Consider the following 67,457-nt stretch of genomic DNA (forward strand, 5'->3'; position numbering starts at 1 on the left):
TGCCAAGACTCAATTTTTTATCTCTGGGTTCAAATCTGTTGAATGGGTCGATCCCTGATTTCTTGTTCAATTTAACTGGATTAACTCAGTTAGTGTTGTCTGAAAATCCCTTCCTCTCTAGCCCATTGCCGGAAAACATAGGAAGCCTCAGAAATCTTCAGATTCTGGTTCTCTCATATTCTAACCTTGTCGGGAAAATCCCGGCCTCTATTGGAAATCTTGTTTCTCTCCAAACCTTGGATTTGTCAGGGAATAATCTCCAAGGAAACATACCAGAAAGTATTGCTGGATTGAAAAGCGTTGAAGTGATTGAATTATTTGAGAATCAATTATCGGGACAATTGCCAGACACATTTTCCAATCTTACTTCGTTGCGGCAGTTTGACGCCTCGGCTAATAATCTTACCGGAAAACTACCTGAAAGTCTTGCGGGTCTTCAGTTGGAATCTTTACAACTCAGGGACAATTTCTTGGAAGGTGGAATTCCAGAGGTTTTAGCTTTAAACCCAAATCTTATCACACTGAGGCTGTTTAATAACAGCTTGTCAGGATCTTTGCCGGAATTCATGGGTATGAACTCGGATTTGGAAGAAATTGATGTATCTAATAACAAATTGGACGGCCCGTTACCTCGGAATTTGTGTTACAAGAAGAACCTGAATCGTTTGATATTCTCTGGTAACAGAATTTCAGGCACAATCCCTGAATCATACGGCGAATGCATTAGTTTAACGTACGTGAGAATTCAAGAAAATGAACTTTCAGGAGCGGTACCAGATGGATTCTGGGATATTAGTGGACTTGTGATGGTTGAGCTGACAGATAACAAGTTACAAGGTTCTTTCCCACCTTCGATTTCAAATGCAAAAGGGTTAGAACAATTGCTGATCTCAAGCAACAACTTTTCAGGCAGGTTTCCTGTAGAAATTTGCGGTTTGCAAGAGCTTAAGAAAATGGATTGCAGTAAAAATCAGTTTTTTGGTGATCTGCCCTCGTGTATTTATCAACTGAGCAAGTTACAGGAGTTTCACATTCAAGAAAACCAGTTCAGCGGCGAAATTCCGAAAGGTGTTGGAGATTGGACAGAGTTAACACAGTTGGATTTATCATACAATCGTTTTTCGGGTAATATTCCTGCACAGATAGGGACTTTGCCTGTGCTAACGCACTTGGATCTTTCCCACAACTCAATCTCTGGTGAGATTCCTGTAGCGCTGACGAATATGAAGCTCAACGAGTTCAATGTCTCGTATAATAGGCTTCAGGGGAAAGTCCCACTTGGTTTCGATACCAAGTTTTTTCTATCAAGTCTAATGGGCAACCCGAATTTGTGTAGTCCGGATCTCAAACCGTTTCCTCCTTGCTCGAGGTCCAAACACGTGAACTTTGTACTAGTGGGAATTCTATCTGTTCTTGCATTGATACTGGTGGTTTTACTCTGGCTCTTGATCAAGATCAAGAAGTTAATTACCTTTGGTAAAAGGAAGAAATCTTGGAAAATCACATCGTTCCAACGGATTGGGTTCAATGAAGAGGAGGTGTTCTTGGCCTTAAGAGATGAGAATCTTATTGGGTCTGGTGGGTCAGGACGGGTCTACCGGGTCAAATTGAAAAGTGGGCAGACTGTTGCTGCCAAGAGGCTTTGGGGCACACACAGTATAGCAGAATCCGAGGGGGTATTCCGCTCTGAGGTTGATACGTTGGGCAAAATTCGACATGCAAACATTGTAAGACTGTTGTTTAGTTGCATGGGCGAGGATATTAAAGTGTTGGTGTATGATTATATGAAAAATGGAAGTTTAGGAGACATGTTGAATGACGAGAAGCATGGGACCTATCTGGATTGGCCTAAGAGATTCGCCATTGCATTAGGAGCAGCTCAGGGGCTCGCCTATTTGCACCATGATTGTGCGCCCGCCATTGTTCATAGAGATGTGAAACCGAATAACATATTGTTAGATGAAGAATTTAAGCCTAAAGTAGCCGATTTCGGATTGGCCAAGATAGTGAAACAAGATGAACTACAGAGTGATCAAGTCATGTCTCGTGTTGCAGGTTCCTATGGATACATAGCACCCGGTTAGCCATATTTTTACTTGCACCAAAATTTCTAACGTAAAATCATCTGGTACACGTGCTTACATTTTGTTCTAACTTTTTTGCAGAATATGCCTATACGATGAAAGTTACAGAAAAGAGTGATGTCTACAGCTTTGGAGTCGTTTTATTAGAACTAATAACTGGAAAAAAGCCTAATGACGATTCATTTGGCGAGAACAAGAACATTGTTAGGTGGGTAATGGAGGTGGCGTTTGCATCTTCTGAACGTGGAAGCGAGAACGCTACTGGCACAATGGACAAAACTTGCTTCGATCAACTTGTAGACCCTCGAATGGATTCTTCAACCATCGAATATGAAGAGGTGGAGAAGATTCTGAACGTGGCTTTGTCGTGCACGGCTGAGTTACCGGCCAGCAGACCTTCTATGAGGAGGGTTGTCGAATTGATCAAGGATCATTCGCCTACTCGTACCCAGTGAGGAGCTCGTCGAATTCTTAGGAAAATAAAAGTGTTTTTGTGTTCGTAGTTCTGGTTTCTGGTTAGCTGAGGGTGGCAGAGATAATGGTTTGCTAAGATATGTGTATTCTTGCGTTTGTATGTGCAGTCTATTAAAAGAGATTTGTGATATATACAATCAACCGATGGATTTAAATCAGTATACTATCCTTGCCCGGAGGATGTGAAACCTGAAATCTAGATTATTATTTTTAAATTAAAAAAATTATTTAATAAATTTATTATTTCATGTTTGAATCAACTATTCAAAATATAATTATAACAGAATGATGAATGTTTACCTTTTCTGCTTTCATTTTATAATTTAATTTTTTATATAGTTATACGTACTTGCATAAACTTTCATAATTTATAGTCAAATACAATTTTTGATATTATATTAAAATATTAGAAAATTATAGTAAACTCAACATTTTACATCGAATCATGTTGACGATTCAACCACATCACAACGCTGAAGTGTTTTTTTTTTTTTGAAAGTAAATCATCCGCATTACTTCATGATATCTTGATTTACAATACTAAGTAACCAAACTGGTATATCACAAGAACACCATACAACATAAGAAGAAACATCAGAAACTTCACGAGCCATCCAATGAGATGAGTAACCCGGTTGTCCGATCTCGGCATATGGTTGATAGATAAGAAAACATCCGACTTTAGCATGTTGAATATGTCGAATGTGAGCACTCCATTCGAACTTTAGCATGTTGAATATGTCGAATGTGAGCACTCCATTCGAACCCAGGTCTGGAGCTGTTAATGACTTATACATCATGTAAACACTGAAGTGATTTTAGTGATTCATATTGTACAAAATCCTTTAGTAATTAAAACAAATATTTTTGAATAATCACATTGAACCATTCTTCGGATAATTGGGTTGGAATCACTCGGTCAAATTAGTTGGGCCGAACAACAATAGTGGTCCATTATTTAATATTGGACTCAGATCGGCCCATTTATGACCGGGCCGTCCGCTAATTTTTGACCAGGTGTAACCCTGTAAATAATCGTTGTGGCCTGACCTCACGAAATTTCTGAATTCAGTCGAAAATCGCTCGTGGAAACAGAAATGGCGACCGCAATATTGAGATCTGGTCTACGCTCCACCCTCCGCGGCGGCGCACTTGCCCCACGCGCCTCCCCCTCTCCGAAAAGGTCATTTTCCTCGTCTGCCCACCATGATGAAGCTGGTAATTTGAGAATTGTATATATATTAAAATTCAGTTATTGGAATAAACAGTTTTGGCAAATTTTTGGGATCTAATTAGGGTTAATTAATACGTGCTTTTTGGATTTTTCGCTCGTGTATGTGTTAGGTTTCTCGAATAAAATTATATTGGGTATTGCTTATATATGTTCAGATGTGTTGCTACTCGTGAAATTGATTTAAATGCGAGGATACGGTGGAAAATAACGGAGCATTTTCTGTTTGCAATGATTTATTTTTTTGTTTGGGAATTATACAGCTGAGGCTTCCAAGTGGGAAAAGATAACTTACGCAGGAATAGCAACATGTACCATTCTCTCCATCTATAACCTCTCCAAGGGGCATCATCACTTTGACGAGCCCCCTGTAAGTGCTTTTTCCCGCGATGAAAACGTAGAAATTTTAGGTTCTTTGTATTGGAGATTGCACCTACCGGTTTTTAATGCCGCGGAGCTAGTTTCCGTGTTTCTGATGTAATTTTTACTTTGCGGTGCAGCCATACCCATACTTGCACATTCGTAACAAGGAGTTTCCCTGGGGTCGGTTTCCTTCAATGTTACTCCTTTTTTCATTTATTTTGTTGGTTTGGATGTTTCTAATTTTCTATGTTACTTTTTGGAATTCCAACTAGCTGTATATATTTCATTGACGAGCGAGTAATGTTATGAATATTATTGACGTTAAAAAACTCCGCCCAAAGTTGCATTTTACAGTGCAGCTAAGTTGTAATTCTTATTCGGAAAAAGACTTTCGATTTTTAGGTCATTTTTATTGTTAATATTAATATTGATATTGAGTTTCAAGGAGCATCTCTCATGATTCAGTAATTTTAGTAAAATTAACTTCATTTCTTTTTCTTGTATCTCATTGCTTCTGGTCTAAACGACTTCTTAGAGTTCTAATCTAATACATTTTTTCAAGCAAGTGGTATTTTGTGGAATGAATTGTTCACTTCTTTCTGATGTTGACTTTTTGTATGTTCGAAGATAAACAATTTGCAATGTCATTGTTACTATAGGGGTAAAATTTGAAGTTACTATGCAAATTTTTTCTGTGACTTCCCTGACTTGTTCAACTATTCAAAATCTAAACGACAATAAGCAACTTTCATCAAAATTTCTAGGAAAGTATTAATGTGATTATTATGTCTCTTATGAGGAATGACCAATATTATTCTTATTTTCTTTATTAAAGCATTTAATTGTGAATTCAACTCCCTGCTTTTTTGTTTTTCATGCTTTATATCTTCCCTTGATAGCCTTGTTTTTCATCACTATCTATATAATTGTGTTGAGCGAGAAAAATAATATCAACAATATAGTTGAAGAAAATAAAGAGGAAAGCGAATTTGTGGAAAATACTATTCGTACCTATTGGAAGCAGATTACCTGTGGTATACGGTGATAGTTTACTCATTGAATAGATTAATAATCTTAAAAGTTAAAAGTTCCATGAAAACCATGCATCTGTGTTGCACCATTTTGGACTAAGTAGCATACTTCCCTTCCAACAGGACTGATGCAATTTTGAGTTTTCTTTTTATGTTTGGTTCATATAAACTAGGAAGCCAGATTATGGGATAATCGAGGTTGTAATCTACTTATTGAAGGATTTCGCAAAGGACATATTTCCTAAGTACAATCATAACTACTGTATCAAGCTATCTTTAAATGATCATTATGTTGAATCAAACGAATCCTAACCTTGGGCTTGTTGTGTGTGTCTTCTTCTTCTTCTTCTTATTATTAATTTTTAGCGTCGGGCTTCTTTTGTATTTCCTACTCTTAGTTCAAAATCCCCCTATTGTAGATCGAAGTGGTTGACATAATTGTACATGTGTCTGTGTGATTTTTTTATTTCTTTGGGATAGTATCAACACGATCAGTCTGAAAAGCATGTATAGTTTCGTGGATTCTCAAATCGCGACTACAAATATTCAACCAGGCCTTATTAATGTCCTTTCAACACAATAGAATTTCAGTATGTGGGTCGCACTCACAATGCTTGAATTAGTGCATCCGAGTAAAGTTTAATGGACATTTATGCTATAAAATAAAGTGGTCCTTTTTTATGCTTCTACCCTGAAACCGTCTATCTAAAATACATTTTGTGAATGCAGGTCCAGATGGCCTTTTTGAGGTGAAGGAGCATTGATTGCTCTATGTCGAGTGAATGCAAACTCAGAGGAATAATGAACGGTTTAATGCATTTCTGTGATGTATTTAAACTTGTGATGTCCAAACTGCACTGGAATATAAAAAATTATGGTGAAAATCCCTGAAACTAAAAGTTCTACTCTTCTGGAATGCAGTGTGGATTGTTCTTTTTCTTGATTTCTTTTGTACTACTTTTCCTTGTTAAGAGAGTGAAGTAAAACTCCATTTGAACTTGCAACTTATCATTTCTTGCTTCCAACCATTCAAGACAAAATAAATGTCGAACACAAGATTGATTAATGAGATACTGATCACTTTAATTGCTAATTGCTAAGCTATGATTGACCGAATATAAGTAAAGAAATTATCGGAAAATTTTGCATGTTTTGCATTCACACGGAAAGGAATTTAAACAAATAATAGTAATAATAACGTGCTATCGTGGATCCTTGGCAATCGCCGAAGCTCAAAAAACAGAGAATTGAAGAAGAAATCCCACCACAACTAACTACCAAATAATCAACCTGGAACTCGTATGAAAGTCACTAGGCAACAGCATCATGGCTGTTAGCTTCAGTTCCCTCTTCTTGAGGCAGTGCAGAGGCAGATGAATCGACTTCATTATCTATAGCTGATCACTCCTAGTTTTCGGAACTTAAACCAGATGTGTTGTTTTGGTTACCAATTGAAGCAATGGTCGAAGTAATTAACCAAGGAAACTTTCTCTGTTTCTGTTATGTTGGATTAATTCTTCTACTTTCTCCACCTGCCCCGTCTTCTTTCTCTACCTCATTAGTCATCAATTGTCCACCGAATTCGACCTCTGATATTTTGCTTGTCTCCTCCATCGGCCTGCTTATGCCTTCTTCATCTTTGATGTCTTCTGTACTACCCCTTTCACTGCTCTGTTCTGTACTTTTTTCCTCCTGCAGTACTTCATTATTTTCTGTCCCCTTCACTTGCAGTTATTGACCATTATTTTCATCCACATGCTTCTCTTCTGTTGCATCTTCGCTCTCATTTACTTGTGGTGTTTCTTGATTTCTGTTCTCTTTGGCGTCCCCTTCTTCACCCCCGTTTTCTTGATGATGATTCTCCTTGTTGCGCTTCTCATCTTCCTTCTCTACACCACTACCTTTCTTGTCGTCATTCTCCATATCTCCAGTATCAACCTTCTCTTCTCCTTTCATCTCCTCCTGTTTTGTGCCCTCCCTCGCACCGTCCGCAGAATTACTAGTTTCCTTGCCTGCATTGTCTTCAGTCGTCTTGTCATCATTGAGACATGATTCTGTATCTCCATTCGAACTGGGATGAAGATGTTTCCTTAGAAAGTTCATGATCTCTTTCCCACCATTGTCTTATCCGAAACTTTAGTTTTTGTTAATTGTAAACATCGGTTAGATAAAATCTCTTGGAATATGTATGTATAAATTTGAAAAATCTTCCTTCTAACTTTTGGATTGAGTTAGGTCCAAGTTTTAATCTTAACATTGTTTCCTTGATCAGACGTGTTCCTGCCACGGGAGTGCTGCATCTGGTAAAGCAACCAGGTGCAAACTACAATCAACAAACAAAGCTGCACAACATGCTTCACCTTTACCAGGTGCAAACTACAATCAACAAACAAAGCTGCACAACATGCTTCACTTTAAACCCTTTAGTTCTCTGATTTCTATGAGCTGATTGCTTAAACATGATGATTTGCCTTCACGGAAACAAATTGGAGTTCAGTTCCATTCCTAAAAGATCCAATTTCCTACTTTTTCTGTCGACGAAAAAGGTTGAATTTTGCAAGAAAAGATGGTAGGAAAAGGGCAAGATAAATCAACTAATGTCCATAAACAGAAAAGATCCCAAAGGTTCAATCTTGAGAATGCTAAAAAGGACCAATACCTGAAAATATAAAAATCCTCAGTTAATTCGACCATGCAAAAGCTGATTATGCAATTCTTGATTATATAAACCGAAAGTAAATTTGGAAAGGGCAGTGTTCTCTAATAAAATCATGTAACAGTATTTGGTGGGTGCGAAGTAAATTTTGCAAAGGTTAAACGAAAACGTAAAAAGGGACAGATTATTGATACAATGCTTCTTAATTCTTCAATCCCTAGATTAGTTAAAAAGTAAACATAAATTTGTGACAAATATTTATATTTGATCAATGTATTTCTGTATCGTGAAAGAACGACTTATGTTTGTATAACTTTTCTTGGTCTTGAGTTTCAGGGAAGATGATGAAGTTTTTCACGCATACAAAACTCTGCTCATTTATCTCCTAATTATCGGAGAAATTATTCAATTTTATCCCATATCAATCAAATAAAAAAAATCCACCAATTCAAAATACAAAATTTTTTTGTGATCTTTTCATGACGTTTTTAAAATGGGAACTTGACTTTTTATATTTATCTTTAAGCAAAAACTTGTGTGAGACGGTCTCAAAGGTCGTATTTTGTGAGTCGGATCTCTTATTTTGGTCATTTATGAAAAAATATTACTTTTTATTCTAAAAGTATTAATTTTTATTATGAATATATGTAGGGTTGACCCATCTCACAAATAAAAATTCGTGATTCTTTATGCGACTTTGGTTTGTTATTTATGTTTTTTTTTTCTCCTTCAATTTTAGTTTTTTTTTTTTTGTGCTAATTTATCTATTGTATTGTTGTATAAACACTCTCGTGAAAAATTGATTAAATTATAAATTACACAAATTGCAATACATAGACCAAAATTGTTAATAAACTAAAAATAATTTTTCAAAAATAAAATTATTATTCTTATCTTAAAGTTAAAGTACTCGAAGAATCTAAAAATTGCGACGTCTCATTTAATATTTTTCCACTTACAATTCCCGTCATATAATGGAAGTGGTGGATTTTTTTTCGAATAATTCTCTTTTTTTTTTCTTACGAAAAAATCTAAAATACTGTACAACTATTAAAGTACAACCCTCAAAGCACTGCTACCTTCTGCCGTAGCTCGTACCATAATCCCAGAACCCGTCACCACCATCACAGCCATGGCATCAAAGCTTGTCGCTGCCGCCATCCGCCGCAGCATCCACAAACCTAATGGTACCCGCTTCGTCCGCCGTAATTTTTCCACCGCAGCCGCAACTGCCGTCGAGCCATTAGAAGAGGAGTCAATCGGGATATCGATGAAAGGCGTAAAAATCTCCGGGAGACCTCTCTATCTAGATATGCAGGCAACGTCTCCGGTGGACCCTAGAGTTCTCGATGCTATGCTGCCTTATTATCTTTCCCAATTCGGGAACCCTCACTCCCGCACCCATCTTTACGGGTGGGAATCGGAACGGGCTGTCGAGGCGGCCCGAGCCCAAGTTTCGGCCCTAATCAACGCCTCTCCAAAAGAAATTATCTTTACCTCCGGCGCCACGGAGTCTAACAATATCTCGATCAAGGGTGTTCTGCACTTTTACAAAGAGAAGAAGCGGCACGTTATCACCACCCAGACCGAGCACAAATGTGTATTGGATTCCTGCCGGCATTTACAGCATGAGGGGTTTGAGATTACTTATCTTCCGGTGAAGTCCGACGGGCTTGTAGATTTGGAAAAGCTCCGGGCTTCCATTCGGCCTGATACTGGCTTGGTTTCTGTGATGATGGTTAATAATGAGATTGGTGTTATTCAGCCGATGGAAGAAATTGGGAAAATATGCAAGGAGTTTAATGTCCCTCTGCATACTGATGCTGCACAGGCATTGGGGAAGATTCCCATTGATGTGGATAGTATGAATATCAGTCTAATGTCTTTGAGTGGTCATAAGATTTACGGGCCTAAGGGCATTGGGGCATTGTACATGAGAAGAAGGCCGAGAATTCGAGTGGAGCCCCAAATGAATGGAGGTGGACAAGAGAGGGGGATAAGGAGTGGGACTGTCCCTACGCCGTTGGTTGTTGGGTTTGGTGCTGCGTGTGAGCTAGCAATGAAGGAAATGGAATATGATGGGAAAAGGATAAGGACGTTGCAGGAGCGGTTGTTGAATGGTATAAGGACGAAGTTAGAAGGGGTCGTTGTGAACGGAAGTGAGGAGAGCCGGTATGTGGGGAATTTGAACTTGTCATTTGCATTTGTGGAAGGGGAGAGCTTGTTAATGGGTCTGAAGGAAGTGGCTGTGTCGAGTGGCAGCGCTTGTACCAGTGCGAGTTTGGAGCCCTCATATGTGTTGAGGGCTTTGGGAGTGGACGAGGATATGGCGCATACCTCTATTAGATATGGGATCGGAAGGTTCACTACCGAGGCAGAAATTGATAAGGCAGTGGAGCTCACAGTAAAACAGGTGGAGAAGTTGAGGGAAATGAGCCCTCTTTATGAAATGTACAAGGATGGGATTGACATCAAGAGTATCGAATGGTCGCAGCACTAGGTGATCAGAGTATGTGGGTATTTTGTCTCAAAGCCCCTGGTGTTTGGAGTTGCAGGCTACTGGTACCATCTGCTAGCTTACCACGCGGAGTGCAATTTGTATAACCAGGTTTTATCATATATACTTCGCACAGGCTTCTAAAATCAATACATAGTTGTTCCGTGTTTGAATTTCGGTAGTTGATTGGTACTTATTTGTACTTTGTATTAGTGAGCGGGATATACAATATGTTTCTTTGAGGTTATTACTGTGAGAGTTGTTGTGTTCTTTGTTGCTCAATCAACTAGCCGCTCATTTTCCTATAGTTTTATTTGATTGCTTTTGCTTTGTAACAACTGAAGATAGTCAATGTCTTTTGACAATTTGATACCAGATGTTCAAGCAAAACCAAATATAACCTGTTTCAATGTTCAATCTCAGTTATATCAGTAGGAATCTTTTATTTATCCTGGTGAAATTTTCCTCCATCTACATGTTACATGATTATGCTTTAATTATAGATCAATTCTTAATGTCACTTCTTTTATCGAAATTGTTCACTTGGGAAATTTCTCAAGTTTTCTTTCGAGCTTTCTGCACGAATTCTATGACAAATTAACTCTTATCTTACCCCCTCTGATTTAGAACGAATATTTGCCTCGGTAAAAAAATGTTATGAGAGTACTTCACTGATGCATCCAAGTCAGTGATTTTCTTTGTGTTTTCATATATTTGATGCTGGCAGATGATGGATCCTGAAACATGATTAGGCACGTATTTTCAGTTCCATGCCTCTCTACGAGTTATCAGTTGCCCTCGGTCATAATTTTGGAGTTGTTTCTCTTATCTATGCTAGGTGATAGGGATTATGTTCGTATTAAGTTTGTGGTAGGATAATATCTATCTACTTCTCTAGTCGTGAGGCCAGAGCCAAAGACTTTTCTAGACTCAAGTTTCTTTTCATTCAAGTCTCGCTGTACACTATTTGCCTATCTTTGAGGGTATGATCTTCTTGACCTGGTAGTCAAATCTATCTATGAACTGTTTTTAGAAACTGCTCTTCTTCCACTTGAAATTGTATTACCAGGTTGAGATTTTTAATTCGGGATTTCTCAATACTCATATTTTACTTTTTCCATCTCTTTTCGGAGTTAAAGAGCTTGTTCTTATTTGGGAGATTACTGGTTAAAGGTGTGCTTGTGCATTTCTATCTTGTTTATTTCTTTGATAGAAACTAGGCTTCTCTAGTTCCAGCATGTTGCAAAGGTCAACATTTTTGGAGCGAGAGATGGTGAACTACAAGCAATTTCACAGGGATGCAACAGCATCTTCATCTTCACTAGTATATTATGTGTTAGGTACTTGGGTGTTTGATACTGGTGTGTTTGTTCTTTATATTTTATCATTCTAACAACTTAGAATACCACTGGAGTTTACAAAATTTATGGTATTGAACTGGACGAACTGATAGTTTACATAATTTTATTGATCAGAATTCATCATGTAATCCTTGACAGAACTTGTATTCTGAACTTCTTGTACTGTACATTTTTGGAAACCGCCCTTTTGCTCCACGAATTGACCAAAATGAGCAGCCAAGTTCTCTGTGTATGCTTTAAATCTTCTATTTTTCTTCGATAATTCTCATTAGTTGCCGGAACCTTTTCCCTAGTAACCTGATATTCAAGGGTTTGAGTGGAGAATAATGATGATTTTCGGTTTATATTGAATCTAAAATTTCTATATTGTTTGTCTTTGTTACGTATTCTTGCATCATTTCATCATGATTTATCTAATTGGGTCTTGAGCTGGTGGATCCAGAATGAATTCTCTATGCTGTTATCCCACTCCCCCTTCTTGAATGTTTACTTGCTTGTACGTATCTGTGATTAGGTTAGTTTTGGATATCCTTGTGGTTATTCAAACAAATCTTGATTTCGATATTGATCTTTCTGCTCAGTTTCAACTAACTATCCCTTTTCTTCCCCGTCACGGGCTAACATGTTACAATTATTTGCTTTTCTTGGACCAATGGATTAGTACGAGGATCATGTAAAACCTTTGAGCTCGCTGAGTTTCTTTTTTCTCACTGGATCTCTATCATGTCTTGTGAACCTGCTAAGAATCAATTTAGAAATGTCCCACGTAACCATGAAATGATGTTGGTATAAAAGAGTGACTAGTCACTCGGACCACGTGAATGGAAACAATGGTTCACAGGATTATACATTGATCTGGATTCTGTCCCATCTACTTCGACCGTTGGATTCATCCAAGATAAAAAGGTATTACACGATGGGTCAATCGTGAAAATGATTCTTTGGCTTTGTGATTGTTTGATTCCGAGGAATGACACTTTTTTTGAATCAGCTGATCAAAGAATCGTTGATTTTTTGTGCTAAACTTAAAGAAATGGAGAAATTCGAAAAGGGTTCCCCGAGAAAATAATATCCCTGAAATTTGTAACGTAAGAAAGACAAGGGCTTTGGGAATCGGAATCCCTTTTTAGCCATACTCATTCTGTAATAAAAGCTTCTTCTTTATTTATACATATTCGTGGCCATTGCTTTTTACCTGTCTTGATCAAGCCTTTTAAGCCATTCTCTTTACTTTGGAATTTAGGATAATTGTAAAGTGATAAGAAGATTGAATTATTTTGGGACACTTTTTTAAAAAAATTTGCATGATTCCACACGTGAGTTGACTGTTGCGCCCCCCCCCCCCCCCCCCCCCCCCCCCCCGGTCTTACGTTTCAATTTTTTTAAAATTTTAATTTGGTAGACGACGTGTTATTTATGTGTATAAACAATATAAAAAAAACTCTCGTGGGAATAACATTCGAAACATGTAGAAGGATTCTTGCTTGTTTTCTCCAAATTGGTTGTGGTTTAATTTGATTCTGTATGTTTTCATCATAAATTTGTCCATACATAAATCTTAGAGTAGGTCTTTTGTGAGACGGTCTCACGAATTTTTATCTATGATACGAGTCAATTCTACCGATATTCACAATAAAAAATAATTCTCTTAGCATAAAAAGTAATATTTTTTCATGGATGACCCAAATAAAACTATAAGAGATCTGTCTCATAAAATACGACTCGTGAGATTGTCTCACACAAATTTTTGCTTAAATCTTATATCAAATAAAAAGAAAAGATAAAATTATTTCGATAGAACCATAACTTGTAATAGTACTCCCCTATAATACGTATGAAATACGTAGGAGAGAACTATTTTTACATTGAGGTTTTTTAGAAAATTATCCCATAAAAAATACCCTCTCCTCAGCGATGAAAATCTGTGAGTTTATTCTTTGTAAATATATTTTAGTTTCGTCAATGTTTGTAATTAGTTTGTGGAATATATATAGTTTTCTAATTTTTATAGAACGAATATAAATATAATATAATAATTATGTTATAAAATGAAAAGCACGGCAAAATAAGGTAAAATTGGAAACCTCACGATTAATATAGCATGGAAAAAAAGGGAAAATTTGACAAAATTTGAAAAATAGAGGATGAATTCTGTATATATGTTAATTTTATGATGAAATAAAATTTTGGAATGTTTGATGTTAGTTCTGTAGAGAAGACCGGAGAGGGAAATGGTGTATGAAATGTCCCATCACCCAATATTCACTTCGGTTTCGGTTTGGGGAAGATTTTATCCTTGTGGGACACTATCCTATGAAAAGATCAAAGGCCCAGATTTATACACACATACATGGGGTTTCACCAGTTTTTTTAAAATCAATGGCCCAGATCCTGTGAAGCAGTAGCGTCGAACCTTTCGGTTTGGAGATGGCAACAACAGATTCAACAAGCTATCTCTAATCAAAGTTTTTTTTTTTTTAAAAAAAAAAAACCTGTTTTGACAGACGGATCCTTCTTTCGATCAATCTCGTCACTACATTTAAATAATATCCTTTTCTTCTTGCTCTCATATTTAATGCAAACACCATTATACAATAATTAATAGAATTTAAATATTAATTACCACTTAGGAAACCAATCTTTCACATTCTTGTTCGTGCTACTCATAGACAATACCACATTGTTTCAAGAACAATTGTAAAATGAAAGATTTAATTATTGAATTTTAAATTTGAAAGATACCACGTAAGAGTTGGTGAGATAATACTTTTTTGAAATAAAATCTTACTTTTTTGAAATAAAATCTTCTAGAAAGTCAAATATAAGAGTCACGATGTACACCAACACAAAGCCAATATGGTATATTACAATTATTAAAGCTCCAAATTTGATCATGATAAAAAAAACTTCACGAGCCAAGCGCTTCGCATATGTTTCAGAAACACAAACACCGAAGGATCGAAGATATATGTTAACTTCCATAGCAATAGCTCCTTCCAGACTAAGATCGTCAAAAAGTTGAATGACCCCTTGCACCACTCGAATGAAATCCAAAAAAATGCATAATTGGTATACCTTTGAGCCACAACTCATAAAGCTCCGCATCTTTCAGAGTTGGTGAGATAGTCCGTGCAGCATTTAAGTTGTAATTCATTTCCCAATGCCCAACTGTCCTTCCATAATTTGTCAGGTGCCTCTAAACATTCTTGATAAATTAAATAAAAATTATATACATACGTACATACATATATAGATATATATATATATATATATACTGCATCCGTCGGAATTAATCCATGTTAATAACTCTCCATCTCATCAAAAATGATGGGGTCCACGAGGCACATATTCATTACATTAACACTTCCCCATTATTAACACACACCCACATTCATTTAATTTCAACTTTCATTATTTATGGGTCTCACTGTCCACTTACTCATTTTTTTTTATTTTTAATATTTCAATATCTTTCTAATATTTTTAAAATTTTACAACAAATATTACTAAAAATAAATAGTATTATTATTTTAAAAATAACTTAATTCCAATATTCATTAAAATATTATTAAGAAATGAAAAAAAAGTTGGACTCTTTTATTTAAAATATTATTCAACACAATCTCTTTAAAAAAAACACAAAATACAAAGAAAACGAATTACGATAATCGAATATAGCCGTTGGTGCATAATTTTGCCGTTTGAAAATAGCCGTCGGTGATAATTAGCGACGGTTTTTGAAAAACCGTCGCACATAGCGACGGGTGTTAAAAAACCGTCGCAAATAGCGACCTTTTTTTTTTAAAAAAACGGACGCTTTTCACTTTGCGATGGTTTACGAAAAACCGTCGCAAATTTCGAAATAACGCTGTTCATTCTGATGAATTTCTTGGCTGTCATGTCAACCAAGATTATTAATTCTTGCGCCCACATTGGTGGGCGAAAATTAATGGGTGTTATTAACACCCATTAACCAACCAATGTGGGTGTCCTTATGGAGATAGGGACATAACATTAGCTACCCTATTGTGAGTAGTTTGGATCATGTGTACTTGATATGGGTAAATTCACTCAAATGTTTCTTTCATTTAACAGGACTTGTTAAACAAATTTACATGTGATCCTCCGTTTCTTGTTTCTTTCCATTTATATGAGAGAGAAAAAAATGCATGTTACCAATCATAAATCTCTCAATTCTTTCAAACTTCTTATCAAAAACTCAGATTGTTCCATCAAATTGATAATACCCATCTTTTTATCAGATCCATGTTCCTTGCAAATCAACCAAACAAAGTTAGATGCATCATTTACGCATTCTAGCCTGTAATTATGTTACACTATAAATAGTATTAACCCATCATTTTTCTTTCAGAAAACATATTCATTTAGAATTTGAGTATTGTGAATAGAAAACCGATACTTTCTTATTATAGATTTAAGTACTCAACTTCAGATACATCTGACTTCTGAGTCACAGTGCAATTCCGAAGTGTCTATGATGTTGATAATCAAATGCATAACGAGAATTTAGTCACACATTTTACATTAGGAAAATAAAAAAACATGTTTGTGTCTTTGCGATTTTTGTTTTTCATATTATTGAATTTCAATTTTAATTCGTTATGGTACATGAGCACTTTCGTATAAAAGGATTAAAATTTCAAGATAAATGACCAAAAAAAATGAAAAAAAGGAAAAACATAATTAAAACTCAATTGTGACAACATCGTAATCACAAAGTATCAAAATATAGAACACGGAAAAAGTAATTTTACCCTTTGCAATATTTCAGTTTACACTTCAAAAGAGAATGAAATTCCTTGCTCTTGCTTTATTTTCTGCCAATTGAATATATATAGTAAAAAAAAAAATCGATTCTTCAAGATTGCATATTCATTTATTTTCGAGTTTGTATATAGACATTACATCGAGTCTATCAAACTATACATAAGAGTATTACTTTTTATTGTGAATATCGGGACGGTTGATCCGTCTCACAGATAAAGATTCATGAGACCGTCTCACAAGAGTCCTACTCAAATATATATTTTTAAGTGTGATAGCGGTTGACATCCGAAACTATTTTTTAACCTGAATTACTTCATTTTGAAAATTTATATATGCAAAATCAAATAATTGTATTATGACACAAAATGTGCAGATGATCTCATGGAAGCTATTGAATTCATTTTAGCATTAATGACTTAGGTTAGTTATGATAACCAGCTCTTGCGTGTTCAATCAAAGGTGAGATCATATTCGAGGAAAGACAGCTCAATCTGCTAAAGAAACACCGCTAAAAAAACACTAAAATCTGTCTTATTTTTTTCAACAGTTAAAACAAAATCTTTCGTCTTCCTGCTCCAAGTTACCACTGCCACATTTGTTAATCCTCTGCTGAAATTTTAATGGTAATGGCAAAAGCTCACAGCACCGCGCATTTACTCTGAGTACTGGCTTGTACATATCAGAATCTTCGGTACAATATCAAAAAAGCTCAGAAATCAGAGATGTAAGGTAGATGATTGATTGATTGCCTCCATGTATTCAATATAAAATATTAATGCATATCAATATTGGCGTAATAATTGAAGATTTTACACGACAGATGGGGAAATTTCGGAGATGCCCACGAAAAAAGACAAGTGATTTTTCCCTTTCGGTGGAGCCGAGGAGGGGAAAGACTGCTTAGGTGAACTGAACCATGATTAATATAATTTGAAAGTGTCATAATATAGTAAATTGATTAATTATTTACAGAAGAAAGTTCGGATTTGGATTTTCCGGACAAAAATTATGGGTTGAAAATGAGGCTCCCGCATTTGCATTTCCAACTCATGGGCTTGTAGTTTGAAGTGTCGTCACCTCTAACGTAGGCAGCGGCGGCAAAAACTGCGGTGGAGACGTTGTTGATTCCGTTTCTTGTTTGAGGATTTGTGGGAACTTGGATGGCTTCGCAGCGGGCGCAGGAGACGCATCGCCGCTCGCAGCGCGGCGGCCTGGAGCCGATTTTTCCTCGCAGGATTGCTTTTTCTTCATTCACCGTCTAAAAATGTAAAGAATTCACTTCCATCAATGATTTTATTTTATGTTTTATGAAGAAACACAGAACGAAAATGGGAAAAGTGTACCTGGGAGTTATCAGCTATTTGTGCCAGTTTTCTACCTGAAACATGCACAAGATCGTGACTTTAGCCCAAAAACGTAATCCACAGAACCATTAGTCGATCGCATTAAATTCAAGAAATTACTAAATGGGGAGTCATCAATTTACCTTCAGCATTGTATAATCTTGACTGGGACGAGATCAAAACCATGCAAACGATTAAAGAAACAGCGAAACGATGAATCCTCCGGCCACAAATCATCTTCTTACTGCATACCATTCTGGGATTTAGTGTCCCAAGAGAATAAATTCAAGAAGAGCAGATATGGAGAATCCCTTCAGTGCAAACAACTAGAAATCCCTTCTCATTTTGTTTCCTAAACCGAAACTGGAATCAAATATATATTCTTACGCATCAACAACTATTATATATTCCAAGGAATGGACCCGAAACATAAGCACCAACAAGTGTGATGGGTACAATCATTGATTGAGTGAACAGTTTGCGCTACAAATTACAAACAACACATTGTCACATTTGTGAATTTTTAGCTAATGAATGAGCATGGAGGGTGGTCTGGTGGTGTTATCTTTCTTTTTGGCTTTTAGAAGAAGTTGAGGTGATGGAACGTGCAAGGACAAATCAGAGAAGTGATAAAAAGCACACAAAAGATGCAAGGAAAAATCAAAATAAACAAGCTGGAAAAAGGGGGATTGAAGGCAAAGAATTTGGAGTATATAAGTCGGGAAACCTCGTGGAATGAGCCCTTTTCAATTCAAATTAGAAAGAAAGAAACATATGAATATGATATTACCACAATTTTATGTTCATTAATATCGTTACACTATAATGTAACAAAGAGAGGGAATTTTAATGGAGAAGGCAGTAATAACGATAGAGAGAAGAAAGGGAAAGAGGGAAGAAGACAAGAGGCGAAGACAGCAAGAAGCCACGGAGATTGCAGTAAAAGGGAGAGGACTCATTCACATCTGAATACAGCTACTCTTCATTTTGGCCTTTCTATTTTTGTTTTATTTAATTATTCCATCGTTATGTTATATTACAATTCATGATGTATACTTTCACTCTTTGTTTTACTTTTTGCTTTTTTTTAAAGAAAATCATAAATATTCTTATGATCTACGAAAATTATACTCTTGATTCAAAACATCAAAAATAAAATTTGAAAGAATATTCCAAATAAAAAGAAGAGCATAGAAACAAAGATGTTTTTCATCGTTATAAAATATATTATATATACTGTAAAAAAATATTTTCTTCCAAAAGCTAAAACTTTGATACACATTCCCCAATGAATAACATTTCACGAAAACATTTGAGCTTCATCAAAAAACTATCGAACATGACCAAAGGTTACACTTACAAAATATATTGGACAATGACTCGTCACATAAAACTTGACAACATTATAACTTATGCATCAGTTGTCAATATATTTTTTAGGATAATTCAAAAATCCTTATTTTTTTTAAAGAGATATCTAACTATAATATCTGATAAAATTACTTTTCACCCTTTTTAAATTTAAATAAATAATCATAATAATAAAAATTACTATTTTTGAAGTCGGTACATAGTTTTAAGGGATTCCTTGAAGTGGTTGGTTGCAGCTAGCATGGCCAATTCATCACGCCATATCCCACTTCTCTTCTTTTAGAAATATGCAGTGATCATCATAGATCTACTCGTACTATTTTTCTTTTTAATATCATATAAATTTAAAATTTTTAAATAAAAAAACTCTCAAAATCTTGAATAGTTTATACACCAATTAAATATTTGTAGAATATTTTTTGCAAACAGCAGCTTCCAATTCAATCAGAAAACTGGCTTATATAAAATTTAATGCTTTTTTAGATAAATGAATGAGTAGCTATATTCACCCTTTGGTGCCTCAATGAATTCACTGTTTTTTTTTTTCATGAAATTTTTTTTGAGTTGAGATATTATTTGTTATAATTAATTTTCGAACCCGGAACATTGTCTCAAATTTAAAATATTTTTTTATCAGATGAATTATAAGTCATCGGTACGTAATTTAAATTTAAAATACATCTAAGTCCATCATGAAAAGAAATGTCAAAGCTCAATTGAACGTTCTTAGCCCGCAAAAGAATGGGCTGTAAGATTTGGGCCACAATAGACTTAGTGAAGCAAAATGCCAAATAGTGAAAATTTGTATGATTTGACGCTACAAAGAATTAGCTAAGCTTTTAAAAATAAAAATATTATCGATACTTCTAAATTGGGAAAAAAGTTTCTTGTTTCTTTGTCAAATAAGATAAAAAGTTTTGCTAACATCATTCGATCACGTAAAACATTTAATTACGTGTTAAGATTAAGATATAAGTACCGAAGTTTGGGTAATAAAGTTAGTGGAGTAAGTAGGTTAGCGCACCCAATTTATATAATGTCGAAAACTAGATATCATTTTTAGCTAGAAAAAGCATAATTTATAAAAATGAGAGAATTTTAGCTGTAAAAAATTTATAGATATCTATTAAGCTCTCCCGATTTAAGATACCATCCATTTATTGCTTAAACATCTTATCAGTATACGTACGTAAATGATTCAAGCAGCTCGCGAGTTACTTGGAACTAAGCTTGGTAGAAAACTTCTTCGAGATCGTCCGTTAATCTTATCGAGCGGAACTCGATTTCGAGCTCAAATATTTTATCGAGCTTAAATATATTCATTCGGCTCATGATCTTGTGAGCTTGCTTGTTCGCGAGCTCGAGATCTGTTGGTTTATTGGTTTAACAAATAAAAAATATTAGTATTAGCCTTCTTAACGAGCCGAGCGTGCTTAAAGAGCACGAAAATGAATCTTTAACGAGCCGAGTTCGAGCCAGACTCGTTGAACATGATAAACAAGCTATTAATGAATTGAGCTCAAGCCTCATGATAAAGTCTCGAATTGATTATATATACTTTTAACGAGCCGAGCTCGAATACTGTTCGGATCACCTCGTTTACGTCCCTATTTGTAGGTTGGATCTCTAAGTCGTTCGGGTTAAAAGAATGGGGTCGAAGCCGGAAATTGTAATAGGTCAAATCTATGTGATGATGTTTGAAAATCAGTATATGAGTCGAGTAAATTATATGTTGGAGGCTTCAGAAATGTGACAGTCTAATACATATAACGAAGCAAATAAATAACGAAATCCTGTCCAAAACACAACGTACAAAAATTTGGCACCGAAAGATAATTATTATTACGTTAAATCCGAGCATGTCGGCATTTATATATTTCCGCTCCTAACAAAATACAAGATCAAGAGGATTCATGCTTTTTAAAAATAATTTTAATTTTAAAAACGAAAAAATATCAATCATATAATAATAATGTTACCTAATTGATTTTGATTATGGAGCTACCATTGGTTTATATGTAACTAATTATGTGTTGTAAACTATCAAATAAGAGTCTACGACTAAGTATAATTGAAAATTATCTTTTAAAGTTTTGGATTATTAGGGTTTTGATACAATAGATCGTCTTTTTTAAAATTAAAATTATAAATATAATCTATTTGTATTATGAACGTCGACACTTGTATCAACATGTAAATATCATGATTTCCCGATCACGCGTAATATCATATTTTCTGTTATGTTGTTGAATAAACACTTTTAATTCTATATTTGATCTAGGATTATTCATGAATTAATTTTCCTTTATGATTTGATTAATTGTTAACCTTCATGATCATCAATATGTATATCAACTATCATAAAAATTTGAGATACTCAAATAATCAAATGATATCGAAATAAGAGGAAAATAAGTAATAATGTAACATAAATTAACCCTTTTATCTATTACGTTTATCCAACCACCATTTTTTAAGGTTTACAAGCAGGAAGGACGTCTAAAAATACCAAATATTTTGCATTTAGATATTAAAATATAATTTGCCCTTTAATGAATTTTAAAATATGATGTTTTTGGACAGAGTATGACATGAGATTATGCATTTACAAAGCTGGAGCCGAGTCAGATGCATTGAAGCATGATAACAACGCATGATGGATGATGCATCATTATATGCATATAATCATTATTTATACTATTTATTTTATATTATTAAATTTGATATCATACGAAAAACTAATTTTTGATATCATTGCCAGTTTTAATAATTATATATATATATATATATATATATATATTAATATAAGTTAGTTTAACAGACATAGTCTTTGTTTTCTAAACATCAAGTTTTAGGTTAAATTCTTACTTTAATCATTTTTTTCTTTCTTTTTTCTATTTATTTTTTTAATTCATATATCAAAATTACAGTATAGTCTCTCCCTATTTTTTATAATTATATTTTAATATTCAGTTTAAATATAAACCAAATATTATAAAAAAATATTATACAAACATACCATATCAATATATTAATCTATATGTATAGATAATGAGTACAACCGACAATTTATCAAACATAGGACATGTGTAGTCCATTAAGTCCAATTTGTTCTTTTCTTCCTTTGTTTTTCATCGTAGACATTACGTGTGCATCCACGATTTTTCCGAATCTTCCCCTCATCTCTATTGTAATAATAAATGTTCTCAGACAAATAAATTAAAAACCCTTATTTATTTTTCAACGAATCACGCATGCATTTTATTTTTATTTTTAGTTTACAACCCTTTCATAAAGTCATTTTTTCTGTCAAAGTATAAATATTATTTAATTTATCAAAATAGGAATTTAAGATTTTTCTCAGAACTTATAGGAATGTGTTTTGGGAAAAGTATTTTATTGAAAATGATTGGTGTATTCTTGTAACGAGATATTACTTACACACACATTCTGTTCTAAAAGAACTCTATTATTGGCATGAAATTTGGCAACGATAGTGATCCAAGGCTGCGGTGGAGCGCAGATTGATTGTGGATCAGATCTGTGGTTTCAATCATATATTGCACGAGTATACACACATATATAGATATATAAGTGAACCGATTGATATTCTGTTTTTTTTTTTACGAGGTTAAAGGACCGATATGCATACATGAATGAAATTTAAAAATCATATTATGAGTATGTCTCTTGTGAGATGATCTCACGAATTTTTACAGGTGAGACGGAATAAAAACAATAGAGCTTAGTAGATCTGTTTAATTATAATTTTGAAATATTAGTCCACAGAAGAAAAAGGTAACGGAGATTAAGGTGGACCGGATAAAAAGAAGACGACAGATACTGCCAATGATTCAGCATTTGAAATTTGGACATGACCAATTATGATGACGTGTCTACGAAGAAATCGAATCGAACCTCATCATCGTTTACTTTTCAAACACCATATCTGGACCGTTTGATATTGAAGGATAAATTATTTTTTTATACATCAACATTTTATTTATTTTATAATAGGAAAAAAATATTCACAATAAATTTAATTAGTTTGATTACTTCAAAAGATGAATTGTTATTTTCTGAGCATCATAAATTTATTTTTATGAGTTGAATCAATTCGATGTATATTTAAAATAAATTCATAGAACTTGTCATGCTAGAAATCTATCTAAAAAATTGAGTCGTGAGATAGTCTCATATGAGTTAGCGTGTGTTTTTTTAGCGTTATTTGTTTGAATAAAACAAAGCCGAATTGAATGGAACCGCATTCAAGGTTGTCGATTCGGATTTATGGAGATATTTATTATATGATCGTTTAATTAAAAACACAAAATTCAAGTTTTGATTGTATAATGTGATATTTCAAATGTTTGAATAACGTGAGGAAACTTTTATGTTGAATTGAATCGAAGTCTCGGGGGCATAATTTTCAAATAATTGGTCATCAAAATCGAATTGGTCAAAAAATCGCATGTTCTAGTAAAAAAAGATGACCAAAATACATTATTCATGACCTTATATTATTTAATTAACCGGATTGCTAAAACCGTCAAGAAAAAAGCCGATTAAAAAACGTTCAATACTATTGAAAAAACAAAAGGCTTTCAATCATCACTTATCGACTTCAATAAAAAAAAAATATTTTGAAATTTTAATTTGTGAAAATTACAAAAAAAAAAAATAATTGCTATCTTTTAATCAGAGTCCTTAATTACAAGTAGTTAAAATCTAATCTTCGTCCTTTTTTAAGTTTTTTTTTAGTCATGTTTCATCGAACGGTGAAGTGGTCCTAAAATAATAATATTATACACTATGTTACATGAAATATTTATTAAAAATAAAAAAAACCGCGAACAGTAAGGGAGATAAATTTGACGAATTTTTATTTTCAATTTAAATTGTATCTCACGGGACATGCAGTAAAATATAAATTTCAATAAAATAATTTGAAACGAAGTTCAACCATCCACGGAAATGTATTGTCCCGTAAGAGATATGCGAGAGGGTTACACGGGAACATCACGTGGGCCGTGACCCACATGCTCCCTTAAAGCTGAGGAATAACACAAGCTCACCACTCCCTCTGCCAACTATATTTAATTATTTATTTATAAATATTTATATTTATATTTAATAATTTATTTATTTATTTATTAAAATTAAATGAGACGAAATGCGTCAAAAGGATTTTACCATTACTTTCTTATTCCACACGTCTCTCCTCTTTTTATTTGGTGGATTACACACACTAAATTCATAAATTTTTCACTAACTTTTTTATTGCCAAAAACACGATATAGTTTTTGTAATAATATAATAATAATAATAATAATGTATCCGTATGCTACAATTTTGAAACCAATAAAGAATGACAAAAATTTGTCGGCTCGTATTTTGTGAGACATATATCTTATTTGGGTCATCCATGAAAATATATTACTTTTTATGCTAAAAGTAATACTTTTTATTATGAATATCGGTAGAATTGACTCGTCTCAGAGATAAAAATTCGTGAGATCGTCTCACAAAAACCCTACTCATAAAAATATTATACTTTTGCATGATCTAACTACCGCCCTTCATCGAGGGGAAACGAAATTGCATGTGTGCAAATTTGTAGAACTTATTAAAATAAATGTAAACCTTTGACATTATTATATATATACATATATATATATATACATATATATATATATAAGTTTTGATATCCTGCACACCTACCGTGCACACCTTTGTGAGCACCGATGAGGTGTCATTCCTCCATTGGATGTGATGAAATATAGAAAAATTGCGCATTCAATGGGCGAGTGACACCTCATCGGTGCTCACAAAAATATGCACGGTAGGTGTGCAGGATATCAAAACTGATATATATATATATATAATATAATTAATATATATATATATATATATATATATATATATATATATATATATATATATAATAGCCGAGCCGAACTCTTAATGTTTGAGCTTGGCTTGTTTATAACCGAGCCGAGCTCGAGCTTTATTTAACGAATATATTCATGGCTCACGAGCTTATTCAAGCTTTTATCGAACCTAAAAGAGCTTAATAAATATGAATTGTATATTTAAATATTCATTAAATTTATTAAAAATTAAATTATACATTTAAAAAAAATATAATATTTTTATTAAAATTTGTCAATTTATTATAATAAATAAATTTAATAGATTTTTCTATATATTTCATAATTAATGTGTTAAATCAATAAATTAAATATCAAAATTATTATTTTCATGTAAGATATTACTTATAAATTTACTACAAGCTAACGAGCCGAATATCGTAGAGGTTGAGCTTGGTTCGTTTATCTTAACGAGCCTCATTAAACGATTCAAACAAGCTTTTATCGAATCGATTTTCGAATAGTTCACAAACGATTTGGTTCGGATCATAGATTAATAATTGAGAACATAACTCTGAAGGAAAAAACAAAGATGCATATTACAGAGAAATAATAACCAATAATAACTTCATTAATATTTACAACCAATATTTAACATAAAAACAAAAGAAAAAAAGACACAAAGATTAGTAATTATGTAAGATCTATTAATTAGCAACATCTTTAATATTTTTTCACAAGCCCTTAACAAATTAAAAAAAAAAAAGAGGGTTGTGGGAGGGTGTTTCCATAGCCATATACACTACCGAATACGTATATGTGTATACGTGTGTATATATAAATATAATATATATATATATATATATATATAATATTTTACAATAGTACTATCGGAGACTAATTGATCAACATGCGGCTGATGGATTGGTGAAGGGATTATAGAAGTGCGGCGCCGGAGCCATGGTAAATGAGTTCTTACCAATGCCTTCAGCGGCGGAGGCAGAGACGGAGGCGCCGCCGACCCTTTCGCATGACGGGCACATGGTTAACGTGGCAGCCGGCAGTTGCATATACAGAGGTTGGGCCAACTTCAGCGCCTTTAGCTCCTGAAGCTCCTTCTGCAGCCGCCTGTTCTCGTCCGTTAGGGTTTCGCAGCACTTCTTCAAGAACTCGCAGTCTACTTCCGTTTGCTTCAGCTTGGTCCTGCAGAGATATGGGATTCATCATCATTTTCGCGGACAAAAGTAATAAATTAATAAAAAATACTAGTCCGGTTTCGAAATATTATAATATTTTGACAGAGAGCCAAAAGTTAATACACAGGGGGCCCCTTAAAATATTTCCAATAATCTTAACAACAAAAATTTAAAAAAATTTACGATTTCTGTTATATATTCTTTTCAAAGAAAATAATTTCCTTAAAATTCTCGACCAATAATTTAATATATCTGATTTAAATCATATTGGGCGGATCTGGAAGATACCTGGCTCTTCTATTCTGGAACCACACTTCAACCTGTCGAGGGGTTAGCTTCAAGTCCCGAGCCAAATCTTGCTTTTGTTTCTGATCAAACAAACCCACCCAAAAAAAGAAAAATCATCTCCTCGATCCCAATTATTGAAAAAAGAAAATATCATTCTCGAAGTGAAAAATCCGAGACAAATTACTTACAGGATTGAGAGTGCTGTGTAGCTTGAAGCTTTCCTCCAGAAGGGCAGACTGAACTTTACTGAGTCTGAGCTTCTTCCTAACATTGGATCCATCATCATCTTCATCGCTAATTCTAGAGGATACCCTCTCTGTTTCCTCCTCTTCACTGCTCACGATTTCTCTCTCCCTCTTCACACTGACGTTAGAGAAAGAAGAAGCAGCGCTCTCTTGTCTGTACAAATGATCGCCAGATTGGTTATCGTTAAAACCAACCTTGATATTATCATCGGAATCCACCTTTTTCGCAGCATGAACATGAAGATTATTGTGAGTAATTTCACCGGACAGGCTCAGAGTTAACGATGGCTCCTGAATTTTGTGAAGCTTTTGATGGGCGGAGGATGGTTTTGCAGACTTGGGTTCCCCGGTTGAGGGAGATAATCCCAGCCCCAAAACCAAGCTTGGGTTGCATAAATAATCGAAATCCATCAATCTTTTGGGGGGATTTGGACGAAAAGTTTGGCTTGTAAAAGGGAGACGGTGTTTGTTTTTGGTATGGGGAAGAATCAAGAATGGCGTTTGAAAGTATATATTGAAAGTCTTTTTTATCCTCTTTGTGTGAAATGACGAGCAACAAAGAATGGGAGGAGACTTTTGTAAAGGGAGAATTGTGTGGGTGGGTAGACTTCTATGATTAAATAATCAAAGGATTAAATAGTATTGATTGGAATTTTGGAAGTGGAAATAATGAAAAGGCCCCCCATCTCTCTCTCTCTCTCACACACACACACAACACTTCTTATTTAATTTTGTTATTATTTAACTTTACTCTAATATATTTTCCAAATCAAAATTCTTTTTTTTTTCTCCCTAAAATGGTATGCTTATAATCTTTTCAAGTCTTTTTGTCAATAATTAAAACCGTGCCGAGCATATAATTATTAGCATTCATTAGAGCTAATCAACTAAGAATATGTATTATGTGAGATGATTTTACGATTTTTTATTAGTGAAACGTGTCCACTTTGATCATATTTACAATAAAAAGTAATAATTTTGCATAAAATATATTATTTTTTTTATAAGTAACTTAAATAAAATATTCGGATCACAAAATTGACTCGTGAGATCGTTTCAAAAAAATTTTTGTGATCAATTCATTATCAATATGGAGAGAGATAATATAACTCATATAATTAAATACCGCAATGGTTCGAATATCATATTTCAGTAACAGGTGTAGGAAAAATCTCTCTTGATATTTTAAAATTTGAATTCGAGTTGGTCTCGACTCCACCTTGGTTGACAAATTGAACCACACCTTATCTTCAATTATAATGACCAACAACAAGGAATCCCTTTGAAATCAATCTCACATGACAAGAATCAATGTGTGTAAAGAATGAATACTTTGATGCCCTTGGCAATGAGGGACACACGTCAAAGATAATGATTCGATTGCTCTCTCGCCACCCATTATCTTGCCAATTTCTACTGTTATTACCACAAATTCCATTTTCTCCTCATCATTTCTCGCCCCCATTTGTTTTTTTTTAACCTTGAGTAATAATTAATGCACCCATTGTGCTGAAAGTTTGACATCTTTGTTCTAGACGTGCTACTAATCTATGGCTAATATTTTTTAAAAAAATATATTTACTAGATACTATTCTTGGAATTTTGATGATATTGTGGCTCGTGGGCATCCTTTCCTTGGATGATTAAAAAATGACGAGAGAAAGAATTGTGTTAAATTCATATATAAGAATGAGAGAATTAGCAAAATGGTCTGGCAAGTTGATCTGTTTCGGTTTTTTTTCATGCATGCAACGTCTCTGATTTGAAAATTGTCCACACTATATCAAGACAAGTCTTTTCAACGTATTGATGTCCTTACTCAAACGTACTTTAGGAAACTTCATAGGTATCAACTATCCCAGAATTGCTCAAAGTCGTCAAGCACGCTTAACTATGAAGTTCTGTTCTTATGTGACAAGCTTCCGAAAAGAAAATACATATTTTTGATATGAGTAGTACCCATAAAATCTTTTAAGTACTCCTCAACTGCACAATCTCGTACCCGAACAATTTTGGAATCTCTATCATTACGGTGTGTGATCGGTTTATTCATGTTCCATTCGCCTAGAAGCCTGCCAGGAACCGCTCATTGTCCGTGTAACATCATGACATTGACGGTCACCCTCCGTCCTCTTCGGCCCCAAACGTCACAATGCAAGTGGTCAAAGTTTGATTTAGTGTAATATGATGATTATATTTTCAAATTTTAGTCATTTATATTGGAGTGTTACGTACACTTGACATAGACATTACCAAAGTGTGTTAGCATTTGACAAAACAAAAAATAATCGCAATAAGGTCAAACTTTGATGATTTACTGGATCAAAGAAGTTAGAATATATGAATTTTCAAGGATTCGTATATAATATAACAAAAAATTAATGAGATCATTAGACTTAATTAAAAGAGCGGAAATCATGTCCGTGATTTCCAGTCCTATTCGGCTTTGTACGTACAAAAAAAACTTTATTGCATGTTGCTTGTGTGGAGTACTTTAACATAACAAAGTGGTTAATGTTGGAAATTTCCATAATAATCACACAAAAAAGCAATAATTTTATCTTTGAAAAATATCATGGAGATTAATATTTGTCGTGTAGGCCAATCCTGCATATTGGTGTGATCCAAATCAACCCATTTCTTCACTACAAATGTCGAAAGTGGAGAGATGAGTGCGTTTTACAATTAATTTTATGGTCGGGAAAGTTGTTTCATAGGATGCCCACAACTTAGTTGTGAAGACTATATTTTAGCAGAGCACATGGCATGTCTCTCACCCCATCCTTAGTTTCATTTGTAAGAAATAGGTGTGTGTGTGAGTGTGTGTCATGTTCCTTTGCTGACTATTTTTCTTTTCTTATTTTCCAATCAATGCAATATGGAATGTGGAGGATGGAATGTATTATCCGATGGAATATCGTGGAAGATGAGGTAGATCGAGTACACTGTGTGTCGGCTTCCGAAAGATCTTGACGAGCCGAACGATTCTAGCAGCATAGAGGGCGAAAATATATTCAAGAGTATTTTTCTTGAAATTTTTTTATAATCATCCTGTGACTTGACCAGAATAGGATAATGATTTTTCATTCAATAGATGATTGTTCTTACTCACCACTCGTGATATTGTCTCAAATAACAGTTGCATCACTAACTACTTTTTCTGGTTTGTTGTCTACGAAAGAGATAAAGAGAAAATAAGTTAGTATCAACACACCATGTGTTAGTTTTATCAACATTGTTTTTTAGAGTACACATATCATATTATTTCAGACCATATCTATATTATTACCAAAAGTTGAACGTGGATCCGAAACTTGCTTATCTCGGACAAAGAAAATACAAAGAAACAACTAAATATGCTTAAATAAATTATGAAAATTACATGTAATCAACGAGACTCGAATCTGAGACCAATAAATTTCAGAGCTTCAACGTTAATCATTGGATCAATGTATCGTAGACAACCTACATTTTACACGAGCAATAGCATATTGATTTTTTATCTCAATTATATTGATTAAGAAAAAGATGTGTTATAATCATCCAACAAACAATTAATTATAAGGTAATTAATGGAATCAATAATCAGTAGTTTTGTCATGTCTTCGATGGCAGAGGCAGACACCTTTGCATCCCTAGATTTTTTTTGGTTTATATAAAAATAATATATATTTGACTTTCCGGACCCCAAAAAATAATATAGTTTTAATTTTACCTTCTTACACGTGCAAGATTTTTACTCAATATATTTTTGTATATATGATATTAAAAATTAGATCGATGGAATATTGATATAGGAACAGGATCTTTGCTTCACTAGAAAGTTTGATAGGGAGTGTTTGGGTGTGAGGGCCTGCTAATCTGTAGCCTTTTGCAAACGCATTCAATAATGCATTGTCGGCGATGGTGACGTTAAGTGATGTAGCTTACATGTTCAATCATTAATCCAAGGTGATAAATTTTGAAAATCAATTATTTTTTAAAAAAAATAATTGATTTTTTTTAGGTTATATGATAAGTTCTTCTCATCAAAAAAATAAAAACGTTAATCTTTTTCAGGTTTTATATGATAAGTTCTTCTCCTTAAAAATAATAAAGAGTAGGTTTCTTATGAGAGGAGTCAACCCTAACGATATTCACAATAAAATACGACCTGTGAGACCGTTTCTCACACAAGTTTTTTCTAAAAATAAAATAGAGGTTCTTATTTTAAGGGGTTGGATTGATAAATTGGACGTGAATGTTGATATTTGATTTGAGTAAATATTCGATAGATGAATATCCGTTTTGAGAATATTTGAAATCAATAATAATTATGTTGAAAATGCAAAAACTTGATAGTAGGTGAATTTTAAATTCACTTCAATTTTCTTAATCTTAACAAGTCAAGTAATTTGAAATATATCATATTGCATCCGAGCACAACCAAAATTTAATCTGATTAACTATTATTATATCAATAATATTAATATTTTTCCAAGTAGTATGAAGTCATATTATTATGTATGCATGCATCTATGTATGTGTATATATATTCAAAGAATTCGATTTTTTTTTATTTTTATGAATGTTTAAAAAAACTTCTTGATTAAGTAAAGATAAGATAAAAGAAAGAGATAAATCTTGCATGACCGACTATTTTAAAAATTATATAATCAATTAAACATTTAATTATTTCATAAATCTAAAATTTATGTTCAATAAACAAAATGAAAAAAGCTATAATTTGGTCTTACGTGTTTATTTAGTCATTTATATTGTCAAATATTTACGTGATATAAATACATATCTATACATTGCAATTTTAGTCATTTTTCCGATATAATACTGATGCATCAAATATGCATCACTGATGATTATGGTGTTACATTAGTACTCATAATGAAAAATACTAAAATTATCAACAATCAAAAAATATAATGTTAAGACCAAAATTCGACAATAATAAAAATTTTAAATAAGAGTTTACACGTTATCAAAAGTACGATTTTATGACGAAAAATATTAAGTTTACTATAGATTCCTTGGTTCCCAAGATTTCACTAGGACCAGACTAGTTAGAGCTGCGTCAGACTAAGATTGATAAAGTTTTCATATAATTTGTATAAGATTTAAAATATATCATATTTTAGTAGACGAGATTTTTATTAACAACTTGATAAGCGTTGAAGGCCTCCCCACATAAAATTGAGCAACTGATAATTTAAATTCAAAATTAAAACCCCTATATAATATAATATAATATAATATAATATACTAAATAACTAAAAATTGATTTATGAGAAGTAAAATATTTTTTTATACATATAAATATTTTTTTAAAAATAATTATATAAATTCATTTTTTTAATAATATAAATTCCTTTATTGGATCTGCTGTGAGATGGTGATAATTGGTGAAAGATTTAATCTTTGGTGGAAACATGTTTCACCTAGTACCCCACTATTGCGTATGTGATTCATTAATGCGAGTGGAAGACACATGAGTTGGAATAATTATGTCCTCCAAAAAAAAAATTACTTGCACTTTATGTGATATCGTTATTCAAATTAGTTGAAAATAAAAGTTTAAATGTTATATAATGATTTATAATAGAATCTTATAACAAATTGAATTAATTTTTCCGTATATTAAGTAATTATTATAGGGCTTCATTGTGCATCAAGAGGCAAAAGTGCTACCTCATGACACCGGCGATCGCCTCCCGCTCTCTTCGACCTCGAGCCACACATGCCTACCAGCTTTCGTTTGGTTTGTCCCTGAACCACACCATACTAAGAGAGGTCGTCTCATATACCAAATGTAATGTCTCAGATTCGACGACAGTCCTCACTGTACCAAGATGAGTCTTTCCAACGTACTTATATGCTCACTCACTCACACCTTAAGAAACTTTACAGGGGTCACCCATCCCAAAATTGTCCAAGTCAAGCACACTTAACTTTGGAGTTCTTATGTGATGAGCTCATGAAAAGAAGATGCATATTCTTGATATGAGTAGTATCTATGTCTATTAAACACTCATCAACTGCACAACAATTTTGGAATTCCTCTCCTTCCAGTGTTAGATCGGTTAATTCATGTTTCTTTCGCCTAGAAGCCTGTCAGAATCTGCTAATTGTCCGCGCAACCTTATGGTACTTGCGATCACCTCTCGTCCTCTTCTGTCCCGGACCTCATAACTTACATTAATTATTTTCGTAAAATGATAATGAATACAAAATAATTTCAATATGAACCTATTATGTAGTCGTACAGGGATAGTCCTGGGCATGACACTTTATCCAGATGATTAGAAATTAATACACATCCATGATCTAATAAACAATCCTTAATCTAATCAAGTCTCAAATCCCATCCAATCAATCAAACAATTAAAATTTAAAAAACAATTTAGTTATTAGATTGCATTAACAATATAAACATTTGTCGTTTGTGTGAGCAAAAGTTTTGTAATCGGGCAATTTTAATAGTTGAACCAAGATTTTGATGTATAACTATCATTTTTTAAATATTGTCTTATTGCATATTACTATGTGTATATATAACTCATGTATTTAAACATTATCCTGCACTTAAGATTACATGTATATTTTAAAATAAAAGGTCATGGAAAAAAATTAAATAAGGTAAAAAAAATAAAAATAAAAAAAATTGAAAAGAAACTATATGTTCGAGGTCCTCACACATTATTTAGTTTTTACGATATATGATATAATTGAACACGAGAACTTCATTATTTTTAAATATTTTTGTCTATACTTACAAGTTATAATATAAAGTGTGAAAATATTACACTATTTTCGTGTCACGATGTCAAAGTTTTAAAATACGAAATGCTCTTATTTTATTTAATATTAGATATTGAAGAAGGTTTTATTATCGAATATTTATTAACACAAAAAAATATCGGTTTTATCCAAATTTAAATAACAATATCACATTTCATTCAAAAATTTATATCAAACACCACAAAATTTTATTATAAAAAATCCAAAAAAAAAAAATAGCATGTCACAGTTTTTAATTGAATATTATAGTTTCTCAATTTTCTACACAAAATTTATCTAACAGGCGACGAAAAATATGTATCGCGTCTCCAATAATACTAATAGGTCTGTATAATCGATTATTCATATACTTTAAACAATTCTTAAGGAAAAGATATATACATGTATATTAATATACAAAAACTCTTGTGAGACGGTCTCATGTGTCAATTTTGTGAGATAAATATTAATTTATAACTCACAAGTGAAAAAAAATCACTTTTATATGTCAAATATATTGTTTATTATTGTAAATATAGACAAAATTAATATTTATCACAAATAAAAATATGTGAGATCGTCTCATAAAAAATATATTCATATTAATAATAGACAAATGTAGTTAGATAAAGCAATAATATGTAATAAGATCACGATTAGACAGAGGGGTCCTACAAATGATTTGGTTTGATAGGAAATTTGATTCCGTTTGAGGATATTTTATATTTATATTATTATTCAGCTTATTCAGCAGGGAATGATGGGATGGCTGCCTTAATTTCTTGGTAGATAAGGTTTCGTGTTGTCCCGTTGTTATTTACTGTCTTTCCGCCCGCCAAGCCCGACCATTGTAGTTAGCGGTGTGTTTGGTGTAATTATCCAACTTCTTGGATTTTGCTATGTTTAGAAACCTTAATCAAGATCATAATCAAACAAGGGTTGGTCGGGGGAGTGTGCGGTCTGAGCTGGATACACTTAGATGAAAAATTGACACGACACTGTGTAATTAATCATAACCTAATGTTCTTTACATATTTATTTTGTTGAGCTTTAGAGGTTTGGATCGATGGAAAATTGTTTAGTTAACGAAATTTGATGAACATATACCTAATTTATAAGAGTAAAATTGCTTTACTTGTTGTTGAGGTCTTGTACAGTCTAAAATATTATAATTGTATCGTTATCACAAGATATATACAAACGATAAATGCTAGATCTTAGAATGTATCGTGAATAAATTAGTTAGGGAAATATGATCTCACAAAATTTTATACAGCCTGAATGAAAATTTGGCATTCAAATCGTACTAATTCAAGCCATCAATAATATTAATTAAAAAAAAAATCAAAATCACAGAAAATAACAAAAAAATTACATCCTAAAATTACTCTATAGAAAAATACAGTATTGTGCCACGCTTCAAAAATAGTGATACACGTTTTAGTCGTAAATACTATCTATTCTTTGTTAATTATTGTTAGGGCACTAAAAAACGAATATGCATTTGTCGAGTGTGTACCGTGGACATGTGTACACGCACTTTAATACGTGCTACAATGATTGAAGCCTTACAGCTCCCATTAACCATAATATTTCGTGCGAAATTCATCTCTTGTCCCCCTTTCAAGGCACAACCCTTGTCCAATTTGTAAATTCCTTCAAACAGTTGCTAAATAATAATAAATGCTTTGAACTAATCGATCGGTAAATTCAAATTTAGATCAATTATCCTATAAAATTCAAATTTTTAAAAAATAACTTAAAAAAAGACATGATTAATCTCACACATATTTTTTTAAAATTTAAATTTGACCATTATCATCAACTCAATTCTCCCATAACCCGAGATATATAAAGGAAATCATTCGGTGGTGATTCATGTTAATTAAAAGAGAGTAGGTCTCTTGTGAGACAGTCTCACGAATCTTTATCTGTGACACGAGTCAACTTCACCGATATTCACAATAAAAAGTACTACTCTTAGCATAAAAAGTAATACTTTTTCATGGATGACCCAAATAAGAGATTCGTATCACAAAATACGACCCGTGAGACCGTCTCACACAAGTTTTTGCCATTAGAGGATGATATCGCATGTTCGATTAATGAAGTTTAGCGACTTAAATTGTTTTCTTGATCAAACATTTTTCGTGAGGATGAGGACATGTTCTTGCACAACATGGACTGGGAATATGAATCGTTTGATTATTAGATAAGGACAATATATGTAGTTTGGAATTATTATATCCTAAAGACGTAAAAGGGGCAGATCATATGCACCGACTTTTCTTAAAGTAAAGCCCACTCGTTTATCTTGTAATGAAATGGTGTCATTCATTATTTCTTTCCAATACTTTATCTTGGACTGCACTTTCATGTGTATTCATCATTTTTCTTTTGATAAATATATCATGGCCATCCCTGTATATCCAATTCCATTTTAGGTCACTATTCCTATATATATATTTTTTTTTTGAAAAAAATACTTCGTGTTTAATATATATTATCTAACCTAAAAAAATGATATATGTGAATATCACTCAGGACGATATTTGAGTTGTTGTATGATTTAAAAATATTATATTCTCCAGATTGGTTATGCCCTATTGCAAGATTTCACATGTTATTACGAGTATCATTAAATTTTGTGAGTCTCGTGTAATTTACAATATATCTTATCGCATAGCTTGAAAATTTTGAAGTACAGATGGTTAAGAGAAGACAGATGTTCTTCTAATCATAGACGCAATTAATCAGTTATATTCGTAACCTAGATTGAATCCCTTCTACATTTACACGTTAAAGAAAAACAGAAATCCATGGCAATAATTTCATTATCTTATCGTGTAAAAAGCCGATAACAATATTCTTCAATATTATCCATTCCTTAGTGGATTCTGTTCATTTCTTCCTTCATTCGTGTGATCATACACCAGAAACCTCAGTTCCAGCACAAAAATTCCATTTTAACTTGGGAAAAAGCTGTGACTTTGATTTTCCATATCGTTGGAATGATTTTATGCCTTTGATCTTTTTCTTTTTGTTCAAAGCATGACCATGCACGTATCTTCTTTAATGGCTTTCCCTTTGCTTGATTCATTTGTATTGGAAAAATATATTTGTCGAGCACTTTTTTTTGTCACCTTTTGAATTGCGTTATAACTTTTTCACTTGTCGTTGGATTAAAAGCCAAAATATTAAGTGCGACATACTTTATGTGTGATACATATTCTCAACTTACACTCATTGGAATATCGACTTATTCGAATATTATATAAAACTCTCAGGAATTTTATATAACCGATGTGAGACAACTAACACATCTTCTCATGTCCAGGAATGAACATTTGGACCATGAAATTTACAAATGACTCAATTATGAGCAGAACGGGTGACCACAGACCAATACATAACGGTGGAACATTGTGGACAAAATTTTTAAAGAGTAAATATGTGCAGTTTAGAGAGACAAATGAAAAAAAATTCAAAATATTTGTAATGTTAAATATAATCTTTTGTGGAACCTTGTGGACAAAGTCGTCCAACTCGATCGCCATCTTTTGGAACATTTTTTGTAGAAAAAGATGGGGAAGAATATATAATTGTAGATTTGTAGTCAACTTGGAAAATTAAGGAAATAAATAATTAAATGGAGTCAATAATTGGCTTAAGAATTTATTCCACATTAGTCGTAGGGCTGCCATTATCTTTCCACGCTTGCGTCTTTCAATTTTCTTGTTTCTTTTCCTAGTATTTGTTTCTTCTTTTCCACACACACACACACACACACACACAAGTGTAATATTTCGGCATAATTTCTTTTGTAATTTAAAATAAAATATATACACTGAATTTGTCGATGAAAATTTAAATTTCACCAAATGTACAAAATTGATGGTTCGATTTTATTTTTTGTGAAAACAAATTATTCCAACTGCTCAAACGCACATAAGGCACTATAAATTTTAGATAATTAAAAAAAATTATAGTTATAAAGAAATATTAAAACATGGATAATAAAGACATAAGTTACAAAACTATTTCTCATTTTGTTTTTTTTGCCATTTTTTTAATTTGTTATTTGAGCCGGGAAATTGTGCTATTTGATTCACATTCCCAAAAGTATTATGGGCCGGTTTTGGGTTGGGTATCATGGACTAAATTTGATATTCCACAATGAAAAAAAGTGTTGCCCATTCCACAATTCATTTAACTAAACCATGTATATTTTCTTATTTACACAAATAAAAAAAAGTAACTATGAGGGGGCGTTTGGTTGATAGGATTTAGGTAGGTTTATTTTTTTTTAAACCTAACTAATCACTCGTTTGGTACGTTTTTTATTTAACCAGGTCAATCCCTCCTATGAATGATTAGATTATATTAGGTATAAACATTCCACGAAACAAATGGTTTTTGCTCGATTACGGCTTCTCGTTTAAATTAGAAGGGCTTAATCCATGTTACATTGAAATAAACATTCCATCACAAAATATTACAAGAATAATGTACAATTTATGTATAAAAAATATATAAATTTAGAGATTATTTGTTTCCATGTAAGATAGATAAATCCATTTTTTGGTATGGGCCATATGTTAAAATCAACATTTTATTGGATCGCGATTCGGAATTGTTTAATATATCTTCTTCAATTTAATTACATAGTAAAACCAATAAGAATTTCAGGTATGCCAAGAAACAAAAAATAACGTTGAAATGTTATTTAAATATGATAATTTTTGTTATTTTTTGGTACACCTTTAATTAAATCTTTAGACTACGTCTAAATTTTTTTTAAAAAAAATTATTAAAGTGGAAAAATATGTTAGTTACAGAAAAGTTACAATTTTAATAAATCTGGTTTCTTATGGTATGTTTTTTTTATTAAGTATAACAACCATAACAAAATCAAAAAATAAAATAATAACGATAATGTATTTTTGAAAAGAGAAAATGAGGTAGTTGTTGGAAGTAATTAATTTTATAAAATTAATGTGTTTCTTAATTGTAATAATCAAATAATCAATCGACAGTCGACACTAAGAAATTAGTATGCAATAAACTTATTTAATATCTGAGACATGACAAAAATAAGTCATAGATAATATTAGATGAACGTGAAAAAATAATTTAATACTTGATTATGTAAAATATATTAGACAAATTAATAAGTTTAAATAGTTTATTATTTTAAATCTTTAAACGAATTTTTATTAAAAAAATATCAGTTAAATCAGTTAGCCGATTATCTAAAATAAAATATCGAAACGACCCGTTTTGGCCAATATTTTTTGAAACTTGATTTGTTAATTCAATTTACCAAATCAATGGTCGCCCCTAGCTATGCTCAAAACTCAATACATTTATTTGATAGTTTCTAAATGGCAATTAAGCCTCGAGATTTTATGTATGAATATCCCTTTTTCATTTTTATTTTATTACACACAAAATGTGTGAAAAATACCATTAAACGTAGCTACTATTGGCGTTGATGGTCGATCAAACTGCCAAAAGAAGAATTCCAACGAGACGTCAAACCACTGGGCATAACCTACGGCCGTACACAGCACGGTAATTTCACTGCCAGTGTTTATAATTTTGTGGTGTTTTTTCATTGGATTCATTCTTACGGAAAAACAACTAATTTACAGAGCAAAATAATAGAGAAAAATGGAGAGCGGCGTTGTGTTTGCCGGCCGGCACCCAAATCTGCCGACCCACCACCATCACCACCTTCTGCCTGGTCCATTGCGCAGCGCTATCCAAATCCTTCCGCCTGCTTTCACCGAGAAAAGGCTCTTTTCGCCGCAACCACTCCAGGTATGTGCTATGCTGTTCTTGAATCACATGAAATGTCGTTTATTGGGTTATACCTCTATCCCCTTTTCTTCCCTCTTTCTTATTTTTCCTATGCTCTTGTGGGTTTCGTGATTTGTTCTTTTCCTGTATGAATTTTGGAAGTGTTTGATGAATGTTTTTTGTGCAGTTACAGAAGCAATCGCATTTTTCTTCTTTCAGTAAATTCAATAACAACAATGTTAATAGTCTTCAAGTGGCCTCGCCTTCGAGGTACTATTTTTCATAAATCGAGTTTTTTTTAATTTTTATCGGGCGATGATCTGTGGTCAACTGGGTTGCCTTTTGTTTTTCTGTGATTGGGCTTTGTTTTGATGTTTGATTTTTGCAGCAACATAACAGTAGAATTAGCCGACGTTGATTGGGACAACTTAGGTTTTGGGTTTAGACCCACCGATTATATGTACATGATGAAGTGTTCCCAAGGGGAAAGCTTTATGAAAGGTGAATTACAGAGATTTGGAAACATTGAGTTAAGCCCATCTTCTGGAGTTTTGAACTATGGCCAAGTTAGTTTCCCCGTTTTTCTTTTCCATTTTTTTTAAACAAAAGTTTGATTCTTGATAATGATGTTGGTTAGTTCTGCATAACTACTCATTCAAAAGAAATTTGCAGGGATTGTTTGAAGGTTTAAAAGCTTATCGGAAACATGATGGTAAAATTTTGCTCTTTCGTCCCGAAGAGAACGCTCTACGACTCATAACTGGAGCTGAGCGAATGTGCATGCCTTGTCCAGCTGTAGAGCAATTTATGGAAGCTGTAGAAGCTACTGTATTAGCTAATGAAAGATGGGTATTGTCATATTTCTACCTGTAACTTTCGATCTTATTATTTTCCAGCATTGGTTTGAATCAATAATTTTTTCTTGATTCATTCTCTGTTTCAGATCCCCCCAACAGGTAAAGGTTCTTTATATATAAGACCGTTGCTTATGGGGAGTGGAGCTGTACTAGGTCTGGCACCAGCTCCTGAATACACCTTTCTGATTTACGTTTCCCCAGTGGGCAACTATTTCAAGGTACACAATGTTTTCTTTGAAGTCTCTGCTGCAACGTTAATATGTGCCACTTAAATCATTAGCTTCATGAAATGCTGTATTGGTGTTTAAGTATTTATCATTGTATATCATCTACCTGAATCTGCGATTATGCCGTTCTTCATTTATGGCTTTGGTCTCTTTAAGGATTATGCATTCTCGTTTAAGTCCCAATCAGCATTTTGCTGTGGAAAGAATTTTGTTTAACATGAACGGTAATAATTGTGTGTATCAGATATAAATGTTGTCTTATATGTCATAACACCTTATGAAAACCTGTAGCAAAATAATAAAACATAAAATAATTAACTTAATTAAAATAATTGAAAAATAATTATGCACAAGTATAAATACTTGCACAATGACCCATACAAAATAATCACTAGAATACATAAATGTCAGTTTACAAACCCATACTAGTGATTTTTTAAAAAACTAATTCAACAAGTTGAGAAAAAACAAATTGCATCCTAAAGCAAATAACCAGATTTAAAACGAAACCAAGGAATGCAAATCGATCTGTCAAAAATTGGAGCAACAAAACGAAATCTTCAATCAACACTTTCATAAGTGTTGTTTTTAGATGTCCCCAACACTCAACGGTAACACATTATAAACAACTACGATCGCCTTTTGAATCGATCACTCTTCTTATGTGAGGCACTCTTTTTTTTATTCTATCATCTTGTGCCGCAATCCTTCACAGGTATGTATTGAGAGGTGTTGTAACCTTGATAGAATTCCTTAATTTCCTACAAAATATGGAAATAAATCTTTTAGAAGGTAATCGATTGTTTTTAACATAAGATAACAACACTTTTAATTAATCAGGAGTCTTAGAAAGGCAAAATTCATAAGTAAAATCTTATCAATTAAAAAAAGATAATTACTAAGAAATTTATGTCATGCAAGGCAAGCCACACGCTTCCTCTTAATCTACTATTTTTTGTCTTTCTGGACAAAATAAGCATAAACGTCTTCATTTAGCTCCCTTGAATTTGAAAAACATATCTCCTCCTGAATTTGATCGTGTTAGTTTAAATATTGTTAGTAGTGTTGACAACATGGGAACATAAACATTTAAAAGCAGAGCATATCATTAAGACGACTAAAAAGATGAAGGACAATAAAAGAGCCTAAACTAAACAAACTCAGGCTAAACAGGCTTAGAGGAAACATAAAGCAAACACTGTTTTCTTGTATCTCTTAGGCATATATTTTCTTGTATTTTTGTCGGAGATAATTTGTAATAGAATCTCTTTCTGTCTGTTTTCCTACCTACAAGAATTTGACTGTAATGTTTTTGTGCTTTTAAGAACATTATATTTGCTGGGTTAGTATGTAGATGTATTTAGTTTTATAACATTTATCTTTAGTTATCGGCTTTATCAATTTTACGATGTACAATGATGCTATTTTTCCTTTTATTTTCTACATCTAATTCCAGGAAGGTTTGGCACCAATCCATTTGATAGTCGAGACTGAAATGCATCGGGCAACCCCTGGTGGTACTGGAGCTGTGAAGACTATTGGAAATTATGCTGGTGTAAGTGACTTTTGTGATGATTATGGTTACATACCATCTCATTGTGCTGCTTCTCATTTCTCATGCCTTCTGCATTTGCTTGCATAAATATTCTCTTCCATTTCTGGCTTTATGATCGAATGAAATGATTTTGCTCTTCTTTTCGCATGTACATTAAATATTTTGAAAAATATTTTCTGTTTGATATTTCTCTGAAAATTGTCCTTAATGACTAGTTTCTTGGCTTGGCATCGTGCCTCTTGATAACTCTCAGAACTCTTTGTTTATGGTACGATGTTTGTTTTTTACATGAATGTTCTTTGTGTTTGACATTGAAACCTGAGAGCTATATTTTTTGATACATCTTATTGGTAGGTCCTAAAGGCACAGAGTGCTGCAAAAGCAAAAGGCTTCTCTGATGTTCTGTATTTGGATAGTACTTACCAGAAATACTTGGAAGAGGTGTCATCCTGTAATGTATTTGTTGTTAAGGTAAAGTATCTTCTAAATTAGTATTGGCCATTAAATGTAGTGTTCAAACAATTTGCAAATAACTTGATTTTGGTGATCAAGTACTTTCAGATACAGAATACATTTTTATCACTTTAGAAGGTTTTGATACTGTTGCTTATAAGTGCAATGGGATAGAAAAGTTCTTCCTTTAAAAATGTTTTTCTATTATTTTTTTAAAAAATTGATGTTTGGATTGAGAAACTCTCTTAAAAATGTGTATAAAAAATGTCAAAATTCAGATGCCAGGAAATGTGGCTTATCACCTTTTGTGCTATGCTTCAACTTCTATGTGAAAAATAAACAAAATTCTCTTTTATTAACACATCCACACATTAAAACCATTTAAAAAACTGATTTCAATAAATGCTTTTATTAATTTATAACATCTGTATTTTACTGACTTTGAACCAATTTTATGGCTTTTAGTTTATCTTACAAATTTTCTATTCATCCTTGGATAAGCTTTGTACTAGTGTTTAATACTTTACAATTTCATATGAAAAGTGCCAGTGTTTAAGTCTTTACAATTTCATCTGAAATCGAATTACCATATTTTCAGGGTAATGTGATCTCAACTCCAGCAATAAAAGGGACCATCCTACCAGGCATCACTCGGAAGAGCATAATAGATGTTGCTCGGAGTTTAGGATTTGAGGTACTTGTTTTGAACACTCAGCAGATTGATTGATTTTTCAGCAGACTTCTCTGTTGCCAGCTAATAGTTTTGTTCCTCATGATATGTAGGTTGAGGAACGTTTGGTGGCAGTTGACGAATTACTTGATGCTGATGAAGTTTTCTGCACTGGAACTGCTGTTGTGGTTTCACCTGTGGGCAGTATAACGTACTTTGATAAACGGTAATTTCTGGATTATAGATTTTTAGTTACTTCATGACGAAAAATTGTGAGAACGGACCCAAGGAAATCTAAATGGATAATATTCTATTGGTCTCACATTAGATGGGCTCCTCTCGGCTTTTTAATGTATACATCCCATTTTCCGGTTTGCCTGTTCTGTGAAACCCAACTTATAATGTCAGCAATTACATTTGAGTTTTTAAGTTCTTATATTATAGTATTCTAAATAAAGTATGGTTGTTTTACGATGTTCAGGGTGAGTTATGAAAGTGACGGGGTCGGTCGTGTGTCGCAGCAACTCTATTCCACTCTTACCAGCCTACAAATGGGACTCACAGAGGATAAAGTGGGTTGGATTACTCAACTCTAGTAGGCACAGATTCTTGTTTTTGTGTTTCAGTCTGTCACGAGTTTGGATCTTCTGTGCTGGTTTAGTACCCTTTTTTCTTCTTGGCTTTTCCGATGTTAGCATTGTGCTGTGAAATTTGTTTCTATCTCACGTTATACTAGTCACCGTCTCTGTTTGTATACCATGGCTCGTCTTTTCCTGTAATTGGACGACTATTTGAGACAATATCTCTGTTAGGCCACGCTCTTGTCTTATCTTGAGTCGAATTCGACAATAATCGAAGTTAAACATAATTATGTTATTAATAATTTTCAAATTATTATCTCGTTAACCCATATTATTGGTCCTTTAGCATTCCGTCCGATTCAAGTTTTGATATTTGTTATATTTTCCCACACAAAAATTGAAAACTTTAAGAAATGATCAACGTGGTTGTCAAGCAAGATTTTTAAATAAAATTGAATTCATTTCTACACCGAGTCACCGACTATTTATTTAGAGATTGGATCTATTTTTACTATTTTAATTTGGCAAACCAATTTTGAATGAGAATTGAATACTTAAATGAGTGAAAAATTTTAAAAATGCAAAAATGATTTATGGAACAGTGAAAAAGAAATAATCTGGTCTTTTTTTCCCTCCAAAAACTAACTATCCATATTTTCATTCCATCGGGGAAGATTATTTATTTTTTGAATAAAATAATGTCGACCAAATTTATTCTTTCAAATTTTTTAATAATATTTTAGTCCCTTTGTCAATATTATTTTATGTTCAGTTCCTATTTCCAAAAATCCTTTACATATTTACTCCCTAAATGCTCAAAGTGTAAAACAACCCTTCTATCCCCCATTATATTTCATAAATCAAAAGTCAGTTATGCGATATTAAACAAATATAAAAATAATAAATCAAATAACAAGTCAAACCGTAAGAAAATATTTAAATAAATATTATCATAATTTCGATCCCAATCATGGCCTTTTCTCCTTTGTGTCCAAAGCTTTAAGAATATGTATTAAGAGTAGGTCTCTTTGTGAGACGATCTCACGAATCTTTATCTATAAGACGAGTCAACCATATCGATATTCACAATAAAAAGTAATACTCTTAGCATAAAAAATAATATTTTTTCATGAATGACCCAAATAAGATATCTGTCTATATTAAAATAAAAAAACAAAAGGGTATAAAAAGAATTCAATTTATATGAACCTAGATGTAGGCCAGTTCGTTTTTTAGTCCCTAAGTTCCTAGAAACCCACAGAACCAATCCCTCTCTTTAAAAGAAAATTACAAAATGAGGAAATCGTAGTGTAAATTGATTTTTTTTTTTTTGCTTTTTTTTAATACTCAAATTTTTCCGTAGTTCAAATTTTTTTAATTTTATTCTTTTTTTTTCTGGGTTGTTGTTTTGATTTCGGATATGTCAAATGTCACGCCAGTAATATCAGATACCATGTGAGCAGTATTCGTCGTACTGTTATCAACATTCATTTCTATGCCGTCACTTGAAAAAAAAGAACTAAAAATAAAGAAAAAGAGTCAACTTGTTGGATGAAGATCGAATTTTAATTAATTAAATAACCAAAATCCAAAATAAACCGATCGATTATTTTAGAATGAACACATATTATAAATCAAACCAACAAGTCAAAATATACAAGTGGCCATTGAAATAACGGAATCCCTTTCAGAAAATCGAAATTACAACGAGATAGAAAACTTCAACGCGCCAATTTCGGGACAGTACAATATCATAATTTGATCCAAGGTGGAGCATTGATTGCGAATAAAATCCAGGTGCATAAGCAGAGAGAAGAGTATTATGATTTATGACTTAAATCGATGCTAGTTGCATCCAATTCTATTATAATATTAGACCATCTCAAGTGCATAGCACTCGTGATATATTTTTTATTTGCAAGCCTCTCGGTCAGACGAAGAGTAACACTTTCTGTAGAAATTTACGAGTAGCAAACAAGATAGCTCCAATAATGTCTCTGCAAACTGGCCCCACCCCAAAATATTCCGAATCTAAACCTTTTAATCGGATATGATTATCAAGAATTTCATTATTTATGATTTTATTGTTAATATGAAGGAGCAGAGGAAAACAAAAAACAAAAGCTAACATCCAACGATAAGTAAGTACTACAAAGTACAAGCAACCAAAAACCAACTAGACGTTCCGGTTGGACCTACATGGTGACCCGGCCCATGAGTGGCCCAGCTTCTGCAATACCCTCTAAACGGTCCAAAATTTTGGAATCCACGAGCCACCAAAAACGTTCTGTGTTGGTTTCTTAAAATACAAGCTCCATACTTTCTTGCAATGAAAATTGCAAAACTAGCTTTATAAATTAGCTCGTTTTGGCTATTTAGTTCCTTGATTTATCAAGTTTAATTTTAATTCAATAAGATTTTTTTTTTACTATGACACCCCAGACACGATATCAATATCCAACATTACGTCGAAATTTTTATGGGTTTCATGTCAGTAATGTTCGACATTATGTCAGCAATTCTATTATTGGATTTTTTAAAATCAAAATTTGACTTCTCATAAATTATTTAATAAATTGAATATATCAATATATATCCCGATCAAGTTATTTGGTTTGTGTATCAATCACACCAAACAGTGTCGTCCAAGAAAGTCATTGCCAACTTAAATGCACTATAACGCTTAGGATCCAAGACATGCCACCTTATTCTATGTGGAGCCCAATCCAGCGTTCATGTTCATTTGCCATATCATAACGAACGCAATTTGTCTCGTTCCTCATCTATACAAATTGGTGTGAGAATAATTAATGAAATCAGTTAAATTTAATTTATTAAAATCCGAACATAATATGTCATTTCCAAACTTATTAAAATTTCGAGTTCGTCCTGAAATAGCAAAACTCATGTGATTAATTGTAATAACAACTAGGTTTTATTATATTTATTTCCATGACAAGGTCAAAATTATTATGATTTTATGCTAAAGTACTCATCAATTGCGACTTGTACTTGAATCTTTCTTTAATAATCTCTTTTTTGAATTGAACACAACTCAGCATCAACTATTCCTATGATTGCTCACCCAATTCAAATCTTTCAATTGTGTCCCAATCGATTATATATATTTATTTAATTTGAGAGGTAGGACGAGTTTATTATAATTGAGGCTTGAACCCGATACCCCGTTTCAAGTCTGAGCATCAATTTTATTTGGCATCATTTCAATTTAATTCCTAATTTTAATGCATTGGAAATCAAATATAAAGTGGTGGGCTATTCATTTTTTTTACTTCACCGATTTAATTATAATACATATTCGTACCTTAAAAATGCATGCCAAACATGGCAAATGTGACATGCACAAATAGAAGGAAAAAAAATCCAAAAGTCATACTGCAAACAAATTAATTTGCTTATACAAGATTTTTATCGTTAAATTAGTCAAATTTTGTACAATAATTGATTGTCAGCAAATTTAGTCCAATTGTTTCTAGAACACATGAATACAGGATTGACATTGCTAATACATGTTTGGTGTAGTGTCATTATCGGCAAAAACAACTAAATATGAAGGAAAAAAAACTAATTTATTATGCTAAGATAAAATTTTGAACCAATTAGAGGGACAAAAAGTATATAGCCCAACTTAAAAGACCAAATTTAAAATTGCCCCGAAATTAACGAACAAAATAAGTGTTAGAATTCATCTAAAAATCTTGTCGAATTCAATCCTTTTAACTAAAGTATGCCTAGTAAATGTGAACAAACACAAAATTATTGGACAAAATATCATTCTACCCTTCAAATCTTTATGCCATATGATACACTAACATGAACTTCTAAATATATATATATATATATATTTACCCATCTTATTTTTCTGAACTTTTGTATTTTTCAAAGCGCCAAGAGAAGAAAAATGCCTGGAGAAATGAAGTGCTATATATTAAAGATTGAGCTGTAACCCGCAGAGGGCTTTGCAATGGCCCCAAGATTTCATACTAGAAAACAAAATGGAGAAAATCAAACCCTCATTTTAAACATAAAGTGAAACTGATTGTCTCTAAAAGGAGTATGAACACCAGAAGAAATTTCACCTTTCCTCCAAGTCAATGCTTGTGGGTTCAGTTTATATGAAATTTTTTACCAACTTTAACTATATACCGGAGTTGAATATTACTGCAATTGGTGGATATATGATATCAATCTTTTATACTGAAAGTGCAGGAAAAGGAATGAAACCCTAATAAATTTTCAACGAGGAAGAGGGAACAGTCAACTGGTATAGCCCCACTCTCCACCAATTTTGATCGGTTTTCTTCGAAAGGGAAGCAAAATATATATATATATATATATATATATATATATATAAACGCCTTTATGCGATAACTTTATAAAACATCATTGGTTATTCATGTGACAATTTCCTCTGTGTGTGGAGTTGTGGGGTCGATGAAGTTTTTATTCTCGATGAAAAAATTTGATCTTGGAAGAAATCTTGTTATGTTATATATATTTATATATATATATATATATTTCATCAAATGTTTTCTTTTTCTTGTAAAAGAAAAAAAAAATGAAGAAGAAGAGAGGGTATGCTTTGCTTTCTTTTGGCTACGTAAATTATATAGAATCAAATAAAATAGAAAGAGGTAAAGAAAGTTGAATTTTGTGAGATGATGACGATAATTTGGTGCATATTCATTTTAGGAGTGATCATCATCCACGTGTCCTTTGTTTGATCTATCTCCCACGATAGTATTTTTCTAATTAAGTTTTGGATGATTGAAGCTAAATATAATTTATTTACATATAAATGACTATCTATGATTTTTGTCACTAACGGAAAAAAGCGAAATTAGTTTCGTAAGTTGATTAAATTGGAGTTTTGATCTTCTAATTGATATTTTTTTACAAAAACTTATGTGAGACGGTATCATATGGCGTATTTTGTGAGACGGATATCTTATTTAGGTCATCCATGAAAAAATAATACTTTTTTATGCTAAGAGTATTACTTTTTATTGTGAATATCGGTAGGGTTGACCCATCTCACAGATAAAGATTCGTGAGATCGTCTTATAAGAGACCTACTCATCTTTTTTAGTACGGTACATTGGTTTTGTTTGCACATATAGCTCGTTTTTCGCTCAAGCTTTCAGTTTTAGCCATATACGATAAATATATATAATGTTACATCAGCAATGTTTGATGACATATCAGTAATGTTCAACGTTATCTCTAATATCATTTCGGCATTCAAACGAAAATCAGAATGAATGTTCCAAAAAACCAATTTGTTGCGGTAAAACCAAATCTTGACCAGTTAGATGATCAAAACTAGGATGGGAAAAAATGTCGAGTTTTCGGTATACCGAGATTACCGTACCGAAAAATATTGAATTTACCAATAATTCGGTATACCGAATATTTCGATACTGTATAGTAACAATACCGAATTTTTCTGTATGATAACGGTATGAAATTTGAAAATTTCGGTATGTATCGGAATACCGAAATATCGAAAAAATATATAATATTTTAAAATAATAAATTTATAAAATTCTAAAAATGTAAAGCCTTTTTGGTATAAAACGGTATATACCGATCGTACCGAAATCTCGGTATAGTGTACAAGTTCCGTATAATCGATATGCTAGTTCTATATATCGAAATTTCGGTACGGTATCGGTATGAAATTTGCTTATCCCGTAATTTTCGATACAATATACGATATATAATTTTCGGTATATTACGTATGATATACCACCCAAACCTTATAAAATCCAACTTTAAGGATCGATTTGATTTCCCCTATTCTAAATGTAATTTTTATCAAAAACTATATTTCTTGGAAAGATTGATTTGGTATATTCTAAATTCCTGTATTACTTTAGTCAACTAACTTTCTAAGTCAATCATGGTTATTGGCACCCTTGGAACAAAACAACGTACATAAGATCCCCATTCAACTCACCTTAAAATAAACCTTTCTATTGGGGTAAGTTTGTTTTATCATTAAATAAGTTCGGATAAGTTGCCCGAAAAAGTTCATCCTTTAATTCATCATCAATAAATATTGAAAAACGACTTTGTTTTTTAAAAAAATGTTATCAATCGATCAATCTTTTCGCTGTTCCACAAAAACCCTATATACAATTAAAAACTCGATTGTCAATGTATCTTCTGGATGAATAACGACAACTATGAAGATAGGAATACGCCTCTGTTGCATAATTGGGTTTGGAAAGATAATTCAGAAGCATTGAAATGACATGTACATTTGCCATTATAACTCACACTACTCCAAGGATTAATCTAAAGATGAACATTTATCGAAATATACAAAATTTATTGATTTTTCAGTGGACGTCGTACATATTATTAAATATTTATGTAATATTGATGTATAGTTTGAAATTTTCCCATTGGGTAGCAACAATTTCATGTTTAATTTATTTATAGTTTTTTACCTTGTTTTCAAAATAGAAATGTGACTCTCTGTCTTTCTTTTTCTTAAAGAAAGACTTCACTTTTTCCTTATATATACCATTACTGTTTGGTATGTGATGCATGCATATACATTAATTTTTGTATGGTAAGTAAGTTTGTAAAAATATTAGAGATTATATTATGATTAAAAATTAAAAGCCCCGGGATAATTTTTTTAATAATATTTTTATACACTATTTTTTGGAAGAGAAGTGATATGTTAAACTTAGATAAGATTGGATAAAAGTGAAATAATTTTGTACAATAACATAATTTTTTCGATGATGTTAATCTATATCTATATATATGTACCATGACAAAAAAGTTACCAGGCATATCCATAATTAATCAAGGTTTCGAATTCTTTCATATGCGATTGTGTGTGTGTGATCAAAGCTTGTGAAAGACGACACCAAACAAAAGGTTCAATTTCCTCATACAACATGAATTTGATATGTGCATTTTGATTTATTTTAAAAACTTGCTTTTAATTAATTAATGCATTTTATCCCAGCTAGTTATATGTCCTACCTTACTGCGGATCCAGAATTGACCGTTGTTAGTAACTAGACTGATTCAATCATTTTCGTCTTTGTTTATTATTTTTGGTCGAGAATCGTAAAAAAAAAAAATTAGAAACTCAGTCATTCAGGTGGACCGATGGTAATTCAAAAGGTTATATGAAATATTTCAGTTAAAACTCAATAAAAGATGTAATTTGCATTTTTTACATTTGGTCCTGTAGTTTGCATCTGGGACCGCCACACATAAGCATTAGCGGACAGGTTGGTGTGACGCTCGGGGCCGAAGAGGAGGGGGGTGATCGTCGGTGTCATGAGGTTGCACAGACATTGAGCGGCTCCTAGCAGGCTCCTAGACGAATGGAATATGGATGAACCGATCTCACGTCGGAATGAGAGAAATTTCAAAACTGTTCAGGTATGAGAGCAGTTGAAGAGTGCTTAAAAGATTTGATATGTACTACTCATATCAATAAGATTCATATTCTATTCAGGAACTCAACACATAAGAACTCCAAAGTTAAACGTGCTTGACTTGGAGCAATTTTAGAATGAGTGACCCCCTGAAAGTTTCCTAGGGTTTGTTGTGAGTAAGAACATAAAATACTCGTTTCAGTACAGTGGAGAACGTCACAATTGGTCTTCGGACAAAAAAAACAAAAAAACATGAAACAAAAAAAAATTATAGGATTAAAAATGCAAATTGACTATTAACATGACCGATAATAGAAATATAGAAATTACAGGACTAAAAATATAATTTTTCCTTTGCAATTTATTTATTTAATTTTTTGTTCCATTTATTTCAAATATATTTGATCTCTAATCGATTCCTCCAACTTTCTAGACCTTTGTCGAAACAATAATTTGGCTTTATTGTTTGGTTTTATTAATAATTTTCAGTAACGGAGACGTGGAGGAACAACGGAGAAATTCGTAAAAAAATCTTGGTCAATTATTTTTTTAAGAAAATAACATATTCAAGTGCATTTCAAATAATACACTTGAGGATATCATTTTCTTAAAAAAATTATAACCAAAGTTAAAAAAAATACAAAGAGGAGCTTCCCTCGTTTATATTTTTAATTAATTTATTATTTCAATTAAATTTTTTTTTATAAAAATATGAATGTCTTTCTAAATATCTATTCGCTGTATAAGATGACAACATTTGTTTCCCAAAAATTTCTCGTCTCGAGAAGTGAAAACCTTGAACTCTCCTATGATCGAGTAATTAATTAATCTAATTTTAAAGAATTACATGTATCCTCTACCCGAAAATTATATATATTTCGAAAATTATATATAATTTTAGATAATTATCTACCCGAAAACCAATATATAATTTTCGTCGCTAATCATATTTTTTTTTGTAGTGATATATATTGGTTTAATCCATAATGTTACATATCCTGTGGATAAATTGTCATGAAATTAAGAGTTATTATAATTCGTCCTTTATGCACATCATTTGTAGTTTGTTTGATGTGGTTGTAGATTAGTTTAGCATGGAATAGCTTTTTGAGGGAGTCATTAAAGGTCGTCTTCCACTGCGAATTAATAATTAAATACATATAATGTGTGTCATCGAATAATAGAATAAAGTATATCATTTATTTTTATAAAAAAAAAGTGTTTGCGACTTAAGTTAATATTCTGTAATTATTTACGGCGGCTAGTTTCGAAGTGTTTACCCATTTTTGAACTGAATTATCTACTTTAACTTTTAGATGTTAGAACTCATTGATCTACTAATTGTGATGTGATTATCAAGTACAAAAGTCACTTAGTAGGCTACTTAAATTTCAGTCTACGTTTGGTGTTTAAATACCAGGGAAAAAACATTTTTGGTACGTAATTATAAAGGCATGCAAATAAACCGTGTATGAAATTTAATGTTAGAACAACTTCATAGGATTAATATGTGACTTTGTATTCCTTTCGTCCCTCCTATCCTAAATTTTTGTGGCTTTAACTTATTAGGAATTGACCCCTATCTATGCCAGTTGGATTAGCTGGAGCACCCACATAAATGGAAACATTCTTGCATGTAGAGCCGGTTATATTTAGTACTGAAAATTGAGTCATTTCACTCTTACTCGTAGATAGTATTTAGTACTGAAAATTGAGATTGAGTCATTTCACTCTTACTCGTTTCAAGTATCTACCAAAATTAGTGGCCATTTTTAATTTGGATCTCAAATTCCCGCATTTTATCCAAAACTTGAAATGTTTGTGTCAGATGAGCTACAAGTAATCGACAAAAATAAGCAATAATTAATGTAGGAACATTAACCTATTTTTTACAATAAAAAAACCCTTTAAAACAATCGTCAACAGTTCTAAAAATAATTTTCTATCAAAATTATAATCTAAGCATACCCATGATTTTACAATATAATAAAGTAAAGTGAGGATGATCACTGATCACATTCTACTGTATAAAAATTAGATTCTGGACTAAGAATTAAAGACAATGAGAAAAACTTGGTCTACAGCTCTGGCTTTCAAATTCCTCCATTAATTTAATATATTACATAAAGAGGTCTCCCTTTTTTCCACTACACTTTTTTGAAATCCCTCTGATCGTTCCATACTGTTCCTCTCCTTCATCTCCAGCTATTATAATCTCCACTTCTCGCCCCCAAGGCCCCAACCTACCGCAACCCACAGCATATATATACACTCACACACATATATAGAACCTGTTGCAGGTAACAGCAAAAAGAAAACAACACAAATTTTCTTTGTTTCTTACATATTGATTTCGCTTTTCTAAGTTCTGCGAAGAAATGGGGAGAGCTCCATGCTGTGACAAAGCCAATGTAAAAAAAGGTCCTTGGTCACCTGAGGAAGATGCAAAACTGAAATCTTATATTGAGAAACATGGAACTGGAGGAAACTGGATCGCTCTACCTCAGAAAATAGGTAATGATCGTAAAGAATTTGAAGTTACAGTTGTGACGAGATTTTGGTCATGATTTTATGTTGTTGTGTACGTTAAGGTCTTAAGAGATGTGGTAAGAGTTGTCGGCTTCGATGGTTGAATTATCTCCGGCCGAACATCAAGCATGGAGGGTTCACTGAGGATGAAGATAACTTGATTTGCAGCCTCTATGTCAGTATTGGGAGCAGGTGATTTATATTAAATTATTTAAACTTGACAATTTCCTAGAGATTTCGAAAGGGAACGGCTTAAACCTCGTGAAACATTTCGATATCTTGTGTTTTTCTTGATTATTTAATACTTATTTTGATGTGGGTGGATTGTATAGATGGTCTATAATAGCTGCACAGCTGCCTGGAAGAACAGACAATGACATAAAGAATTACTGGAACACAAGGTTGAAGAAGAAGCTGTTAGGCAAACAGAGAAGGGAACAGCAAGCTCGAAGGGATACCAAGAAAAGGGATGAAAATTTTCTGAACAACCAATTATTCAGCGTGTGCCCTCCACCGCCACAGCTGCTGGTGGCACCGCCCTTGTTGGTGGGCTACGGGGTCCAAGAGTCTCGTCTGATCAGAGAGCAAACTGACGACATTCTCAGGTCTCAGGTTGAAGGATTAATCTTTCCTTACGATTATGATCCACATTCCAACAACAAAAACCCGGAAAATGATGAAAATTATCGCTATGTTCCGGAATTTTCTTGCGGTGGAAACCCGCCACTGAGCAAGAACTCGATGATCAGGCTCGACCCGTCCACGTTCCCGCCATTGGAATGCAATCCGCTTGCTATAAATGGTGCAACAAAGAATCATTTTCAAGAATTCGACAAGATAAAAGAGATTCAGGAGATAATGCAAAGCATGCCGCAAGAATTAGGTGGATTAAACAGTTTATCGGCGGCGGAAATGGGCAGCAACACAAGCTGGGGGTCGGATATAAATCCTGATCTATTGTACCCTTGTAACACTACATTCTCAAACACTGAAGCTTTCCAGCAAAAGATTCAACAAGATTGGACATTTTTTGATGATCCAAGGTTCTTAGGTTACTTACAGTAATCATAATATATATATAAAAAAACTATTTTCTTGATTAATATTCCTGGTTAGTTTGTGGGAAATTCAGGTGTAGTTTGTTGGAAAAGGAATTATTACCTTGTTGATGCATGTACTATCACTTTCATCGAGTGAGAAGCTTTTTTTCATTTATTTTTATTTTTAAATTCTTGGGTTTTTAATTATATGTCGGATTGTATATTAAAAGTTAATTTGTGGTATTCTTTTAACATCTTTTCTCTGGACAGAACTCTTTGTTGCTGCTGAAACTGGGAATCTTGGGAGATGACAACTATAGTTTTACTGACATGAATAATGTGTTCTTCAGTTTTCAATGCTTTCTACTTTTCAGCGCCTTTTGTTTGATTCACAATTTTTTAACCTTAAATATAAAGGAATAATCTCTAACATGGAATCAATTTTGATCTAGGTAAAGACTAGCTAAAATGTACAACAATGAGGTACACAGATTTTCATAAAAGATTGTGTTCCGCTCGTTGTATTTGTCCCATTTTTTCAATCATCATCTAAGTTCTTACACATCAACAACTAAAACTCCTTATAAAATTTGTTAAATTTTTTAGAATTTATAATTAATATATGAGAAATTTGCATTTTGGTCCTATATATTAAATCATTTTTCCAGGAACTGATACGACACTGTGTAATATCAACACTCTGAATGACTTAAATTGTTCTAATTTTTACGTCTCCAACGTCGAAAGACATGGTCAAATGGTGGTGTCCTTTCAGAAAGTTTAATTCTCCAAAAATCCACCATGAAAATCAATGAAGGGGAAATAATATTAAAGTAAGAAAAAGGTGGTTTGACGTTTTGGCCACAACTTGTTAGGATTTAGTAAATAAAGCATCCTAAAATGGCGCCATCTTTTTAATTTTATCTCACACTGTTTAAGTACTGTGAGAAAAGGATTTGGCCACCATTTCTCTTGAAAGTGACAAACAATGAGTAGCTCATCATCACCATCTATTACTCTCTAAAAAGTTGAAACTTCACAGTATATTATACACGTACAAGCTAAAGTTTCATGCAATTTTTTTTGTCAGGTCCAGTGGGGGACATACATAATATATGGTCGCACGTACAAATTTGATGCTGGGTTTAGAAAGTTTAGATATTGGTAGTGATCTATACATTTTGAAATGAATTAACACATTGAATTCAATTGTATATTATCAGATATATTAGGTTACCATGCAACTAATTAAGTCTTTTTAAAGCATAGGATTTGGACCAAATTATAGTACACTTTGGATGAAAATAGACCACCAGGAAAAACTGATCAATTCTTTTTCCGTGATGTTCTGTCTTGTTTTTCGGGTAAGTCCCATAGTTGAAGCCTCCAAAATGACTTTTTTTTTTTTTTTGGTATTATAAATTTGGATGTAGTTTAATTGCAGAAAAGGGTGAATCAATGCATAAAAATACTTTGAATATTTGTCTTATTTTTTTAGATTTTCCTGGCTGTGCATGTAAGTCGATACGATCGACAATCGATCGATTTGTTACATGATTTGGATAATCGGTTCATTTAATTGTTTTTCACAAGTGAAATCAGAACGAGACCATTAGATATTTAGATTATTCTGTAGGCTTGTTACAGAATTTCACAATTTCAACTTGAGTAGGTAAAGAAAAACTGTATCGTCTTATTTATATCCAAAATATATTCATTTTTACCATTCTTATATCTTGAGGTAAATCTTGATAATGAGTAGTAGTTCTTTGTCGATGAGAGCTCGTTTAGTTTGTTCGATTGGATGAGATGAAAATTAATAAAATATATACTAATTAATTATTAAAATGGTAAAATTATAATTTATCACATTGTCTCAAATTTAATCAATCGAACGGAATATATTATCATTTATCAATTACTATTCCATATTCGACTCACATGTTTTAATAATCAAACAAATTTTTTTAAATCGAATCTCATACATCCAAACAATTTTTTTAGCAAAAACTTACGTGAGATGGTCTCACGGGTCATATTTTGTGAGACAGATATCTTATTTGGGTTATACATAAGAAATTATTACTTTTTATGCTAAAAGTATTACTTTTTATTGTGAATATCGATAGGGTTAACTCGTTTCACAGATAAAGATTCGTGAGATCGTCTCACAAGAGACCTACTTTTTTTTTTAATCATATCGAATCTCATCCATCCGCATTGTGATTTCTTCAAAGGGCTAGTCAAATTTGCGAAAATACATTTATAGGAGAGGTGGCGTGGCAACTCGACGAAACTTATTAAAGTCTAAGGGGTGTTGGGATTTAGTGGTGGTCCTAAAATAAGAATGCGTATAAAAACATGAAAAAAGAAATTTTTTTGACCCATTCAACCAATCTGAAATGCGTATCTTTTGCAACAGAAAATTTATCCCTTTTTCTGAGAGTAAAAAATGGGAGCAACTTAACATGCCTCTCTTGCTAACGTCAAGCGAAATAGAAATTGTCGATTTTTTCAAAAGTTTGTTGTGAAATGTTTCCATTGTCCTGTCACTTGATGCTTCTTGGTCTACCACTTTCTACACAAGCAAAATGAAACTAGTTTTCCCCGTGTGGATGTGCCTAAGTTCTATTTTATTTGATACAAATTAAGAATCAAATTACCTAATGTCTCATATAGATCTAATATTGAATTTTGAGAGAGTTGGGAATTTGATTCTATTAGGTCTGAAATAAAAAAAAAAAAAAAAAGACGTGTGATGCGTAATATAGGTGTCACATCAGTACGAATATTGCAAATGAACAAAAATGACGTACGTACTAAAATTGAAATATAACAACATATCAGGGAAAAAAACATATGCGAATAAAAATTTCCCTTTTATAATTTTATGTTTTGTAGCATAATTTTTCATTATTGCACCACAAAGAAGAAAGCTTAGTGTTTATAATTTACTAATGTGGGGGATATGATGCCGGATTGACCAAGTTACCTTTCACCATTTAATCACCTTTTAATAATGAATATAAATCAAAATATTGGTTTAATTTGCGGTTATTTCTATTCTTTGATCTCGTTAAAAGCATCTTTATTATAATAAAATGAAAGTCTTGCCTGAGCCATTAGTGAAACAAAAGTTCATTCTTTTTGTGGTATAACTTGTGGATGTTTTCATCTTTTGATCGCGTCAAAAGCATCTTTATCCACTATGTCAATTTGAGAATTTCCCATTCAAATTTGATCCGTTAGGACAAGTACTTATAAAACATTTTTATAATTTTTTTTAAATAAATTTATGTAAAATCTTTTAGAAATTGTTTTAAGAATAGATATGTGTTTGTACAATTATTTTATACAAATGTTTTAAAATTTATAAAAACATCTATCAAATATTCTTTAAAAAGTTTACTTAGAGAATATATTTTTTAAAAATATTTTTATTAAACTTTTACAAAAGTCGTGTCCAGACGCTTATTTTAAGTTTTTTTCACTTATAAAACACTATAAATTTTTTTAAAGTACTTGTCCAAACAAAACCAAAGATGTTAAATCATATTATATTTAGAAATCTAATTACTTTTCCTTAGGTATAGCGATATAGAAATCTGAGTGGTTTTTCCATTAGAAAAAAAGTAGTAGAAGAAATTTAAGTTGTTTTGTCGGCTGTAGCCCAGTTTATACTCAAAGCCCGGCCCATCAAGCTGATTGCATAGTCCATGTGTAGCACTGGACATGCTTTACATAAAATCGAGGCCTGTGGAGTCTTAGCCCATTAATTTCACCCTCTTTCGACCCCAATTGTTTCACACCACATTTTTTAGGTTACTGCGTCATCATCGTCATTATTCCTATTATTTATGACATTGGAACTTGCCGTCGCTATTTTTCAATACACACTAGATAAACTTCATATTAACGTATTAGCCTGTAAATTATACTAAATAACATTATTTGTTTTATATTATAAATGTTGACTTCATACAATTTCTTGTTGGATAGGACAATAAAAATGGACAATTGAACTAAGATACCAAGTGAATGGATAAAATGGTCGGTAAATTGAACATGGATACAATCCAATGCCACGAAAACCCAAGATCTCTTGTCAGAAATTTAGAAATTATTATACTTTGGAACATATTGAAATTACATAATATTGCACAATAAAATAGAATCAAGATCAATTTTTTTCAATTATTCCATGTGGGAGTATTATTTAGATATTTTAAAGTAATTAACTAGAACCCATATCTTTCTTTGTATAATCCACCGTGGAACGTGGGGATATTCTTCGTTTACCAGTTTGAACGTAATGCAAATATTCATTGGAGAATTAAAAACATAAAAATATTATTTATTTAGAATTGGACGGCTAAAAGGGCCAATAGTAACAAGTCTATGTCAGTTCATTCTGATTTTACAAGTTGGTATATTTGTCTAATTAAATTAGCAGTGGTCGGACTCATGTTCTTACAATAGAGTACGTTGACGGTTTAAGCAATCATGAGACGGATCAATTCTACCGATATTCACAATAAAAAATAATATTCTTAATATAAAAAATTATATTTTTTTATGGATGACCCAAATAAGAGACCCGTCTTACAAAATACGACCCTTGAGATCGTCTCACACAAGTTTTTGTCCTTATAATAATATTAACCATCTACAATATAACGATAACTAATGTTTCTTTTCACGCGATGTATGTATATATGTTAAAATATTTTAATGTTAAAGTAATTTATTTTTTTTATATAGAATCTAGAAATTATATTAAATTTTAAAACTGTACAGATGATTTTTTTCATGAAATTTCCAATAATTGATTAGAATAATTATTTACATATTATAGCTTTAGCTATTTTAAACTTATGGTGCTTTTATAACAAAAGTGATATATGCAGTTAAACTTAGATTCAGATTGGGACAAATAGTATTGATATCACATTTCAAGTCCAACTAATAAAGGGAAAAAATTATATATATATATATATATATATATATATAAATATAAAATAATAACAAAATAAAGGGAACAATTTTTTGGAATTAGCACGATAATGTAAAATATATATTTCTAAAAATATTTCCACCCTTTAAAAAGTAAAACACGAGTACCACTAATGATTCCTTTTAATTCAATATTTATCTTTCCCAAATTACTATATTATTACATCAATATTTATCTCTCCCAAATTACTATATTATTACATTAAATCATAATCCATAATACAACTCGATATAAATTAAAATTTTCAGATATCCACACATTTTAAAAAAACTATATCACAAACCAAAAAAATGTGATAATTTGTCAAGAAATATTGTTTTTTTATTCTTATATATTTTTCTGTTTACGATTTTGGTATTTTATTTTATCAAATTTTAGTCTTAGTTTGCTATCTTTGTCTTTTTAGCAATTGCGGTCCTTTCTCCAGCGTAGCGTCGATACAATAATGATGTGACGTTGACATATATAATGCTACATCAGCATTCCCACATAAAAATAATCAAAATTTAAAAGATACAGAAACACGACTTAAGTCCGTATATATACACCACAAAAATTATAATTTTCCCAATTTTTGAGGTACAATAAACTTTGATTTTTATTGTTAAATATTTATTTTGTTACATCACGTATTGGTAACCCAAGACCCTCAATCCCGTCATTAATTCTTCAGACCATTTCACGTGGAAATCGTACACACTATTTCTTGTGATGGTCCTAATTCTTTGGGGCCATATTTTCAATTGAATAAGAAGGTATGGGAAGTAGGTCAAAACATTGATGCCCATGTAAATATTACAAGACAAAAATGGGTCATGTTCATTTGGCCATTCCTGTCTTGATCAGAGAGGAATACGCATACCAGGTTGTTTCTTCACTCCCACCCCCGCACATTATGCAGGTGTTCTATGTTCTCTTTCACTTGCATGTGATTTCCACATGAATCGCCATACCACTCAATCAAATTGGTCACTTCCTGCCCGTCAACTTGATCCGGATATCGTCCCGTAGGTCTTGATATGATTTATCAATCCATTTTTCGAGGGAAAAAAAAGAAAAGAAAAGGCAAATAGGCATTTGAAATATATCTTGAAATGACAACGAGTAATATATTCTACGTTGTATCAGATTATCATGTGTGTTCTGTCTCTACAAAGTATTTAACATTAAACTGTCGTGTAATTTATAACTCGCAAGCATTATTATGAACACTTACATGGATTGGCATTGCTCATATAAGTTTTATGGTTTTTGTTCTTGTAAAGTAGTAAATCAAATGAGAACATACTATATATGTATTTATATTTTTAAACAAAAGATTACCATTAGAAAGAAAACTGAATCAGTAAGTACGTCCTTTTTTATTTCCTAAAACGCTTAAAAAATATTATAAAAAATTATAGAATCTATTTTATACTTAGCAAGTAAAGACATCATGACTAATATGACGAGAATAATAACTATATTATACACATTAAAATTCATATAAGCAAAAGGGGAAACAACATGTTTTTTCCTCACATTTTGAAATGTTGGGTGTCATTTAGACTTATTTTTCCATTTTGTTTAAATTTATTTTAATGTGTGTATTATATGTGTATTATCGTTATATGAGCTATGTAGGAGATTATCACTGTCAAATTATTAATATTCAATTATTTATTGGCTTATAGCGGAAAAAAGGACTGAAATAAAAAAAATTCAAGTTATTAAATAAAAAACAAACATTTTCAAATTATATGACTAAAGCCCAAAACATATCAACTTAAAATACCGGAATTTCAATTTTCCCAATTTTATATGAAATAAATGTAAGGCTCATACTTCACTAACGGTGACAACTACAATTATAATTTCTTTACTCGATAATATGTGGAACCACTTTGAAAATTTAGAGTGATTGTTGTCTTGTGAACTCATCTCTTAACTATCTATTTTATATGTATACGGCTTTATTTATGTGCCGATGATTGTATCTAGCAAGAAAGTCAATATCATCTTTTTGAACGGCTCATCAATGGAAAATAAATGTAGTTATTATAGTTACTAAAATATGTATTTCATGAGGTGATTTACCATTTTGGTACTTATACGTTTGTCAATTTACTATCTCGATCATCAATGTTGTCACAATTGAGTGTAGTCTCGCATCTTTCAATTTTTGACAATTTTGATATTTTGTTTCGGTAAATTTAGTTCTTATTTCAGCGGGAATGTTCATGCGACGTTGCAAACATGAGCATCATGTCATTGCCATTCTGGAAAACACAAACCGCGAAGAGACCAACATAACAAGCCACAATTGCAATTTTTCATATTCCACGATCGACAACCATTACTAACCACATTTCACATGAAACAAAGAAACTTCAAAATCTTTATCTATATCTGAGCTTTAAGCATGGATGTACGTATAAAACGTGCTAAAAAAACTAATGTTCAAACTTAAAAAATATTAAGAATAAGTAACAAATTCAGCCTACTACTGTTGGTGTTTGTATAATATTTTGAAATGCGGGCGTGCCAGTGCTAAAAATTTCAATTTGTATAAAAAAAACATAAAATTCTGACTTCTACAAATCAAATGAAAGTGAATATTAAATTCAATCGTTAGTTATAATCTCATAAACTAATATGCACCGAAATAAAGGAAACTGATTGAATGACACTAGAAATCGAAGAAATACAAACTCCCTACATAATTTTATATTCATAAATCTCTAGGAATCTGCAATTATAGAAATTACAATAAATTCGATAAAATATGGAATGAAGATGACCTAAAATAGTTGGAAATATAATAAAAAGACTAAAACAATTGAAGATGAAATTAAGAGAATTTGTTGTTGAGCGATTGACTTGTGTGTCCTGTGTTATGCCAATTATTTTTTTTGGTTCACGGTTTGAGCAGTTTTCTCCACTCCCTTCACCATCCACGATCTGGTCCATGATCTTGTGGCCACGATCCGGTCTGCAAAACTGCTAGGTTTTATGCTTGTTAAGTTTAGGATACATATTGGGAAATAAATATGAAAAATTAAATCTGAGGAAAAGAAAACGAGAATGGTAAAAGCATATATGGCCATTATATATCAACCCGTATGATAAAAATATTCCTGAGCATCTTTTATAAATAATAGTAATGGTAGGGATTAGAAAAAACGTTGAATTTATGATATATTGAGGTTATCGTACGAAAAAATTCTGAATTATCAAAAATTTGGTGTGATATAGTATTGATACCAAAATTTTCGGTAACATTATGAAATTTGAATTTTTTTTATATACCAAAATATAAAAATTTAAAAATATATAATAATTTTTAAATAATAAAGCCAATTTTTTTTATAAAATATTTTTTCGATATAAACGGTATATACTGATACCATATTGAAATCTCGATATACCACAATATTTCGATATAATCGGTACGCTATACACATTGAAAATATCGAAATTTTCGGTACAGTTTTGGCATAAATTTTTTTAATACTATAATTTTCGGTAAGATATAGAGTATGTATTTTTTGATACGGCACGGTACGATATATCACCATGTAATGGTTTATTGTTCAAAATATGAGATATGGTACGGTATGATATACCACTCTATAATGGTTCATATCGTTCAAAATATGAGATATTTCACCAACAGGGAATGACTTCCTAGTTGGAAGACCTGACCGGTGGACATCAGGCTCTTTCCACCCCCGGATCTTTTTCCCAGAACTGTCATGAACCACTTCTTGATATTAATATTAACCTGAAATATAATTTGTAAAAAAAAAACATAATATTTCGTATATCAGAGATACTATTTAAGTGTTTGGTAATCTAATAAATTATGAACCCTGATTACGCCGTTTGGCTTTTGCGATGTCATTTGTGATCAACCATGGTGCATACCAAGGAGGAAATGTCCCTCCAAAACACTAAACAATAACCCCAAAATACCACAGTTATTATTTTTTTCTTCATTGATCAAAAACAAGATTTGAACGCTAATTACCCGATTTAATTAGCCCGCAAAGAGTTGGAAAATTAGTAATTATGTCGACAAAGTGTTTACTCTGCACTCGTACGACAGGAAACAACTCCATAAAGCTAAGGGGTTCATGTCTGGAGTTGGCCTCCATGCAAGCCCACCAATTAGTAGCCCCCTCCATAGTTAACTTCAATCTTTGTTTTTTATTAGCATATTAAAGGCTTGATTTGTGTGATCTGCCCAAGAAATTATGAAGATGGGATCCTGAGAGCAGAAAGAAGGAAAAAATAATTGGTCATTTTTGGAGTTTAGTTGGATCTTGAAATTTCTTGGAAGCTACAGACCAATGCCTAACTAGACAAGAAAGTCATTTGTGTAAAGCTCGTGGATCCTTTACAGCTTCACTTTTGTATACATATCTCAAAAGAATCTGATTTGAGTGGAAAAGTTGGGGTTTGGTATAAATATCATGATTCGTTAGTGCTCCTTTTAGATTTTGTTTTCCTTCTTATTTTTTTAAGAGAGAGGTATATTTTCGGTTGAAATAGCTCAATATTATCTACACCTATATATATTTCGTACGAATCATGTAGTAGAATATGCTTCCGATTTTTGGTTCGAGATGATGACAACAGGAAAAAATATATTTGTGGTCCTTTAACTTGTATGGCTTTCATGCATGTTTGGCCTTATTATCGATCAATTTAAAGTATTAGTAAACTAATTTGTAATATTTTTCGATTTTAGTTATTTTTCATTGGAATGATAGCGTAACCCTTAGAAATAACGATGTGAGGTCAAAAAATGATGATGCGTGATATGGCATGCCAAAATGTTTGACACCATGACATCATTTTAGTGGATTAAGATTGTGAATTGACCACTATTAAGATTAAAAATATAAAATTTTCAAGTTACAAGGATAAAAATGTTATTTTCTCATTAAACTGCCATAAGAATGCAATATATATGATGGTGAAATGATTTAGAAAATTGTAGAATAAATTTGTATAGTAGCACTTCTAATTAATCAATTTCGTGTAATGAAAACAAATATCAAATCGTCCCAATAAGATGTCTGAGTTGGTGAAATAGGTGAGCACTTGACCAATGAACATGAATTTGATTACCCCTACCAATACTTTCTCGGGTGAGCCTATTGCAGAGGACTTGTCCAATGCGATTACCCGAATAGCATGATTTACAAGTTATTATATTAGCCAAATAGTTTATCTAGTGTGCACTAATATAAAGATATCGGCAGCAGATTCTCACGTCATCAAAACAAACAAAAAAAAATATCTGTCAACATGACATTGTAATAACTGTGATATCTATCATCTTCATTGAAAAGAGATGGTAATTAGTAATATTTTTTTACTAGGTCGCACATCTACTATAGCTAGCTAGGATACATTTTTAGATTAGTCGATACGTAAAATGGCAAATTGTTATCTGGGTATTAATATAATTATTTGCGTAGTAATTTTTGTATTGCACTTTATTTTAAAATTTTGAGGTTAAAAACCATTATATGAAAGTTTTATTCAGAATTACTTTAACTACCTGAAGTATGATTTTCTGTATATATTTCCATGATATAATTATTCATGACTTTTTAGCCCGTTTCCAGAATACATCCCGTAGGAAACTTTTTAAAATAGCTAGCTAATTTTTTTTAAAAATAAACATGAAAACTCATGAATTAGTAAAATAAAATAAATCACGAAATCGCTTCAGACACTTCCCGAGATTAAAGCACATGGATATGGTCAGCAAGAACATGGGAACATAGACAAAAATTCGGACCCTAGCTAGTTCTATAAAAAAAGATTTTTTTAAAATAAAAATAAAAATAATAATTAAAAGTTATCATTAATTTATAGCTCAAAACATATGAAAGATATGGTATAATAAGTTTTAGAATGACATATTGTAGGCATATGTCGTAGGTATCTGATTACTAATTATATCATCTATGCTACAGGTGTCACGCCCCGGGACGGGGGTCGGTTGACACCGACGTTGCTCTCAAATTTACATTCGAAAACAACAAGCCTCAGAAGTACAAAATTTAGAAACCAGTCTTTTATTCATAATAATCATTGTCTGATACAAACTCAATGATAAATATTTTACAGCGGAAATGTAAAACCAGAAAATACAACGTCTGAACAGATGCAGCAGAATATAAATCAGAACTAAGAACAACGATCTTCATCACCAGCCCCAAAACTGAAGTTGCTCCTCTTCTTTTAACAACTCTTCATCGTTCTTATCTGAGATGAGTTTGGTGGGTGAGTGATATGATTGTCGCTCAGTAAGCGGGGGCGAGAATAACTCCCAGTTTTCGAAATCATTTTCATACAGAAACAGTAATACGAATGATATACAGAAATTCTCATTTTCATAACAGAAATCAGTATTCAGTATTCGGAAATCAGTAATCAGTATTCAGTAATCAGGAATCAGAAGTTTAACAAGTAAGCACTGAGCACGTTCGTGAATTTCAAGGCAAAACTGATATCAGTCCCCTATATGTTCTCTCCTCTAAGGGGTGAGGCCAGTAATTAGTAATCAGTAATGTTCAGAATATATATTTCTACCATTAGTTCACTAAGTTTCAGTGCTTCAAAATCAGATATCAGAAATCAAGAATATACTTTTGCTTTAAAACAGAAATCATCAAACGGGTTTCAAGATATTTATACATAAGCCCACTTACCGTAATTTGCTAAAAGTGTTTCGGTTGAAGTCTGAAATCTGCTTCTTCTTGCTACTGGTTTCTGCTGCTCGAAAATCAGCACTCTCTTAGCTCGAAAATTCAAGTGATAATCTCAAGATTTGTGTAACCCATTTCAGAGGTTTGAGAGTGTTATATATAGGCAAAATTCTGACCGTTAACCTCCCAATTAATGGTCATAATCTGTCATTAACAATCTTTATTCCGTTTTAAATGCTTCAGTTACAAGTCATGGCTGAATTAGTAACTGTCTGCTGGAATTTCGTGCTGCTGCTGCTGGATTCTAATCTGCTGAAAAAATACCAGCTTCTGAAATATTAGCTTCTGCTGGAATTTTTAGCTTCTGCTGAAATTTGCTAGCTGCTGCTACTGCTGGAATTTCAGGTTCTCACATCCCTCCCTCCTTATGAGAAGTTTCGTCCTCGGAACTTGGGTATGCATGATCTTCAAAGAGATAAGGGTATTGTTCTCGCATCTTTTCTTCCAACTCCCAAGTAGCTTCTCTTTCGGTGTGATTGGACCATTGTACTTTGACATATGGAATAGTTCGCCGCCTCAGTACTTGGTCTTTGTTATCCACAATTCGAATCGGAATTTCTTCATATTTCAGCTCTTCATTTAGATTGCCCTCAACCAACAGTGGTCCAGCTTCAAGAATATGACTAGGATCGGAAATATATCTCCTCAGCTGCGAAACGTGGAATACATTGTGAATTCTTGACATGTCGGGTGGAAGTGCTAATCTATAAGCAAGTGTTCTCACTTTCTCAAGAATTTCAAATGGTCAGACGTATCTGGGATTCAGTTTCCCAGCCTTATTGAATCGGATTACACCCTTCATGGGTGACACTTTTACATATGTCTTTTCTCCAACTTCAAATTCCACGGGTCGTCTTTTCTGATTAGCCCAGCTTTTCTGTCGATCTTGTGCAGCTCTTGATCAAAGCGACTTTATCCACTGTTTCTTGGATCATTTCGGGTCCAACAATGGCTTTTTCCCCT

General features: G+C 32.4%; 7 protein-coding genes across 10 annotated transcripts in view; 5 read left to right on the forward strand and 2 right to left on the reverse strand.

Moving 5' to 3' along the window:
* Positions 1-2,719, forward strand: part of LOC142549644 (LRR receptor-like serine/threonine-protein kinase HSL2) — a 3,462-nt gene extending 743 nt beyond the window's left edge. Inside the window, exons 1-2 of the mRNA XM_075658698.1 lie at positions 1-2,079; positions 2,166-2,719. The exon at positions 1-2,079 is cut by the window's left edge and continues 743 nt beyond it. Coding sequence (XP_075514813.1) covers positions 1-2,079; positions 2,166-2,539 — 2,453 coding nt within the window. The 3' untranslated portion in view covers positions 2,540-2,719. The remainder of the gene's footprint in view (positions 2,080-2,165) is intronic.
* Positions 2,720-3,566: 847 nt separating this feature from the next.
* Positions 3,567-6,191, forward strand: LOC142549645 (cytochrome c oxidase subunit 6a, mitochondrial-like). Its single transcript, XM_075658699.1, has 4 exons — positions 3,567-3,776; positions 4,053-4,159; positions 4,290-4,332; positions 5,913-6,191. Exons 1-4 carry the CDS (start codon positions 3,656-3,658, stop codon positions 5,945-5,947), a joined length of 306 nt encoding a protein of 101 aa, XP_075514814.1. The 5' UTR covers positions 3,567-3,655; the 3' UTR covers positions 5,948-6,191.
* Positions 6,192-8,898: 2,707 nt separating this feature from the next.
* Positions 8,899-10,753, forward strand: LOC142549646 (cysteine desulfurase, mitochondrial-like). The gene has a single exon (XM_075658700.1). The coding sequence runs from the start codon at positions 8,972-8,974 to the stop codon at positions 10,337-10,339; it is 1,368 nt and encodes a 455-aa protein (XP_075514815.1). The 5' UTR covers positions 8,899-8,971; the 3' UTR covers positions 10,340-10,753.
* Positions 10,754-17,093: 6,340 nt separating this feature from the next.
* LOC142548252 (EPIDERMAL PATTERNING FACTOR-like protein 2) lies at positions 17,094-18,662 on the reverse strand. Its single transcript, XM_075656569.1, has 3 exons — positions 17,972-18,662; positions 17,829-17,863; positions 17,094-17,743 (listed from the first exon to the last, which is right to left on the reverse strand). The coding sequence occupies exons 1-3, from the start codon at positions 18,081-18,083 to the stop codon at positions 17,492-17,494; spliced, it is 399 nt and encodes a 132-aa protein (XP_075512684.1). The 5' UTR covers positions 18,084-18,662; the 3' UTR covers positions 17,094-17,491.
* A 7,006-nt stretch (positions 18,663-25,668) lies between these two features.
* Positions 25,669-27,400, reverse strand: LOC142549647 (homeobox-leucine zipper protein HAT22-like). Its single transcript, XM_075658702.1, has 3 exons — positions 26,742-27,400; positions 26,554-26,633; positions 25,669-26,272 (listed from the first exon to the last, which is right to left on the reverse strand). The coding sequence occupies exons 1-3, from the start codon at positions 27,207-27,209 to the stop codon at positions 25,975-25,977; spliced, it is 846 nt and encodes a 281-aa protein (XP_075514817.1). The 5' UTR covers positions 27,210-27,400; the 3' UTR covers positions 25,669-25,974.
* An 11,628-nt stretch (positions 27,401-39,028) lies between these two features.
* Positions 39,029-44,039, forward strand: LOC142549648 (branched-chain amino acid aminotransferase 2, chloroplastic-like). 4 transcript variants are annotated; one of them, XM_075658704.1, is made up of 11 exons: positions 39,029-39,143; positions 39,224-39,392; positions 39,559-39,641; positions 39,760-39,937; positions 40,044-40,220; positions 40,315-40,446; positions 41,912-42,010; positions 42,365-42,481; positions 43,062-43,157; positions 43,247-43,359; positions 43,615-44,039. In XM_075658704.1, the coding sequence occupies exons 2-11, from the start codon at positions 39,243-39,245 to the stop codon at positions 43,727-43,729; spliced, it is 1,260 nt and encodes a 419-aa protein (XP_075514819.1). In that variant the 5' UTR covers positions 39,029-39,143; positions 39,224-39,242; the 3' UTR covers positions 43,730-44,039. The 4 variants fall into 4 exon arrangements, 3 of the variants coding, with proteins under 3 accessions (XP_075514819.1, XP_075514820.1, XP_075514818.1); XR_012821235.1 differs by lacking the exon at positions 39,029-39,143 and having other exon boundaries at positions 39,152-39,392; positions 43,615-43,825; positions 43,867-44,039; XM_075658705.1 differs by lacking the exon at positions 39,029-39,143 and having other exon boundaries at positions 39,151-39,392; positions 39,565-39,641.
* A 9,229-nt stretch (positions 44,040-53,268) lies between these two features.
* On the forward strand, positions 53,269-54,967 carry LOC142548253 (uncharacterized). The gene is made up of 3 exons (XM_075656570.1): positions 53,269-53,658; positions 53,736-53,865; positions 54,006-54,967. The coding sequence occupies exons 1-3, from the start codon at positions 53,523-53,525 to the stop codon at positions 54,736-54,738; spliced, it is 999 nt and encodes a 332-aa protein (XP_075512685.1). The 5' UTR covers positions 53,269-53,522; the 3' UTR covers positions 54,739-54,967.
* Positions 54,968-67,457: the final 12,490 nt, after the last annotated feature.

Source organism: Primulina tabacum, chromosome 6, assembly GCF_025594145.1.
Source record: "Primulina tabacum isolate GXHZ01 chromosome 6, ASM2559414v2, whole genome shotgun sequence".
Classification (NCBI taxonomy): domain Eukaryota; kingdom Viridiplantae; phylum Streptophyta; class Magnoliopsida; order Lamiales; family Gesneriaceae; genus Primulina; species Primulina tabacum.

Excerpts from the sequence above, each read along its gene's own strand:
- LOC142549645 (XM_075658699.1), top strand. The coding sequence starts at position 3,656 with ATGGCGACCGCAATATTGAGATCTGGTCTACGCTCCACCCTCCGCGGC. Across the intron at positions 4,160-4,289 it reads ATCACTTTGACGAGCCCCCT|CCATACCCATACTTGCACAT; the intron begins GTAAGTGCTTTT and ends TTTGCGGTGCAG. Across the intron at positions 4,333-5,912 it reads TAACAAGGAGTTTCCCTGGG|GTCCAGATGGCCTTTTTGAG; the intron begins GTCGGTTTCCTT and ends TTGTGAATGCAG.
- LOC142549648 (XM_075658704.1), top strand. The coding sequence starts at position 39,243 with ATGGAGAGCGGCGTTGTGTTTGCCGGCCGGCACCCAAATCTGCCGACC. Across the intron at positions 39,938-40,043 it reads GAGTTTTGAACTATGGCCAA|GGATTGTTTGAAGGTTTAAA; the intron begins GTTAGTTTCCCC and ends AGAAATTTGCAG. Across the intron at positions 42,482-43,061 it reads GTAATGTATTTGTTGTTAAG|GGTAATGTGATCTCAACTCC; the intron begins GTAAAGTATCTT and ends CCATATTTTCAG.
- LOC142549647 (XM_075658702.1), bottom strand. The coding sequence starts at position 27,209 with ATGGATTTCGATTATTTATGCAACCCAAGCTTGGTTTTGGGGCTGGGA. Across the intron at positions 26,634-26,741 it reads TACACAGCACTCTCAATCCT|AAACAAAAGCAAGATTTGGC; the intron begins GTAAGTAATTTG and ends TTGTTTGATCAG. Across the intron at positions 26,273-26,553 it reads TTCCAGAATAGAAGAGCCAG|GACCAAGCTGAAGCAAACGG; the intron begins GTATCTTCCAGA and ends ATATCTCTGCAG.
- LOC142549646 (XM_075658700.1), top strand. The coding sequence starts at position 8,972 with ATGGCATCAAAGCTTGTCGCTGCCGCCATCCGCCGCAGCATCCACAAA.
- LOC142548253 (XM_075656570.1), top strand. The coding sequence starts at position 53,523 with ATGGGGAGAGCTCCATGCTGTGACAAAGCCAATGTAAAAAAAGGTCCT. Across the intron at positions 53,659-53,735 it reads CGCTCTACCTCAGAAAATAG|GTCTTAAGAGATGTGGTAAG; the intron begins GTAATGATCGTA and ends GTGTACGTTAAG. Across the intron at positions 53,866-54,005 it reads TATGTCAGTATTGGGAGCAG|ATGGTCTATAATAGCTGCAC; the intron begins GTGATTTATATT and ends TGGATTGTATAG.
- LOC142548252 (XM_075656569.1), bottom strand. The coding sequence starts at position 18,083 with ATGGTATGCAGTAAGAAGATGATTTGTGGCCGGAGGATTCATCGTTTC. Across the intron at positions 17,864-17,971 it reads AAGATTATACAATGCTGAAG|GTAGAAAACTGGCACAAATA; the intron begins GTAAATTGATGA and ends TGCATGTTTCAG. Across the intron at positions 17,744-17,828 it reads AAATAGCTGATAACTCCCAG|ACGGTGAATGAAGAAAAAGC; the intron begins GTACACTTTTCC and ends TTACATTTTTAG.